Genomic DNA, 72,089 nt, shown 5'->3' with positions numbered 1-72,089 from the left:
TTTTGAGACAACCTGGCCTGAAAAAGCCACATTAAGTTTTATATGATGGTTTGAATTTAGAAAATTTTATAGAAATAAAGCATTTTTATTCCACAGTACTAACAGTGGGCCAGAAATTATGGCAAGATCTTGTTGGCTGGTAGGGCTATGAGGAATACAGATTCTAAAAGTGATCTTCAAGGAGGAGAGAGACATGTATGTGTGAGATTTTTGCAAACACAAAACTGCTTTAGAGGGAATTGTCTCTCCATTTCCTGGTACTTCTGCAATTCTTTTACCCGCCACTAGATGTATGTGAGTTCCGTTAAGGACTGCAGCAGTCAGATGGGACTCAGAGAGATCAGCATTACACATCTATTCCTGGCCAATCTGCTAGTTCTATTTGTTTTATAAAACTATAATTTAATTTTATCTTGGCTGGGCTAGGTGGCTCATGCCTATAATCCTAGCACTCTGGGAGGTAGAGGCAGGAGGATTGCTTGAGGTCAGGAGTTCAAAACTAGCCTGAGTAAGAGGGAGACTCACCCCATCTCTACTAAAAATAGGAAAAATTAGCCTGGTGTGGTGGTGCACACCTGTAGTCCCAGCTACTAAGGAGGCTGAGGCAGGAGGATCCCTTGAGTCCAGGAGTTGGAGGTTGCAGTGAGCTATGCTGATGCTACTGCACTCTAGCCTGAGTGACAGAGCAAGACTCTCTTCTCTCAAAAAAAAAAAAAATATATATATATATATAATTTTATTTTATTCATTGATTATGGTTATAAGAAAATGTCATTTGACACAAAGCAGAGGAAAAGAGAATGTGGTTAGGCCATGCATTCTCAATGAGCACGATTCACCCCATAGTGGGTGAAAATTGGTTCTTGGGAGGCAAAATCTAACTCTCTTTATGTATAGAGTACAGATTTGCAGACATTATATAAATGCATATACAGTATATCTGTGGTTTTAAAATCTAATGGGCGAGCAGTTAGGGAATAATACCTAAAGTGCTCAGGGTTAGAAGGGTGATAAATGGAAAAAGGCAGAGACACCCTGCCTAGGTTCATGTGGTGGTTTATCTGGGCTAGTTCTGTTTTTGAGGGAGTGAGGGACTGCTGCCCAGATGGTCACTCAGCCTTTCTCAGGGCTCAGAGCCTTCAGATATGCTCAACTTCCTGACCAGGCCTTCTGCACGGTGGGGCTTTGAGTGAAAATCCTCCACTCCTATACTCCTGTTCTCCTTTTATACTCCTATAAATGTGTGACTTTATTTTTTTTTTTTTTTTTTTCTTTTTTTTTTTTTTTTTTTTTTTAACAGAAGGCAAACACATGTAAAATGTGTGACTTTAATGAGCTTGCTTACAATAGCTGCCTTACCTCATTTTCTTTCTGCTCTTCAACATGGCCTTCAAAGGCCGTCCCTTTTGTATTTCTCCTGCTGTTGCTGTTTACTTCTAAGATAAGAGAGACACGAAGAGTTCCACTGATGGGTGAATCTCAGTTCTGCCCCTGACCCTGTAACTCTTAACTCTCAAACAATATATAATTAGTTGGGTGAGTGAGTTATTGTGTTAATCCGCACTGTAGGCTGTTCTTTCCATTCATACAACCCGCTCCACGCAGGACTGGGCTCTGCAGGCGAAGGAGCCAGCTGCTGCCTCTGGGGATGGTGGCCAGTGTTCCTTCCCCACCCACAGCCAGGCGGAGCCCGTCCTGCTCTACTTCTTGCCACCACAGCATCTTGCTTAGGCTTCTAATGTTTTTATTCTTCTCTCACTACAGTCATGCGCTGTATACTACGTTTAGGTCAAGGATGGATTGACCAGATCAACTGCGTGTGTGACAGCGGTTCCAGGAGATTATAATGGAGCTGGAAAATTTCTATCGCCTAGTGATGTCATAGCCATCGTAATGCTGTAGTGCAACACATGCCTCACGTGGTTGCTGTGACACTGGGGTAAACAAACCTACGCACTGCCCGTCGTATAAAAATACAGTACATATGATTATGTAAAGTACATAGTTCTTGATAATGATAACAAACGACTATGCTGCTGGTTTATGTATTTACTACATTATACTTTACCTTGTTATTTTAGAGTGCACTCTTTCTACTTACTAAAAAAAAAGTTAACTGTAAAACAGCCTCAGGCAGATCCTGCAGGGTGTATTCCAGAAGAAAGCTGTGTGTTACTGCCCTGAAGACCTTCTACTGGGACAAGATGTGGAGGTGGAAGATAGTAATATTGTTGATCTGGTCCCCGTGTAGGCCTAGGCTAATGGCTAATGTGTGTGTTTGTGTCTTAGTTTTTAACAAAAAAGCTTAAAAAGTAAAACAAATTAAAAAAAAACTAAAAATAGAAAAAATCTTATACAATAATGATATAAAGAAAATATTTTTGTGCAGTTGTATAGTGGTGTTTATGTTTTATGCTAAGTGTTATTCTAAGAGTCAAAAGTTAAAAAAAGAAAAGAGTTTATAAAGTAAAAAAGTTACAGTAAGCTTTATTATTGAAGAAAGAAAATTTTTTAAAATAAATTTAGTGTGGCTCAAGTGTATAGTGTTTATAAAGTCTACAGAAGTGTACAGTAGTGTCCTAGGCCTTCACATTCACTCATCACTCACTCACTGACTCACACAGAGAAACTTCCAGTCCTGCAAGCTCCATTCATGATAAGTGCCCTATACAGGCGTAGCATTTTTTTTTGTTTTGTTTTGTTTTTATACCATGTTTTTACTATACCTTTTCTATTTTTAGATATTGATTACAATATTTTACAATTGCCCACAGTATTCGGTATAGTAACAAGCTATCCAGTTTTGTAGCCTGGGAGTGAAAGGCTATATAGCCCACGTGTGTGGTAGGCTATACTATCTTGGTTTGTGTAAGTGTACTCTCTGATGTTCACACGATAATGAAATTGCCTAATGACACATTAGGCAATGACACATCAGAATGTCATTGCCTAATGACACATCAGAATGTATCCCCATTGTTAAGCGATGCACGACTGTATATGTAAGTGATGCCAAAATCTCACATGGCACCAAATCTCCACTTTTTAAAGTGAAAAATTTTGATTTCCATGATTACTTGGAATTCTTTTTTTTAAACTAGTAAGTTAAGACCCATTGTCTCCAAATTTCAGTGAAGTTTAGAAAACCTTCAATTATCAAATAAACAAGGGCATAACTATAATGATGAAAAAGTAGATGATGGAAGAGGTTTTTTTTTTTTAGTTTTACATTGGGGCAATATAATGATTTTATTTTCCCCTTGACGCTTTCTACTTTCTTAACAAGTTATTTTTTTCTGTACTTTGAACTTCCAAGGGAATACACACAGCCCAAGCTACAATATGCTGTTGTGCTCGAGAAGGTCAGTATACAAGTCACAGCACAATGGTCTTCCCGAGGCCATATGTTTCTAGAACTGGGCCAGGAAGGGGGCCCTTTGCAGGAGAAAAGCAGGAAGTAATCCCAACTGCTAGTTATGGGGTCATTTCATCCCACAGTGTAAATGGATGACTGGCTTGGGACTCATTTATTAATGTAGGAAGAGACAACGACATACCGTGGGAAAGAGGGACCCCCAGAATCCTAGGAATGCCTGGGGTTGGGAACCTCCATTTGCTGAACCCCTGGACTTTCACATGGATTTATGCTAGGGTATGCAGAGACAAAACATTTTTGGGAGTCCAGATTTGATATTTACTTGTGTAGAGAAGAAAAAGTATCTTTCATCACCCATTACAAGGTCATGGCTGCCACTCCTAAAACAAAGGACAAGAGAAAATCATAACAAGTTTATTTCATATATGTGTTATGTGACATGAGAGCCTTTAGAAATGAAGACCTGAAGAAATGGGGAAAACTGTGTTTTTGTGTTTAGGTTTGATGAATAGTGGACAATAGTGTAGAAATATGTTGGACACAAGAGGATATGATCTAAAGGGGTTGGGGGAATTAGCTAAGCCTGTTCAGATTCTTCTTGGTCCCTTTGTGTCACATTCCTTCCTTCCAGGTATAAGGCAGGAGACCTGTCACATGAAGGTCATCAAGAGAGAGGTGGCAGAAGGAGTCAGAGCGATCTTTTTGCTTCTGTGGTTTTTTCAGTTTATTTCCTTCTGCTTGAAATACTCAGTATGCCAAGGTGTCATATTTTGGGGTAGTGTTTCCTGAGCCCCAACATTTGCATTTAAAACTTTTGCTGCTCCCCTCAGATAGAAAAACAAATGGAGGTATAAGTGGGTTCTCTATAGTGTTAGATATTTTGCATATGCTGCATCTTCTATGTGGAAGGGCCTTATCCCCACTTGTCCTACTGACAGTTTGATGATTTGGTGATGTTTGCTGTTTTGATTTCATTCTCCTAATAGTGAAATTGGGCTTCATTTCATATGTTTTTTGACATTTGAGGTTCTTCTTCAGAGAATTCACTGTGCATTTATTTCTATTGGATTATTCTTGTATTTTTTTAATTGATTTATCCTACAAATCAGCAAATACTCTTTACGTATTCTGATGATAATCATTGGTGGTTATGTATTCTGCAAACAAATTCTCCCATATATACTGTGGCTTAGACAATTAATGTCAATTGCTTTATAATAATTATTTTAATTATACAGTTTGACATGGGACATAATACTGGCCAATAAAATATGGGTGTTCATTTAATTTTATAAGAAATTGCCGAACAGCTTTGCAAAGTGGTTTTACCATTTTTGACTTTCATCAGAACTATATGAGAATCCTAGTTGCTCCACATCCTTGCCAACATTTGGTATTGCTAGCCTTTAATTTTAGCCTTTCTGATAAGTATAAAGTGGTCTCTCTTTGTAGTTTTACCTGATGACAAATGATATTAAGCACTTTTAAATATGCTTATTGGCTATGTGGATATTTTATTCTGTGAAGTAGTTAATAGATTTTTAACTGTTAGAAAATCCTTGTATACTGGAATAATATCTACTTAGTTACAATCAATTTAAAAAATACTTTTCTTGATTAATTTTGCTAATATTTTATTCAGTATTTTTCATCTTTTTTTATCAATCAATGCGATTGACCTGTAATATTTTCTTCCTTATATTCTCTTTGCCCAGTTTTGGTATCAAGGTTATGCAAACCTCATAAAGTGATTTGGGGAACCTTTCTTCTTTTTCTTTTCTTTGGGACCTTTTGACAACAAAGGAGTTATCTTCTTCTTGAAGGTTTGATAAAACTTAACTGCAGAACTAACTGTCAGTGCCTGATGCTTTTACTGATTATAGCTCTAATATAGTATTCTATTTCATCTTTAGACAATTTTGGCAATTTATAATTTTCATTTTATCTTGATTTTCAACTGCATTGGCATAACGTTTTCCACAGCATTTCATTTTGATTTTTAAATATCTACCAAATCTATAAAACAATTCATTAGTTTTTTTTCTTATTTATTGCTATTAATTTTTTAATTTGTTATTTCTGTTTTTCTAGTTTTTGATTTTATTTGCTTTTTCTAACTTCTTGTGATGGATGCTCAATTTGCTACCTTTCAATTTTTCTTCTTTTATAAAATTTGCTTCTGTGATGGCTTGGATGTTTGTGTCCCCTCCAAAATTCATGTAGAAACTTAATACCCATTACAATGGTGTTAAGAGGTGTTGCATTTATGAGGTGATTGAGTCATGAAGGCTTTGCCCTCATGAATGGGATTGGGTAACCTTGGAAAAAGAATTGAAAGAGGGAGTTTGCCCTTTTTATGCCCCTCTGTCTCTTCCACCATGTGAGGACACAGTGTTTGTCCCCTTCGAGGATGCAGCAACAAGGTGCCATCTTGGAAGTGGATACGAAGCTCTCACCAGACACCAAATCAGCTGGTGCCTTGATATTGGACTCCCAGCCTCCAGAATGTGAAAAAATATGCTTAAAAAAATAAATTAGCCAGTCTCAGATATTTTGTTATAGAAACACAAATGGACTAAGACAGCTTTCGGGACTCTAAATTTTCCAATAAGTATCTCTCTAGGTATATTTCACAAATTTTGATATGTAGCTTTTTCATCATTCAATTGAAGATATTCCACGCTTTGTTGTGACTTCTTTGTCTCATGGGTTATTTAGATTTTTTAAAATAGATTTCCAAATTCATGGGTCTTTTGGGGTAAGATCATTTTTTCTTATGAGTTCTAATCTTATTGCATTGTAGTCAGAACAACTTGCTCTGAGTTGGTTGGTTTGAATGACACAGGCAAGCACCAGACTTTGGTGCTTCAACCCAAACATTTTGAAATCAGAACTAATGAGATCAAAGAAGATGAAGAGAGCAGACAGAATTAGTTATTTGAATGAAATCCCACAGAGGAGGAGAAGTCCTTCTGTGATGTTAATTTGGTAGTGAGCATGGATTTGGTCCCATGGGACCAAGCCTCCCTTGGAGACTTGTTTGAAATCCCTTGCTTCCTGGGCAGTGCTCTTCAGGGATGTAGGTAATTCTGACCACCACAGTCAGAGTAACTGTATATTAAAGTGGAAGTTTTAGCTGAGACTCAAAGACACTGGGTAAAGATATTACAACAAGGGGCCAGACTGTGATGCAAAGATTCAGAGAAAATGTTTAAAAAAAACCCCTAGTTTCATGTCTCTTAAACATGCATTCACATTAGAGATAAAATGTGATTTTATCTCTTTAAAAATAGAACCAATTTGGTTCTATTTTTAAAGATTAAAGACAATGTGTGAAGAGAATGTCATTGGCTAGAGCATCACCCCCACCAAGGGAGGAGTGAGTTGTGCCTGACTTCACCTCAAGCCTAGTGAGGGGCACTCTAACGGGACTGCTCAGAGAGCTTGCACGATTCCTGCAGAAGGGAGGACATAGTGTCTTGGTCTTTGACTCCTCTGACTCCCACTGGGCAGGTCTTAAATGGGTAAGAGATGGGCTGGCTAAATGCTGGTGTATGATTCAGAGGTGTGGTGTTTGAGTGGGGATTGCCCTGTGTCAGGGAAAGGGGGCATGAGTAATTCCTAAGAACTAGATGCTTGTATGTGTATGAAAGAGCTGAATCCCAACATATAGTGGCTTCTGAAGGGTCAAGGGGACCCAGTTGACAGAAACTGGAGACAGACTGCCCAGGGGCTGTGGACAAAGGGAAGTGAGCAACTGGACTAGAGATGGATTTACCTGTGTCAAGGAAACTGCAGATGAGAAATCCTTAGTAGTGGGAATTTCTGAATCAATTGTGAAAGTGCTTCACAAGAGAATCATGGTCGTGGCATAGTGCTATCAGGTACTAACTATGGAGCTTAGGCTAGCACCAGTCAAGTGAGAGCTTTCCTGTTTCCCTCACTTTTCTCTCCCTGAGCCTCAATTCTGGAGTGTCAGAAACAGCAGCTAGGGAGTGACAAGGAAGGTGAGCAAGAAAGGTGGAGGTCAACTACCTCTTCTTCCCACGTGGGAAGCCATTGCTGGGTAGGGGGAAGCAGCTGAAACTTTGAATGAAGTTAGAAGCTTTGACTATTACATGGAATGGACATTCTAACTGCCCTTTTGAAACTATGCCCATAGGATTTTTTTCCTATAATTCATCAGAAAAGTCATGAGAGCAACCTGAGTTTTATACAGGGAGAGAATACTAACTCTACTGGGTAAATTTTAAAGGAATACAGAAAGACAAATTAGGAATGCTTTGCGACTGCATTCCATGAATTGTGCTTGCTTAGTGCATTGGTTTTATCCAATATAAAGTAGAATGCTTGAGTCTCTCAGAAAAATATTGTTTTTTGGGGATTCTGTGTGAAGAGGCTGAGGATCGAGGAGGATGGTATGCAGCAGGTAGTAGCATCAGTCTTGCTTGACATAACCTCTTTTGTGCTCATCCTTCATGGGGTAAACCTTGGGGCATGTTTCTAAAAATCCTACATGGTGCTTGTTCTGGGCCACATGAGAAGCCAGGCCCACTAGACCATGGCTGGTTCTTGAAGATGTCCAACACCCCTGAATCTTTCCTCTGAGTAGAGTCAGGGCCCTGTCCCTGGGTTCTGCATCAGGACACAGGATTAGGATGACACGGTTATGGTGAAATACCCTTATCAAGCTAACCACTGCTGGGCCCTCTCTCCTCTCCGCTGTGTGTCCATGGGTATACGTCTATCAGTACACTTACCACATCACATTATAATTATCTGGTTATGCACGGTATTAGTCTGCTTAAGCTGCTGTAACAGAATACCAAAGACTGGGTGGCTTAAACAACAGAAATCTGTTTCCTCACAATTGGAGGCTAGCAGTCCAAGATCAAGGTTCCAGTGTTGGTTTCTAGTGAGGCCTCTCTCCTTGCTTGGCAGATGGCTGCCTTCTTGCCATGCCCTCACATGGCCTTTCTTCTGTGTGAGCACATGGGAGGGGGGTGGGAGAGAGAACTCTGGTGGCTAGAGTGCAATGGCATCATCATAGCTCACTGCAACCTCAAACTCACAGTTAAGTAAGTGCAGCCCTTTAAGTGTCAGCAGCCCCACCCAGGGTAAATATTGTTGAATCAATATTCTGGATATGGACTTCGCCTAAAAAAAAAAAATAGAAAGCTTAGTGGAAGCAATGGAAATGTGGGTAAAGAAGCATTGAGGCTGATAAGTTTCAGAGACAGGGCAAAATAAAGACTGGGTAGAACCACACGATAAACACGTCTGAGACAGAGCACATGGTCTATCCAGACTAGGAGAAGGAACTTGGGACTGTGAGCATCATGTGCATACTATATTCCTTGCTGGCTTGCTGCATTTGGTGCAAAATATTAAAATGTTGTCAAAAATAGTACATGAACTAACACTACTTCTGTGTTATGTTAACGTTGTTTCTTTATTTTCCAGTTTGGTATGAACTACTTTGCATTACAGAAATGTGGGTTGTAGAAGAACATACTGCATATTTCTGAGACACATGCTGACAAATATTTCATAGTTATTTTGAGTGTCATCCATAAAAACGAAGTACATTTGCCTGAGATTTGTTAAATGAAATCATGCATGTGAAAGCTTAAGTAACTGATAAACGGTCATGGTATTTGGTATTTGATAATGAGATTTTATAATTGCACAAGATTACTCTTTCTCCACTTACTTGCTTACCAGCTTCGGGAAAGTTACTTAAATATTTTGTGCCCCAGTTTCCTCATCTGTAAAATGAGAATAATATTAATGTCTACCTCATAGAGCTCTTGTGAGGATACGATGAGTTGATACATAAAGTACTTAGAACAACTCTTCATATAAATGAGTTTCTTCTTATTACCAGGTTATTATTGTGCCATTACTGAGAAACCAACATGTTTAAGGTGAAATTAAACACCTTTCACTACTTCAACAAAACAAAAACGTAAAACAACCCTCAACCAGGTACCCCTCCAAACTTTCTAAATTTTGTCAGCAGCATATGTCATCTTTTTGGGAGGATTAATACCATTTCCTCCATCCTTCATACATCCTGGAATCTGCAGCTCTCAGTCTCTCTTTTCCTTGCTCAAAAATAGTAACTGTCCTTTATTGTGCACAGTCACATTTCCTCAGTATTTATTTACTTACTCTATCAAATACTTATACACTATAAATTTCTTACCGGGTGCTGGGCACTGTTTTAACATAAATACTAATGCATTTAATTCTAGAGGTAGGTATAGTATTATCTCCATTTCATAAATAAGGAGATGACTAAAGCACAGAGAGGTTAGGACACTTGCCCAAGGCACCCAGCCTGTGGGTGGGATGCATGGGATTGCATGCAGGTCTATCAGCTGCCCAGGATGGTGGTCCTGACCTTAACCCACGCAGTGGGGTGAGTGAGAACAACACTGCTTATTACTTTGATAATTTCCTCTGTCCCTGGCATCCTTACTGAGGTTCTTGGGTAAATACACAGAGGGTCTGATTGGCTTCAGTCTTCCAGGCTCTTCCTTCAGGAGCTCTGGGAAACGGAGTTTGACCTTGCAGGAGGTAGGCACAAAGACAGCTTCTGAAATGTTTCCCCTTACTAAACAACACCTTGCTTGGGGCAATGAAATCATTTTTAGAACACATGTTATCTCTTAAGAAGTTATAGGTATAATTATTTAATTCATTCAACCTACACTCTCTGAAAGGATGATTTCCCAATCCTGGTTATCTTTTTTTCTCCTATCCTCAAAGTTGGTTTCTTTACTTCCAAAAGAAAAATTTATTATGCATTTTCCTTCATTTAAAAAATATTTAACAACTGATTTGTGTGTTGCATGAAAGTTACACATTTCCTAAGATGCATTTGCTATTTTATTTTCTTTCATTCAAAAATGTGTCAGTAATCTTTTTGTTAACATGAAGATAAAGGATTAGTAATGCAAGATGCAGTTTTCTTGTAACCTTCTTGAAAGCAGACTATAGTTTCTTATCTGGCTTCAACATTCATTTTCCTGAATTGAAAAAAAGGCGACTTAAAATGAAATAAACCACATTTGATTCCTAAGAGCCTTGCTAGCAGGGAAATGTACTGAGAAAGGCAGACTTGGTCGCATTCCTGAAAGCTCCTCTGCTCCCCAAGTGAGGTAGTTGACTAATTTTTCATTTTAAAGTATAATGGTAATGCAAAAAAATTGTGAATTGTCTCTCATTTGATCACCAATCTGAAGATATAAATAATTTTATTTCCTGAAATTTCAGGCTGTTAGAAAAAAAAACAGCGAGGTATAAGTGTTCATGATTTCAGTTTAAAATTTCATTTTATTTATTCAGTGCCTACTCTGAGCAAGGAACTAAGCAAGGTGCTAAGAGCATCAGAGAGGATGGAGAAAAACCCCGCCCTTGATGAGTCATAGCCATTCCCCTTGACCCTTGGCGGTGGAGGATGAGTATGTGGGGAGAAAAGTACAGCAGTTGGTTTTCACTCTGGATTGCAATGTTCAGGCATAAGGAGAGGGAATGGATAGGTCTTTTATGCTCATATTGATAGTCTGAGTGAGCTTGCCTCAAGCTTCCATTTCAGTAGGTGTTTATGTGGGGGTGGGGACTCCAGCTGTTTGAAATGTCACCTGTGTGTAGATGGGGACACACTGTCCCCAGAATCTTTTAAGTTAACTGTTTGGGCTGAGTGGGTTTGTGAACCTGTAGTGACCCCTCATATACACCAATTACACACATGAACATTCAGCTTTGGTGGAAACTTGTGACTGTGTCACCACATAGTATCCAGAACAACCCCAGGGCATTTTAAAGCATGCCGCCTGCAGCTCAGCTCAGCACACATTTAGCTACTCTGTGCCAGAGCCTGGCCTGGGCCCTGGAGGAACATGGATGAACACACCCGATCCTTGCCCTCCAGAAAATACTTTCAACATATAATAAATGTGAAGGTGGAGGTGAGTGCTAGTCCCATGAGGGCCAGAGGAAGGGCACATAGACCAAGGTGAGGGTTCATGGAAAACTTCTTGGAGAAAACTTTAGTTGGAGTGTTGAGGGTGAGTGAGAGCTTGCCAGGGGAGGAAAGGTGAGGGGCACTGCGGGAAAACAACATGGAACACAGCAGAAAGTTCCACCTTGTCACTGGTCAGGCCTGGCCTGGAAAGAGCCTGTGGGATTCCGCATAGAGGCTGTTGGCGTGCTTTGTGGGAACAGTTCTGTGATGTGATGGGTGCCTCCTGTCCGAGAGGATCTGCAGGTGCAGGAGCTGGACGTTCAGCTGATGCACTCCTGGTTGGCTCCATGTTCTCCACTGGGAGGTAAGGCTTTCTGCTGAGAGGAGCAGGTGGGGGAAGGTACTGCTGGAACAGGAGAAGGAGCAACCTGTAGACCAGTGGAAGGAGTGCAGACCAGGAAGAGGAAGGCATTGATTTGCAAGGCGGGGGTCAGGCTTCAGGTGATTGGTGGGACTGATTAGGGGCTGAGTTTTGTTGGGCAGGAGAAATGGAAGGGCAGGAAGTGCAGCCGAAAGGAGCTTGTCAACAGTGGTTCTGATAATCAATTGTGTGCTCTGCCCAGGGTGAGGCAGAAAGTGAGGCCGGCAGAGGGTTAACAAGCTGGAGAAGCTGGAGGGATCAACTCTGTCTCCTTCGAAAGGCAAATACTCCTGAGAGGGACAACAGAAGAAGCCCCTAATATTAAACCTGAGTCCACTAGGACATTTTTCTCCAGGCCTGGGGAGTCCGGAGCTGCTACGAAGCCCGGGTGAGGACAAGCCTCTGGCAGGGAAGGGAACAGAGAGGGTGTGACGGCGAACCCCTCCTTCCTGCTATGGTCATCGGGCTGCTGATTTTTTTTTTTTTCTGGATTTAATGAAAGCATTTTCTAAATGTTTCCTTGAAATGAACCAGAAATTGTCTGGAAGGCAGCTGTGTTAGGCTACAACAGCTCTCAGTACTGATCTGTCTGGGGTAGGAAATGGAATAACAAGACTGAAATTGGATCAGAGAGATGAGACCAGGGGAGGGCAGTGCCCAGTAGAGGGGAGGTGTTCAGTAAAAATTCATTGAATTAAATTGAATTCAGTGTGGGCACCTGGAGGAGGTTGGGTGGGTCGCTCAGAGAGGGGGAAGCTCATGGCAGGAACTGTTCAGCAGGACCCTCGGAACCTAAGGGCACAGTGCCCCTGCCTTTGCCGTTGTAGCCCCGGACTGCTCCTTTGCCTACTCCTCACCCTTACTAGACTGGGCTTGCCAGAGGCCAATGCCATCTGTTTTGTTCTCTGTCCCCTCAGCACCCAGCCTGACACCCAGGACATGAGCATAAATGGATGCCTCACCAGGAGTCCGTTCCATCTTTGAGAATCTGAATTAGAGACAAGTGGAGAAAGGAAGAGGAATCTAGGTGCTAGAAGGAGGTCTGGCTGGGAGGGGAGGGCAGGGATGTGACTTATCCGTTGTGCTGCTGGCCGGAAGTACTTCACACTTCAGTGAAGGAGCTACTGTAGGCAGGGAGTTATTTTGAGATGCAGAGAGGTGGTCTAGTGGGAGAAAGGATATTTACCAAGTGTTCTTCTCCCCTGCCCATGTGGTTCCCAAAAGCCTCTATGCCTGCTATCTCCACCCTTCTCCAAATGACCTTTCTCCTCCATCCTATACAATCTGCCACATTCATTGAAGGGACGACACAAAAGAACATAGAAAGAGCCCATTCTTGGATATTGAGTTTCTAAATAGGTTTAAAAACTCATAACAGAGGCAACATTCTTGAAAGCCAATGCTTTTGATTTGAAAAAATATATACATTTTTTTACTTCAAAAGAGTCAGCCCTAAAGGAAGCTGGAAATACAATTCATCACAAATCAGTGGTTCTCAACCCCGTCAGACCCAGCAGGCTCCCTTTTCCTTTTAATTCAACCTTTATATTACAGAAACCTTTATATTACAGAACTTTCAAAAGTTCACAGCAGTTGAGAGAAGAGTAAAATGAGCCTGATGTACCCGCCATCCAGTCTCAATAATTACCGATACGTGGCACATCTCCTTTTATCTCTAGCTGGCCCATTCTACCACCCTGATGGTTTCAAGGCAAATCATAGCATTGTATCTGCAAAGACTTCTGGATATAATCTCTGAAAATAAAGGACTCTGTTAGGAAACGTAACCTCTATTTGATTACTACATTTAGAGATAATTAATAATTCCTTAATTACTGTGTTCACATTTCCCTGACTTACACATTTTTAACAATTTGTTTGAAACCTCCTATTATTAATATAACTGGTACTTTGCAACATATCCTTTATTATCCTGAAATAAAACTGATAGATAAATTTGACCTACCTATATAATTGAAAAAATAATCAATATAATGCCCTACCTGAAATATAAAGGAAAAAATAAAATGAAAGCCATTTAACATAAAACATGTATCTCAACATTTAAGTGCTGGGACACCACTAACTAGAAGATAATGCAGTTCTATGCTTGAACTTGAACATTGAGCCACAGTGAATGTGACAGCCTTGAACACAGAATGATATAGGGGTGTCATGTGGTGATTTAAATATTATAAATGGTATTTCCATTAGTGATATGCTTTTTTTGAAATGATGAATAACTCTTGAGAAAATTTCTAACAAAATAAAGTTCAACCTTTCCTTGATTTACAATGTTGCTGCCATCCTAGAAAATTCAGCGTATATTTAAAGTGTGCATAAGTTACTGTGTGTTTATATGCAAAATGGAATCAGGCTCTGGGTGCAAATAATTATAAGTGATTTTTAAACCTATATGACTGTCTAGTGGAAATACTCAAAAGTCACGTGGAACACACTGTCTTCAGTGGTGGACCATCCCAAGCAACCTGAGATGACTGTTATTCGTGGCTCCGGCTCACTAAGTGCCAGAACCATTTCAGATCGAAGGAGATTGAAGAGACTTGAGAGCTCAATTCAATGTATGATCCTTAATTGAATCCTGGATGGAACTATAAACAAGCTATAAAAAATATTATAGAGATAATGGGTGACATTTGAATAATAAATTATATAATAGATAATAGTAGTAATGCTAAATTTCTTGATTATTTTGGTAATTATAAATCAGTTCTTGCAACGCTTCCATAGATTTGAAATTTTTTGAAATAAAATGTTTTTGGGGAAATATTATCACAAATTTTCACAATTGCCTGAGGGCAATACTATTCCCATTGAGGACTAGAGCCACAAGCAATAGATTGCAATAGATCCAGAGGGAAGGAGGTTGGTTTGAGGAAGAGGCAAGGGGGTTAGAAATGGGAGTGAGGTTCTTTCCTCATGCCCTGCCTTGGGCTGGGTGCCACAAAGGGTATGTACCTAGAAACTCCTTTAAATTTGAGAGTAGTAATGACTTGTAATCCACTTATCCTCTGAAACTTTAGAAGTGGCAGCCTTGCTAATATTCCCCAGGCCACAAAAGCATGGGAGAAGTAGATTCCCACAGGCTGCAGAATATTAATGGAGAGAATCACAAAGTCCTCATATCCCTAGGAAACATACATAAGTGGCTGATAAAAGGTGAGGAGCTCATGTCAGCAGATAGCAGCAAGGGGCTGAGGTGCTATGGCCCAGCAGCCCCCTCTGTGCCCACTCCCACATCCTGGACTCTGGCTCTATCTTTGGAAATTAGTGCTCCCCTGGGTAAAAAGTGGACACAGAGCAGGGGATGGGGTGTAGGACAAGGACACACAAAGTTTGGGTTAAACGTGAAATGTCTGAGTAATCACTAGTTTGATTGAATTTACCTGGTGGTAACTAAATTGTTTTCTGCTATCGAGTGAACGTGGGTGCTCAAGGTAGAAATTGAGAGGAATCAGAGAAAATTAAGTTCCATTTCTTTTGGCAAACCTAATTTTGTGGTTTGTGAAAGCTTGAATCTGCTAAAGTAGCTAGATCAGATGTGTCCATGGAATATATTCACTTTCTAAATTCTGCAGGACATATTTATTTTATTTCATGTTTTCAGTGCGGTTGTTTCAATTCTCAGAGATGTGGGCAGGTAAGTGGCATCACTGTATCTATAGAATATATTAGAAAGATGACAAAGAAAAGACAGAGGATTGTGTAAATACAAAAATATCATTTTGATAGGGACAGGGAGCTGCTAGTGGAGACGTCAGGTCTGACATTGTGAGTGTGGAAAAGTTCCGGAAGTTTTGGGGGATCTCTTTCCCAGTTCTCTAATCCAGAAGGGATGAGAAAGACAGTTTGTTCATTTAGTTAAAAAAGAATCAATCTGAAAAACTGTTTGTATTCCTAAATAAGGCCCGGGGAGAATGGGTCCCCTGTGAAATGAAACCTGTGTGCTCGGCCTGGCTCCCTTTGTTTAATCAGAGGATGCCATAGGAACTGGCCAGGCCAGATGGCTGAGATCCTATCGTGGCAGCCCCAGGACTTAGGAACATTAATTTTAAAGGGGGATTAAAGCACATAAGAACATTTTTGGAACATCTTGCATTTTCCTAAGCACCTAGGCATGTTTATGTGACAGGTCTTCAGAACAGAAACTGTAACAGAAGCAAGGGAGCTCTTATTCTGATTCTGTGTGGAGGGGAAAATCAGCATTTGTCTTCCTAAAGTACCGGGAGGGGTTCCTCCCTGCTCTCATTTTTGGTTGCTTGGCCCATGGGAAGGAGGGAGAGTCTATGTTCCCCCAACCTGGGAGCTCATGGTGTCTCTGGAATTGAGGCCTGTCTTTAGACACTGCAGCGTCCATGGGGGGGTCTTCAGCACAGGGGCCATGGAGTAGCCCATGCCTTCTGGACCAAACCTCTAAAATATTCCACTTTCTTGCACTTTGGACACCCAATCACTGTGGGGTTGTGTTGTTCAGATTGGTGAACGCATCCCCCTGAGGGAAACTTTCATGGGGCAGGAGGGCACACAGATAGGTCAGATCCCCAGTTTCCACATGACTTCCTTCCTAATATTTATCCACCTGGGAACAAGCCTGTGGTCTGCAGAGTCTCCTTTGCCATCTCCTTTTGTATGCACCCTTCAGAAAATAGAGGCTCACCTTACTCCTGACCATGGAGCCTTGCCTCGATGGCTAAACCTCTGAGGGTGGCATACAAAAGGTGTTGGGTGGGAAAATGACTGGTCACAATTCGTGTCACTATGCAGTGGGTTTCTGGCTCTCTGCTTTCATCAAAATTGATATGTGTCCCTTGTCCCTGCCCTGCACCCCTGCTCTTTTACCCAGGGTAGCATTACAGACATGATTATTATGTTTATCAGAGCTTTAATTGTATATGAAATCAGGATGTGTCTTGTCAATGGCATCTCGCAGTTCCTTTGGTTTGGTCTCAGTCACAATGCAGTTTTATTGCCTGGCAATTTTTATAAAGCTCCAGCAGTAAAATTTTCAGAGTATTGTCTGCAGCTTGGAAGAAAATCCCAGAGACAATAGTGGAACACTCTTAAGAAATGTCTATTCATCAATGTGCTTAATGGCATAGAAGATGATATTGGGTAGAAAAGTGTGGTCATTAATGTCTCAGTTGAAAAATAATTCAGAAGAGCTGGGCTCAGAATGTACAGGTTTTTTTTTTTTTTTTTTTTTTTTTTTTTCAGAGACAGGGTCTCACTCTGTCATTCAGGCTGGAGTGCAATGATGTGATCATAGCTCACTGTGGCCTCAAACTCCTGGGCTCAGGTGATCTTCCTGCCTCAGCCTTCCAAGCAGCTGGGACTACATGAGGCACCACCATGCCTGGCAATTTTTTTCTATTTTTTGTAGAGATAAGGTCTTGCTATGTTGCTCAGTCTGGTCTTGAACTCTTGGCCTCAAGCGATTATCCTGCCTTGGCCTCTCAAAGAGCTAGGTTTATAGGCATGAGCCAACCTGAATGTGCAGAATGTGTAGATGTTTTAGGAATACCATAGCCAATTTAGTTCACTTATTTTACCCTTTTGATGAATGCACAGAAAGACATATAATTAGAATTTATGTCAGACTTTCTTTGCCGGGCCTTCCACTGGCCACACACCCTGTTATCTGCTCCTGGTTTCTGCAGTTCAAGGTGAGAAAGGGGTGGCCGAAGGCATCAGAGATGAAAAACAAAGGCCTCGAACATATTCTAGATAGAACATACAAGAATGAAATTTCTTTAAAAAGGAAAGGAAAGGCTGTGGTTAAGTAAAAATGATGAAGAGGTGTTTTAGCAACAACTGGTGACCCTGAGGATTATTTCAAAGTCAGTTATTTTAAACGGTTTAGGTGTTAACCTTGGCCCAGACGTACTGCCTTTACCCACAGAGGCTGACAGTGTCCAAAGTGAATTATGCAGAAGGCCATTTAGGCTGAGCCTCTCGGCATTCTGAATCAGATGCCATTTTTAATTTTTATTTTCTCATGGTTGCTGTGTGTGTGTGTTTGTGTTTGCAAAAGCAGTTTAGCCCCTGGAATTGCAAGCTGTTAAGACCCAGGCCGCTTTGCTATCTCCTATCTTTGTTCCTCACCTCATTTTGGAGGATTGTTACACATTTGTGAGTACAATGGGATTATTTATTCATTGTATCTGTCCACTCTTTTCTGTGCCACAAAAGGAGAAATAGCCTGCACTGCGACTTAAGGGCTTTCTGACCGCTCCAAAGTCATGACATTTCCTTTGCTTTTTGATGGCTGGCTTTGAAAAGCAGGGGAAGCTGGGTGACAAACTCTGTTGGCTCCAGGAGGAAGATGACTTGTCGTTGTTGTGAAAAAGCATATTTAGTCACTTTTAAAAAGCAAATTGCGGACTTAATAGAGCCACACAGTCTTCTTTGGAGATTGCTACAAGGTGGATTGTTTTGATAAAACATTTGAAGCCAGAAATCCATCAAACGTCAGTGAATACAAGCACTGACCTGAACCCAAGCACACAACATTCTCACCAAACTTCAGAGTTATTTTTTTTTAATAGAGAAAGGATAACTGTCCACTACCTTTCATTTTGTCTTCTTTGCAATTCTTCTAGTTCCAACTCAAATGAAAAAATGGAAGAGTCTAATGAGGAACTATTTTGAGTCTATCTGAGACCATATGCATTGGCATCTGTAGGCTCAGCTTTTTGGGCTTCTGCAGAAGCTGTAAATGCACACTCAAAGCTGAGCATTTAGCAGGCCCTTTCATGGCCAAGGGCAAATCTCTATGTTAAACAGGACAAATGTCTTCTCAGCATCACCCACTCCCAAGCCCCTCAATCACTGTGGTGCTTAATATCACTTCATAGGTGATATTGACAAAGCGGCCTCAAGTCATGTTGATTTCCTCCTGGGCACTTACCTGTCTTTGAGGTAGCTTCTACCAGGTGAGAGTGGTCTTCAGGCCTGGCAGCAGTTTGCCAGATATAGATGAGAATGAGTGGGAGAGAGTCAATTGCTATTTCTATTTTTCTATTAAAGTAATGGCTATAACTAAGTAATAGTATGAGTAGCTGATTATATTTTAATTACCAAGCCCTTCCCAAACCTTCATTTTAGAACCTCAAGATTTTTGCTGTTAAAGAAGGTAACACATTCTTCCTGCTTGTGGACTGTTGACGAAGCACAAATTCAATGGACTATGTTGAGAAAGCAAAAAGTTGAGCTTTAAAAAGGGATTTTATTTAAAACAGAAAACATATACTTTGCAGAATGGTTGTGGTCTATTGTGAGAAGGCTAAGATCAGGAGAAGGGGCTAACTGGACTGTACCGTCGTGTCCCGGCCCTGCTTTCATGGCCTTTTATCCCAGGCGCTTGGAAAGGCTGTGATTACAACATTTGTCTTTATTTTTTCTCCCTTCCTTATTTCCTTTTTGGAAAAGAAAAATGCAGAAAAATAGAAAGATCAATGTAAGATCAATACCGTGTACTCACTTCCCAGAATTAACTAATATTAACACTTAGTCATTTTTGCTTTAGGTTTTAAAAGTCATTTAAAAGAAATAGAATGTTACTAAAATTAAAGACTCCTTCATTTTGCCCTCCCCAGTACCATTCATGTTCCTCTTGCTCCAGGAAAGAGAACTTTATGACCTTGGTTTGTTTTTCTCCTCCATGAAAAGCCTATAGTATTGCTAGTGCCATTATTATTATTATTTAAATGCAGAGGGTATCTCTAGTGTATTTGATATTCTCATTGTTTTTTCAACATTTTATCTTCCAAATCTTTCCATGTTGAGATATGTGTGTTGATTGATTTTAATTTCCATGTAGTATTTAATTGTATGAGTATATCAAAATCTCCTCTTGATATGTTCAAACACACCAGGTATTCTGTTAAAGTCATCTTCATGAAGTGTCCCCTGGCGTCCTCTAAGCCTCCCCAATCGGAGCTGCCTGCCTTCTGCACTGGCAGCACATCTGTTACCCTAAGAATTTTTCTTTTGCCTTTCCCGTATTGGGTTTCCTCTTTCCTAGATTTCCTATCTTCCCCTTGATTTACTCCTTTGTTTCAGTGAAGACCATATTACAGCAGCTTCCTGAGAAGGTGTGCAAGGGAGATAAATTTTTCGAGATTCTGAGTGTCTAAAAATGTCTTCATTTTGCCCTCACACTTAATACTTCTGCTGTATGTATAACGTTAGGTTGACGATAATTTTCCTTCAGAATTTTAAGGCAGCACCCCTAGGTCTTTCAGCTTCAGAGTGTTGTTATTTGGGGCTGCAAACTGTTCTGATGACTGGTTTTTTGTTTGATACTTTTTGCTATTGTTTTTCCTCTTAGGAAGCTTAAAGGATCTTCTACCGTTTTGAAATTTCATGATGGTATGTCCTAAGGTGGTTTAGTTTTCATCCATTCACTGGGCAGCTGCAGGCCTGCCAGTTCAGTTCTGGAAAATTTCTTGAATTATTTGTCTAATGATTTCCACCCCTCTATTTTCTCTACTCTCTTTTTCTGAAACTCCTGTTATTTAGATGTGAGATCTCCTAGACATTCCTTTTAAATTTTGTAAGTTTCTCCTCTATTTTCCATCTCTTTATTTTTTCTACATCAAGGCATAGTCACTCGACTTTTCTTACATCTCTTTAACTCTCAAAATGAGTTTTTTTTTTATTTTTTGCTATCATCTTTTTCATTTCCAAGGGTCTTTTTTAAAAATCCTCTTCTCCCTCTCCTTCTTTTTTAACTGCTCTCTTGTTGTCAGTTCATGCATACATAGTATCTTCTCTTATGTCTATAACCATTTTGATGATAATTTTAACAGTTTTGTTCTTCCTATATGGACTCTGCTTCCTTCAATTGCTTTTTTAGCTCCTGTCTTATTCAGTGGTTCCCAACCTTTTTGGCACCAGGGGCCAGTTTCATGGAAGACAATTTTTCCACAGACCGGGTGTGGGGGTTGGTTTCAGGATGACTCCAGTGCATTACATTTATCCTGTAGTCAAACCTCTCTGCTAATGATAATCTGTATTTGCAGCTGCTCCCCAGCGCTAGCATCACTGTCTCAGCTCCATCTCAGATCATCAGGCATTAGAATCTCGTAAGGAGACATAACCTAGATCTCTGGCATGTGCAGTTTACAGTAGGGTTTCCCTTTTTTCCTCTATAAAACATTTTCTGTGAGATAGGAAGCATTCTTTTCTTGAAGTTTTGGTAGAAATCATCTATAAAACAAAATAGTCTCTGGTGGCTCTGGTAGGCCCAAAATTTTACCACCAATTCCATTTCTTGTTCCCAGTTTCTGGCAAGTCTTTGAAAGGACTGCTTCATGGTCTACCAAGGCTGGTTTATTTACCATCTGAGTTGAGTAAACTAACTACAAACAGGTCTGTAACCAGGCACAGGACTATGCCCTTTGCTGGGAAGTTCTGGTGGTCATCATGAACACCTTCATTTTTAAGTATGTTTGCTGTAATGTACTAAAAAGTAAGCCTTACCATAAAGCCAAGGGAAGGAGAAAGATGCTAATAAATATCAGTGTCTTCTAATGGACCCAGAGTGATGCTAGGTGTGTTCTCTAATTTAAATGTGCATTATTTTTAAAAGTAACACTGTATATCTTCTGGACAACTGTAGTTCTACCACCTTTAAGGTAAAAAACAGGAACATTCTCCAATGTCCTTGGCAATCTTGGAGAAAATTACTCTGTAGTTGTGCAAACAGAATTGATTTTAGAGCTGCAATTATGCAAGGGCATAGTCAGCATTGAGTCAGAGGGTTGTTTTTGGAAACAATCTCAGGAGATGCCAGATTTTTCTAGAATTGTGTTTTTTTTTTTTTTTTTTTTTTTTTGCTTTGCAAAGTAAAACTTAAAATATTTCAAAGTACCTTTGTTTTTAATCATGTGGCTGACTCTGTTTAAGTAAAAATTTCACTTGAAATGAATACAAGCCTACCTTGGGAATTACTTTCCAAATCTAAAAGAATTTAGATAAGCGTCCCTCTTAAATTTAATTCTCTTTTGAAGAGGAAAAGTAATAACTTTCAAAGTACTTAATGTATTACAAAGGAGTGGCAAGGGGAAATAAATTTCCTTTAATATAACCTTTTATTTTAATAACATTGGTACAGATCTGACTGAAAGAAAGTCTTTTTTTAGTATATCAATTGTATTATCTCAAAACAAGGGTATGCACTGAAAATTGAGTCATGAAAACACAAACTTTATCTCCTGTTGTTAATTTAGTATGTCAAAAACACCTGCTGAAGGAAGGGCATCCTTTCATACACATTCAAGTCTCATTAGTTAATTGCCAAGCAAAACCAGATTTTGTGTTAGTTTGCCATTTTAACCTATTGGGAACCAATTCTTATAAGCAAATAAGTTAATTCTCATGGTCTTTTCTTCTCTTACTGCTCATAATGGAAAGTGGCATGATTGGGTTTCTTGGACCTTGTGTCAGGAGAAATGGAAAAATCCAACCTTCAGTGAGATATGCACCACAGCAGCTATGCAAGGAAAGTGACACTTTGCTATTCGCTGGGCTTTGTCCCCAAGCCCCAATATGGATTCCCAGGACATGAGGCTAACTTAGTGGGGGAACAATGTTCGTAGATACTAGGTAGGACTAAGTGGCATCAAGCCCTTTTTTCCCAGAATGATAATGACGTCCTTCTGTTCAGATAAATGAACATTTCCATCTTGACTGGCTCATTTAAAGGTAACCACACATGTCATGCAGAGTGAAAGGGGATGTGTTACTCCATTTTGCATTGCTATAAAGGAAATACTCGAGGCTGGGTAATTTATAAAGGAAAAGAGGTTTATATGGTTCATGGTTCTGCAGGCTGTACAGGAACCATGGTTCCTGCATCTGCTTCTGGTGAGGGCCTCAGGAAGCCTCCGATCAAGGCGGAAGATGAAGGGGGAGCAGGCACATCACACAGCGAGAGAGGGAGCAAGAGAGAGCCTACACTCTTTGAAACAACCAGCTTGGCATGAACAAATAGAGAGAGCTCACTCATTACCTCAGAGGGAGGGGACCGAGCCATTCATGAAGGATCTACTCCCATGACCCAAACAGCTGCCACCAGGCTCCACCTCCAACTCTGGGAATCCAATTTCAACAAGGGATTTGGAGGGGGCCAAATATCCAGATCATATCAGGAAACAAGGAGATACTGGTATGATTCACTGCAAGAGGTTCCAGTGCATAAGAACTGGACAGAGTTAGGCTTTACAGCTTATCTTAGTGTAATTTGGGTACATGCTGGTTCATGCTTGCTTGAGACATGTGACTCTGCACCCTTTCCATTTGGCATGACCACTTAGTATTCAATTATCTTGATAGTGTGCCAGTTATTTAACCTTATCTCCAGTGTCTGGTTTTTTTTTTTTTTTTTTTTTCATTTGTGGTAGGGTTTAGAGGTATGTTGTGACGAATGTGATGAAGGCTCTCACATTGGGAGCTTCAGTGGCAGTGTTGCTTATGTAAGTGAGACAGTAATTGGTGAAGACCATTCTGTGTTTTGTCCATTATGGGAGATGTGAACCAGAGCAGTTCTGAAAAATTCAGCTTGGTGCTGGGCCCTGCGGGAGAAAGGCCTAATCTTTTTCACTAATATGAGTATAGGGCTTGTACTCAGTAGGTGATGAATAAATATTTAGTTATTGGTTGATTGGCTCCATATTAAAGATGCCCCAATATCGACGTGACCCCTCCAGGTCTCTATATCTTAGTGCAGATCGTGGAGGTGGGGAAGAGGAACTGCCTCATGGTTTGTGATGTGGAATGGCTGTGCTGCACCAGGGGGTGCTTAGTATTCTGATGCTGTGAGATGTGTCTACCTACTTACTAAGCTGCTATTGCTCCTTTTTCTGATTTTCTGAGATAGTCCACTATGGTGCCAAAACAGCCATCCATAAAGGAACAAATTCTGTCAATCTTGCAGTTTTGGGGTTTACATTATTCTAACATTATTTTTGTGAGTTGTCCCTCTCCTCTCTCAGTGGATTATGTGATATTGGAAAAATAAAATCTTGTTGTAGCCTCAGCCCTAGAAGCAGGGGAAGGGGAATGAGTATACCTAGAATAGAGGTGTTGTTTTAAATTTAATTTTCTAGTGTCTAGTTGCTGTGGCTAGTCTGGATGAATGGATGAACAGTGAATAAAGAAAATGAACAGATAAATCAATATTAATGTTTTCCTTTCTGTGCCTCAGAATCAATCATAAGACCATGGCTGGGTGCCAATTTTTGGCACCAATCAAAATGACAACCTTGGTTGCTGGGACCATTGCTTGATGCATTTGCTTTTGGAGGGTAGAGATAAACCATGGAAAGATGGAATGCTGTATTTTTCCACCAAAGTCATCGTATTATACCTGTCCTTTTTTTTTGTTTGTTTAAAGAGGCCAACAGGCCTTTTGGTCCAGGGCTGTGTGCTAATGTTACCAGAGTTACCACTGTGCTGCTCAGAGTACAGGTGAACGCAGTATCTCCTTCCCCAGGAGATGCCAAGGGCTCGTCCAACATCATCATCTCAGCATTTCCCACAAAGCGTTCCACCTGGAGACTTACTTTACAAATGTAGCAGCATACTTGTGGAGATTTTAATTATGCAGGACTGGCTGAATAATTTGCAGGGCCCAGTGCAAAATGAAAGTGTGGGGCCCCTTGTTAAAATTATTAAGAATTTCAAGACATTGACAATATAGCATTAAACTAAATTCAGGGTCCCTTTTAAGTGGGGGACCCTATGCAACTTCGCAGGTTTCATGTACACGAAAGCTGGCCTTGACTATCAGGGTTTTTGTAAAAGGTTGTGTTGGAGTCACAGCTTTTCTGAGGCAGGGGCAGCAAGGGATGCCTCCATGCCTCTTTTTCCCTTTCTTATCTTGTCTGGTGTTGCTGTGTTACCCCATGGCCTCTGGAGTCCCTGCCCATAGTCCCAGTTTCATCTTCCTCTCTTTATCCGCTCCTCTCCCCCATGTGCAAGTCTAGCCTTCCCTGCTCCCATGCCGTATCATCATTAGCAAAAAGGTCCAAAGTATCTCTGCCAGTTGCTTATGTTTCCTGTCTTTCTCCCCACATCTGTTGGCTCTGGTTTCAGATTCTGACTTCAGACACTCAGAGTTCCACCACTTCTCTCCATTTCCACCTTGGTCACTCTAGGAGCTCTCACCTGTATCATCGCAATGCAATGATGGCCTCTGAACTACTTTCTGTGCTTTAGGTCCCCTCCTTTGTACCCTCCAGTCTATGCTCAAAGAGCAGAGCATGTCTCTTCTCTCCTCAAAACCCTTCAAGGTTCCCATTTCACTCATCTTGTGTTACTTTTATGTTCTAATCTTCTACTACTCTCCCTTTTACTCTGTCCCAGACACTCTGGCCTCTTTGCTTTTCCTAAAAAATACCAGGCATATTTGTACCAAGGTTTATATGCTTCCTGTTCCCTTTACATAGAATGCTTTTCCTCCAGATGACCTTGTGGCTCACTGCTTCCCAGGCTTCAGGTCTTGAAATGTCTACCCTCTTTAGTGTTGCATTCTCTTCTAATCCCTGTGCTTTCCCATTCTGCTCGGTATTTTATTTTTTTCCTTAGCACTTTTCAGCATCTGATGGGTGATATATTTTACTCATGTATTTATTTATTGCTTGGATCTCCCTACTAGAAAAACTCCACGGAGATGGGAATTTTGCCTGCTGGTTCCCCTGTGGATCCCTAGTACCCACGACAGTGTCTGGTTGCTCACTTAATGTTGGTAGTGGATATGTCTTTGCCAGAATTAGGCTTCCTTGCATTTTTCTGCTGTTTTTGAGAGCTCTCTGGCCTTGTCCTGCTTTAACTAGCTGGATATCACTTCCTGAATATCTACACTTGCTCCTCAATTCATTTATTCAGAAATGTGTTAGGAGCTATGGATACATCAGTGAAAAAGGGAGACTGGTCCCTGGCCTTATGATATTTACATTCTAGTGAAAATGAGGGAAAAAAAAGATAACATGCTTCAGATGATTGTGACAAGGGTGTGGTGGCTGGAAGAATGGTAGCCTTAGGTCTGGTGTCCTGGCAAGGCCTCTCTGAGGAGGTGACATTTCAGATGTGACCTGAATAATGAGGAGCTAGAATTTGAGAATCTGCTGGAAGAAGTTTCCAAGCTATAGAAACCAAGTGGGGCCAAGGGGCAGAAAGACGCCATTGCAGCTGGAGTGGAGAGCGAGGTAGTGATAGGGCCAGGGAGACAGGATGATGGGCTGGCCTTGCAAGGCAGGTAAGCAGCTAGGATTCTTGAGTCTGTGGTAAACAGTAAGCTCTTTTATGGCTCACTTGTGGGTACTCTGTCTCCTGGGGCACAGATCATGGGCTTTGGAATATAGTCTTGGGTCCAAATTCTATTTCTACCATTTACAAAGAACATGACTTTGGGTTTTGTTTCTTGAGCTGCATTTACTCAACAAATGTTTACTGTTACTTCCTATGCAGGCTGATGTTCCAAACATTTCTTCCCCAGGAGGCCCAGGTGGCCACCTTCCAGATAGAAGATTTGCTGGAGTTGCTGAAGCAGGGACTGGGGCCCTTAATTGTTGGATTTGGGGAGATCAGGGGAAGCTTGGGGGAGTGACTTGAGGCAGGGGCTTGTTACCAACCACACAGAAATATTTCAATATTGTCGTTTTTAAATTGTGTACTGTCAAGACTAAGCCCAGTGAAGAGGATACAAGATCATGAAAACATAGTCTCTTTCCACCTGGCACTTACAGTCTTGTGATTGGGGAGGAGAAGCAAAGCCCTTGAGACACATGGTGCTATGGTATAAATGCTTTCCCTTCCACAAACTCGTGTTGAAATTGGATCCACAGTATGGCAGTACTGATGGGTGAAGCCTTTAAGAAGTGATTGGGTCATGAGGGCTGTGCCATAAATGGATTAATGGATTAAGGGGTTATCATGGTGGATTTAGTGTAAGAGGAAGAGAGACTTGATCTAGCATGCTCAGCCCCCTCATGGTGATGTCCTGCACCACCTTGGGATTCTGCAGAGAGTCCACACCAGCAAGAAGGCCCTCATTAGATGTGGCCCCTTGACCTTGGATTTTTCAGCTTCTATAACTCTAAGAAAAAAATTTCTTTTCTATGTAAATTACCCAGTGTCAGGTATTATGTTATAAGCAACAGAAAATAGACTAAGACACCTGGTTTTATTTAATTTGCATATGATGCTGGTTAGGAAGCAGCACAACATAGTGGTTAAGAGTGTAGGCCCAGAACAGCTCTCTGTGTTCAAATCCAGTCCAGGTTACTTGGATGTGTGCTCTTGGCCAAGTTACTTGTTCTTTCTGTGTCTCACTCTCCTTTTCTGTAAAGAGGAGATAATAATTAGCTGAGATAATGCCAAATGCCTAGGGTCAGTGTGAGGATTGAATGTTTTCATACAGATATCAAAATTACAACAGTGCCTTATGTACATAACACTATGCTCATTTATAGGTGAGAAAACTGAAGTTCAACAATGAACCTTCTCAAATTCACACTGGTGGAAGTGGAGAAGGCAGGACAGGAACTGAGATCTGTAGATTTAATCCTGTGTTCCTTCTATTCCAGACCAAAAATACCTAAGGGGGCTGCAAGTGAAATTTTATGTAGAGGTGTGTTTGTACTAATAATATTCCTTACCTCAATGCTAAGTTAAGTTTAAAAAATATTTAAATATTTTATTATAAAGCTAATATAATCCCATTAAAGAAAAGTTAGAAAGAGAAAAGAAAAGCCTACTGTCTAGTTATACTTTGTCAAGTCCATTGCTCAGGCAGGTAAGATGAGGCCTGAGAAAGAGTAGGATGTCTAGAAAGCGCTGCTCTCATGGGACCTATTCTGTGGCCTGGAGTTGATTACAATCATGTGAACATGTCTCTGGGCCTCCGGTGTGGGGGAACGTCCAAGGGGGAACTACTACCTAGAGAAAGAGGGTCTGCTTGTGATGGCTGCTACCACCTGAAGGAGGGAGGGTGACCTGGGTCACTGGTATCAGGGTGTGTATCGGAAGTCCAGCCACTGGATCCTATTCTGGATGATACCAATGCCCATTATCATATTAAAGGCTCTGGGAGCTAGCAGTCAAAACACGGTTCCTAAGTGAATTATTCTCACACTTATTTAATAATGGGTTTAAAAGAATGTATAATACACAGTAGCATCCCAAGCACCTGGATTCTATAGAACATACTTTGGGAAATAAAGTAGTAAGAAGAAAATAAGTTCATTTGAAAAAAATGTTTGGAGATGCTGAGACAAAGGCCTGAGCTGAAAAAAAATATTATTTTTCAGGTGCTTACTTAGGGAGCCAGAATGGGGCTAAGGAATGCCCCTATTAACAAAGACATGGTGATCAAGCAAGGGCGGTAGTGAAATGAACAACCCCTCATTCAGATGTATGTCTAAGTGTCTGCCTGGCTACCTTCATGAATACTTTGTATCAACATCCACATTCCTCCCATCATTAAGAATGTTACTTTTGGCCAGGTGTGGTGGCTCATACCTGTAATCCTATGGAGGCCAAAGTGGGAGGATCATTTGAGGCCAGGAGTTGGAGACCAGCTTGAGCAACATGGCAAGACCCCATCTCTACAAAAAATAGAAGAATTAACCAGGTGTGGTGGCACATGTCTCTGATCCCAGGTACTTTGGAGGCTGAGGCAAAAGGATTGCTTGAGCCCAGAAATTTGAGGTTGCAGTGAGCTGCAATGATGCCACTGCACTCAAGCTTGGGCAACATAGTGAGAATTTGCCTCAAAAAAAAAAAAAAAGAATGTCACTTTTATGAGGACTAACCTACATCATCTGTGGTAGACACTGACCCCCTCCTCCTAAGTTTTGGCATCCATTTCCCTTTCTTGTTTATTGTTTGTCCTCTATTTTCTTTTGGGGAATCTCCTCTTCCATATTCTCAGTCATTATGTTTTAATTAATCAGTTTGCTGACCCCTGTGCCAATGCTGCCATTTCTTCAGTGCTATAGTCTAAGATACTATAAATCTCCCAATTTTAATACCATAGGCACACTGTATATCTGTTTATGTTTAGGTATAATATATCTGTGGTTTATACACCAAAAGAGTAAGATTATTTTTGTTTACCAAGAATGAATTTTCTCTCTTTACGGGGTACTATCACCTCATTGAGAATACATGTCTTAGATAAAAGATATATATCTATATGTATATACTTGATGTATATACAAGACATACACTTGAAATCTGAAGTATATTTTTAAGAAGTTCCTTACTGAAGTTCTCTTGGTGGTACACTGTCAATTTTTCCTTATCTGAGAGATAGTATTGCTGGGCACAGTTCCAGGTTGACTGTCATTTTCTCTCACCACTTTGAAGACATTATTCCACTATTCTCATGCTTCCATTGTTGCCCTTAAGAAATCTGTTGCTGCTCTTTTGTAGGTGATCTGCTTTTCTGCTTTTTGAAAGAAAGCCTTTAAGATCCACTCATTATATTTGAATGCCTACTTTCACCACAATGTGTATGAATTTATTTTTATTTATTCTGCTTAGTATATATTGTACTTCTATTTCTGAAGGTTCATTCTTTTTTCATCAGTTCTAGACATTTCTTAGCCATTTTTTCTTCAATATTCCTTCTCCTCCATTCTCTCTATTTTTCCTTCTGGTACATGATTAGATGCATATTACTCTTTTGCTCATGTCTCTTAATCTCTCACGTGTTCATCTCTTCATTTTAATTGAGGTTCATCTCTTCATTATAATTAAGGTAATTTCTTCAGCTCCATGTTTTATTTCATAATTTTTTCTTCAGCATTGATTAACCTGCCCTTTAACCTATTCATTAAGTTTTAATTTTAACTATTATAATTTTATTTCTAAAAGTTATTTTGGCCCTTTAAAAATCTATTAGGTCATTTTTGATACCTTCTAGTTCACTTTAAAAATTTTATCTTTTCTTTAGACACTTTAAGACAGCCATGTTGAAATTTTGCTTTTGAGACTATTTTAAGTTCTTGGGTGTGAACAATGATTTGTTTTCTGTTGATTCTCACTCATACTTTCTTATTTCCTTGTGTGCGTTTTGTAACTTTTTATAGAGAGCTCATTTTTTTTTTTTGCTTTTTATTTATTCCCCCCCCTTTTTTATAGTTTTAGTTCTTTGTCCCTTTTTCTTTCTTTTTTTTATTTCAGCATATTATGAGGATACAAATATTTAGGTTACATATATTTCCTTTGCCCCACCTGAGTCAGAGCTTCAAGTGTGTCCATACCCTAGATGGTGTGCACCACACCCATTAGGTGTAAATATATCCACCCTCCCCCTTCTCACCTGCCTGATACCTGATGAATGTTACTACTATATGTACACTTAAGTCTTGATCAGTTAATACCAATTTGATGGCGAGTACATGTGGTGCATGTTTTTCCATTCTTGTGATACTTCACTTAGTAGAATAGGCTCCCTCAAAGAGCTACAAGTAGAACTACCATTTGATCCAGCAATACCATCACTGGGCATCTTCCCAAAGGAAAAGAAGACATTTTGTAAAAAAGACATCTGCACTAGAATGTTTATAGTGAGCTCATATTTTGTTGTCCTTAATTTGTGGGAGCTATGTATCAGGGATGTGTTTTTCCATAGAAGATTTTCCTTTGTCTCTACTGGGAGCCAGGGAACATTATTGACCTGGAAACACTTTAACCTTTGAGGACACTAGAATAATGCTGGGATCTCAGGTTCAGCACTTTAATGAGAGCCAAGATTCGCTTTCCCAGTAGCAGATCTGATGTTAGCAATGTTAATATTTTCAATCAGGGCAACACTTTTATATTTACTTATTGCTCAAATTCCCAACATTGGGTTCAATTTGTTATTTTTAAAAAAATCTTTTTGAAAGAAGACAGAATAATGGCCAGCAAATATATAAAAAATGCTCAAAATCTCTAATAATTAGAGAAATGCAAATCAAAACCACAATGAGATATCACCTGACCCCAGTGAGATTGGCCTCCATCAAAAAACCCAAAACAACAAATGCTGGCGAGGGTGTGGGGGGACAGGAACACTATTACACTGCTGGTGGGACTGCAAATTAGTGCCACCTCTGTGGAAAAGAATTTGGAGACACCTCAAAGAGCTAAAGATATAAATAACATTTGATCCAGCAATAGTACTGTTAGACATCTATCTACCCAAAAGAGCAAAAAACATTCTATAATAAAGACATCTGTACCCCAATGTTTATGGCAGGACAATTCACTATTGCAAAGATGTGGAAACAACCCAAGTGCCCGTAAATTCATGAGTGGATTATTAAAATTTGGTATATGTGTACAATGGAATATTACTCAATTATAAGAAATGGCAGTAATCTAGCACCTCTTATATTTTCCTGGATAGAGCTTGAGCCCATTATCCGAAGTGAGGTAACACAAGATCAGAATAGGCTCTACATGTACTCGCCATCAAATTGGTACTGACTGCTCAACACTATGGGGCTGACACAGTAGTAATAGTCTCCAGGGATTAGGAGTTTGGGGGGTGGGTAAACTCACAACTGATGGGTGCAGTGAGCATTGTAGAGGGGAAGGGCATGCCTCTAATTTTCGTTTGGGTGAGGCAAAGACATAAAATGTAACCAAAATGTTTGTACCCTCATAATATCCTGAAATAAATAAAAAAAATCTCTTTGAGATTTCCCTAATTTTCTGAAGAGTCCAGTAACTAATTAAAATTTTTTGTTCATTACTGTCTATCCAGAATCTAGCTGTATTTAGAATGAGAGAGAACCCTTCAGAGTATCTACTCTGCCGTATTTTCAGAAGTTGAAGTCTGAAACACCTTATATGTCTCTTGTGTATTGCAGTTTATAATGCACTTTCACATACAATATCTATTTTGATCCTCACAATTTTTAAAATAAAAACACTCAATTTCACTCATGCTAAAGCTGTGTGTGAAAAAGCTCTGCCTGTAAAAACAGTTCTTTCATGCTCAGAATTATTTTAGCAAAATATTCAAAAGGAACTATGCATAATCCTTTAAGGTAGAGATTTTATGGAGCATAGTTAGTTAAAGATGATTTTAATCTGTCTGTATGAATCATTTTGTTCTCATATGGGAATCTTCAAAAGAGGTGAAACAGTCAAATGAGTTAGAGGAGATAGTAGTGTAAAAATGTGATTGCCAAGCATTACATTTTACTTGACTGGAAGAGAGACAAACATGGGTTTTAAGAAGTCAGGGAGAATGGCAGAGTTTATCTTCCATTGTGCTTTTATCTTCTAATCTCCAAAGGCAAAGGAAGGAAAAAATAGTTGCCCTTAGCCAACAGGGTCTTGAGCAAGACTGGAAGACATGGGGCCTGGATTTACAACTCACAAAGGGAGTTAGAATGAGGGGTTATTAGTTCTGAGAGTGACAGTTGAAATTTACCGAAAGTACCTGTAGAAAAAACTGCATGCTTTTGAAGTTTTAAAAGTCATTTTCCTTTTTGATTTTCTTAATCGTGTCCTTTGATGAATAAATTAAAATTTTTTAATGAGGTAAAATTTATCAATTTTTTCTTTTATGATTATGCTTTTTGTGTCTTGTCCAAGGTCATGAAGATTTTTATCATTTTTTTTTTATAAAACCTTTATAGGTTTTACTTTTAGAACTGTAATCCATCTCTAATGTTTATGTATGTTATGGTCTAATTTTTATGTGTTGGGTTTCATTTTCTCCCAGGTATTCAATAGTTCTAGCATCATTTGTTGAAAATATTTTCTTTCCCTGTTGAATTATCTTGTCACTTTTGTCAAAAATCAATTGACCATGTGTATGTGTAAATATACACACACATATATGCCTATTTCTAGACCTTTACTTCTGTTCCATTAATCTATTTGTCAGTAGTCATAGAACTGTAAACATATGTGCATTTTATTGCATGAAAGTATACCTCAATAAAAATGATGAAATGATAAAAATGTTACTCTATATCTGTTATGTTTGCCAAACAAAGGTAATAATTGGTGAATTAGTGATATTCTATCATATATTCCATTTTTATGTAAAAGTCCTTCCACCATTCATTCATTTAATATTAGGCTATGGAGAACTATTAATATTATCTCTTAGGCATCATGGTGAGTTCTGGGCTTACGGCGCATATAATCCATTGTACCTAGTCTTGAGGAGCTCTTAGTTGATTGAGAGGAGATGGACACAAAAATGACAATGACAACCCAATGTGATAAGTGTTGTAAGACAGATAAATGTAGGGCACTCTGGGAACCAGCCACCTTAGGCATCCAACCCAACCTAGAGTGCTTAGGTCAAGAAAGATTTGTCAAAGAGCTTGTGAACTGGCTGAGTGTTCTAAGTAAGTGGGAGCTGACCTGGCATAGGCGAAGTGCATGCCTGTGGTCATAGTGATGCAGGGTGAGAGGGGCAGGAGAGGGCAGTTTTGAAATGCAAGGCTATGTGACCAGTGATTTTTAAATGTCTCAATTAGGAGGGTATACATGGTTACCTAACTTTAGTTGAAGGGGTGGCACCTGAATAAAAATAAAAATTTATAATCCTTATGGGAAGCTGGGAGCAGCTGGCTTGTTGGAGAGAATGGCACGTAAATATACACTTCCATGGAGAACAGTGTGAGGGACAGTTCTCAGCATTGGGAATGGCAAAAATGGGTGGCCCAGGGCTAGGATCTGGGTGGAGAAATGGGCAGTGAAGGATAGGATGACAGCACAAATGGGGGATATGGTGATAACTAAATGCTTGGTTTATTTCACAATTTAATTTATCTTATTGATGGCATTGAGTCTTAGTATGGGTAGAAAAATATAATGAACTAAACAAAATAGCTACTGTTACCTGAATGTCACTCTGTGCTGGGTGTTGTGCCTTATGTTTTATGTGCATTAAACATGACACTATCCATTTATCTGTTATATTATCATTGTACAGGTGAGGGCACTGAGTTCAGAGCTTAAGTCATTAGCTTGAGTCCACAAGCTTACATAACTGGTAAGTGTGGCATCAGGATTTGAACCCAAGTCATTCCAAAAACTGGATTCCTGTCATTATTTCATGCAGCTTATCTCTATAATTATTTACCTGATTTTTGGATAGAATTTACTTTTTTTTTTTTTTTTTTTTTGAGACAGAGTCTCGCTTTGTTGTCCAGGCCAGAGTGAGTGCCGTGGCGTCAGCCTAGCTCACAGCAACCTCAAACTCCTGGGCTCGAGTGATCCTTCTGCCTCAGCCTCCCGAGTAGCTGGGACTACAGGCATGCGCCACCATGCCCGGCTAATTTTTTATATATATATCAGTTGGCCAATTAATTTCTTTCTATTTATAGTAGAGACGGGGTCTCGCTCTTGCTCAGGCTGGTTTTGAACTCCTGACCTTGAGCAATCCGCCCGCCTCGGCCTCCCAAGAGCTAGGATTACAGGCGTGAGCCACAGCGCCCGGCCAGAATTTACTTTTTTTAAGAAGATTATGCTGCTTGTTTTTCATTTGCAAAAAAAGCTTCATTTTGCCATGAAACCTTACCCTACTTCTGCAAATAGTTCATGCATGATGGCATCTGGCTGGACAAGGGCAGGGACCACCCATGCAGACATTGCTTCAGGTGTTTGTCAGAGCAGGATGCCTCTGTGGACAGCATTAAGCATTCTTTAAGACCCTTAACCCCATTCATAAAACTGGGAAATGTCAATAAAAATAGCATTTTCAACAAAGTATTTAAAAACATAAGGTGTATTTTGATCATTTTTGAACAGCATGGTCAATGGTTATTATCAAATAAAATATTTATAAAAGGACCATTCAAATATATATAAAATCTCAGTAACATTGCATTCATATAGCTGCTTTCAAGGCAGATTTTTTCTTTTCTTTTTCAAAACTTTAATGTTCTTTTTTTGGCCTATATTCATGGGGTACAAATACAACTGTGCTACATTGATATATTGCATTTTGGTGAAGTCAGGGCCTTCATTTCATCCATCACTGCAGCAATGCATGTTGTACCCCCAAAGCAACCTCCCATCACCCCCCCCACTTCTCTGAGCCTCCATTCCTCATTATTTGACACTATGCTTCCATATGTACACATTATTTAGCTCCCACTTAAAATGAGAACATGTAGTGTTTGCCTTTCTGTGTCCAAGTTTTTGCACTCAAAGTAATGGCCTCCAGTTCCATTCATTTTGCTGCAAAATACATGATTTCATTCTTTTTTATGGCTAAATAGCATTCTAATATGTATATAGTACTCATTTTCTTTATCCAATCCTCCATTGATGAACAATTAGGTTGATTCTACATCTTTGCTATTGTGAATAGTATTGTGATAAACATATGAGTGCAGGTATCTTTTTGACATAATGATTTCTTTTCCCTTGGGTAGATACCTAGTAGTGGTATTGCTAGATTGTATGGTAGTTTTATTTCTCCTTTTTTGAGAAATCTCCATACTGATTTTTGTAGAGGTTGTACTAATGTACATTCCCATCAATAGTGTATGAGAGTTCCTTTTTCTCTGCATCCAGGCCAACATCTGTTATTTTTTCTCTTTTTCATAATAGCCATTCTGATTGGTGTAAGATGATATCTCATTGTGGTTTTAATTGCATTTCTCTGATGATTAGTAATGATAAACACTTTTCATATATTTGTTGGCCATTTGTTTGAAATATGTTTTCAAATTCTTTTGAAAAATGTCTATTCATGTTTTCAGCCTACTTTATAGAGGGATTATTTGGGATTTTTGTTGTTGTTGCTGTGTGGCTTGGATTCTTTGTACATTCTGGATATTAGTCCTCTATCAGATGAATAGTTTGCAAATATTTACTCCCATTCAACAAGTTATCTGTTCACATTGTTGATTATTTCTTTTGTTGTACAGAAGTGTTTTAATTTAATTAAATTTCATTTGTCTATTTTTGCTTTTATTGCTGGTGCTTTTGAGGTCTTAATCATGAATTCTTTGCCTAGACCAATGTCCAGAAGAGTTTTCCGTGGGTTTTCTTCTAGTTATTTTTTATTGTTTCTGACATGCAAGCTTTCAATCCATCTTGAGTTGATTTTTGTATATGAAAAGAGACAGGGGTCCAGTTTCATTCTTCTGCATATGGCAATCCAATTTTCTCAGCAGCATTTACTGAAAAGGGTGTCCTTTCCCCATTGTATGTTCTTGTTGACTTTGTCAAAGATTAGCTGATTGTAAATACATGGCTTTATTTATGGGTTTTCTATTCTGTTCCATTGGTCTTATGTGTCTATTTTTATACCAGTCCCATGCTGTTTTGATTACAATAGCCTTGTAGTATAATTTGAAGTCAGGCAATGTGATGCCTGCAGCTTTTTGCTTAGGATTGCTTGGGCTATTTGGTGTCATTTTTGGTTCCATACTTAAGAGCTTTAGAATTTTTTTCAATTCTGTGAAAAATGACCTTGACATTTTGAAAGGGATTACATTGAACTTGTAGATTGCCTTGGGCAATATGGTCATTTTAACACTATTGAAATCTTCGAACACCAAGAACATGGGATGTTTTTCCATTTGTTTGTGTCATCTATAATTTCCTTCATCAGTGTTTTGTAGTTTTCCTTGGAGAGAGATTTCACCTCTTTAGCTAAATACACTCCTACGTATTTTATTTTATTTATTTTTTGCAGCTATGGTAAATGAGATTGGCTTCTTCATTTGGTTCTCAGCTAGATTGTTATTGGTGTAAAGATGCATTACTGATTTCTGTATATTGATTTTTATGTCTGAAACTTTACTAAATTCATATTTAAAATATAAGAGGTTTTTTTTGTGGAGTCATTATGGTTTTCTAGATATAAGATGTTATTATCAGTGAACAGGGATAATTTGACTTCCTCTTTTCCAATTTGGATGCCTATTTTTTTATTGTTTTGTTTTGTTTTTTGCTTGATTGCTCTGGCAAGGACTTCCAGTTCTATTTTGAATCAGAGTGGTGAAAGTGGACATCCTTTTCTTTTCCAGTTCTAAGAGGGAATGCTTTCAACTTTTCCCTGTTAAGTGTGATGTTGGCTGTGGGTTTGTTTTGTATGCTCTTTATTATTTTGAGGTATGTTCCTTCTATGTCTAGTTTGCTGAGAGTTTTTATCATAAAGGGATGCTGAATTTTATCAAATGCTTTTTCTGCATCTGTCGAGAGGTGATCATATTGTTTTTGTCTTTAATTCTGTTTATGTGGTGAATCATATTTCTTGACTTGTGAATGTTGAACTACCCTTGTATCCCTTGTATAAAATCCACTTGATCATGGTGTATTATCTTTTTGATGTGCCGTAGAACTTTGTTTGCTCGTATTTTGTACTTATGTTCATCAAGGATATTGGTCTGTAGTTTTCTTTTTTTGTTGTTGTGTTCTTGTCTGGTTTTGATATCAGGGTGATACTTGCCTTGTAGAATGAGTTAGGGAGAATTCCCATCTCCTTGATTCTTGAGAACAGTTTCAGCAGTATTGATATTCATTCTTTGTTTGTTTCGTAGAATTCAGCTGTGAAATCATTTGATCCTGGGCTTCCCCCCTGCCCCCTTGGGAGATTTTTTTTATTATTGATTCAACTTCCCTACTCATTGTTGATATGTTCAGGAGTTCTATTTCTTCCTGGTTCAATCTCAAGAGATTGTATATTGCCAGTAATTTATCCATTTCCTCTATGTTTCCTAGTTTGTGAATGTATAGTTGTTCATAACTGTTTCTGATAATCTTTTGTATTTCTGTGGTGTCAGTTGTAATGACTTCTTTTTAATTTCTAATTTTGTTTATTTGTATCTTCTCTATTTTTTTTTTTTGGTTAGTCTAGCTAGTGGTTTATCAATTTTATTTGTCCTTTTGAAGAAGAAATTTTTATTCTGCTAATATCCTTTTTATTGTGTTTTGTTCTCTATTTCATTTAGTTATGCTCTTATCTTTGTTATTTCTTTTCTTTTGCTAACTTTGGTTTTTTGTTTGTTTGTTTGTTTGTTTTTCCAGTTCCTTATGGTTGATATTGAGTTGTTAATTTGTGATTTTTCTACTTTTATGATGTAGGCATTTAATGCAATACACTTCTCTCTTACCCCTGCTTTTACTGTATCCTACAGGTTTTAGTATACTGTGCTTTCATTTTTATTCATCTCAAAAAAACCTTTTTAATTTCTGTATTAATTTCTTCATTAACCCATTGGTCTTTCAGGAGCATGCTGTTTAATTGCTGTGTATTTGTATACTTTCCAAAGTTCTTCTTTTGAAATCTATTGATTTCTACTTTTATTCCACTATGGTCTGGGAAGGTTATTGATATGATTTGTATATTTCAAAGTTTGTTAAGACTTGTTTTGTGCCCTAACATGTGGTTATCTTGGAGAATGTTTCATGTGCTGATGAAAAGAATGTACATTCTGTATTTGTTGGCTACAATGTTCTATACATGTCTGTTATATCTATTTGATCTAAAGTCGAATTTAAGTCCAATGTCTCATTTTTCTGCCTCAATGATCTGTCTAGTGCTAAGAGTGGGGATGTTGAAATCCTCCACTATTATTGTATTACTATCTATTTCTTTCTTTAGGTCCAGTAATATTTGTTTTGTAAATTTGAGTACTCTGATGTTGCGTGCATTTATAATTAGGATCATTATATCCTTTTGCTGAATTGGTCCCTTTGTATAATGATTTAGTTTTTTTTTTTTCTGTTTTTGGTTTAAAGTCTGTTTTATCTGATATAAGTATAGTTACTCCTGCTTGGCTTTGGTTTCCATTTCTGTGAAATGTTTTTTCCACTCCTTTACTTTCAGTCTATATGTGTCTTAATGAGTAAGGCAAATTTCTTGTAAGCAGAATGTACGTAGATCATTTTTTTTTAAAATCCATTCTCCAATCCATATTTTTAAAGTGGGCTATATAATCCATTTGTGTTCAAGGTTAGTATTGCTATGTGAAGCTTTCTTCTTGTTATATTGTTAATTGTTTTCTAGTTGTTTTATAAATTCTTCTTCTTTCTTTCCTCTGTCTTTTTTTCTTTGTGGTTTGATAAACTTCTGTCATTCAAACTGTTTCCATGTGATTCCTTTCTCTTCCTCCTTTGTGTATATTTTTATAAGACCTGTGAACTTTATGTTTTTGTGATGGTGAATATTGACCTTTCATTTTTATGTTTAAGATCCCTTTGAACATTTTCTTTAGGGCCAGTCTTGTGGTGGTAAATTCCTTCAATGTTTGCTTGTTTAGGAAAGATTTTCTTTCTCCTTCATTTATGAAGTTCATTCTGGCAGAATATAAAGTTATTGGCCAACAGTTGTTTTCATTTAGCACTTTGAAAATGCCATTCTATTCTCTTCTGTCTTGTAAGGTTTCTGCTGTTAGTCTATTGAGGTTTCCTTTATAGGTGACTAGATGCTTTTCTCTTGTTAATTTTAAAATTCATTCTTTTACTTCCACTTTAGACATTCTGAATATAATATGTCATGGTAACATAATACTTTTCCACAATGTATTTGTCTGGGTATTGCTGGGCTTCCTGTATCAGGATATCTAACTCTCTTGCTAAACTTGGGAAGTTTTCATTGATTATTTCCTTAAAGAAGTTTTCTAATATTTTTGATCTCTCTTCCCCCTTGGGAATACTGGTAATTCATAAATCTTGTCACTTTATGTAGTCCCAGATGTCTCAGAGACTTTATTCATTCTTTTTATTGTTTTTTCCTTATTTTTGTCTGACTGAATTATTTCAAAGTACCTGTCTTCAAGTTCTGGGATTCTCTGTTCTGCTTAGTTTAGTCTATTATTAAAGCTTTTGAATGTATTTTGTATTAAGGAAGACTATTTGTTTTGTAATGTGAGGCTGTCTTGCCAAATATATATTTAGTGGCATTAGTTGCTAAAAAGATTTTCTCATTTATCTTTTGATTTTATACTTACTATTCTCACTTTAAATATATTTATGAGACTTTGAATCAAGAAAATTACCACCTTTTGTAACTCCATATGTTCTAAAAACATTAGATTCTAGGTCCTCACACTGATTTGGAATTCCCAGCAGTTGGATTATGTACTTTCATTTGTTCTCTTCATTTTCTTTCATCTTGGAATGTGACTGTCCTACAGCCAGAGAATCAACTGATTGGGAAGGCTGGAACTTAGAATGAGACCTGCCTACTGAGGGAAAGCAGGTGCTGAACATAAAGCCTCCTTCTAAAGGTTAGTTCAGCAGAGAACACTAATGCAGTGGGATATTGGCCTGATTAGAAGACCAGTATCAAGAACTGGAGAAATGAGGGATGTATCTACCTAATGAAATTTGAGTTCTGAGAGGCATGCAAAAAATAATGTACTAGCAAACTTGCTTTCAGCTATAATAGTAGAAAAATGCAACACATCAGATATAAACAAAAAGGAAATTCGTTTAATCATGTAACTGAAACTCCATAGGAAGGGCTGGCTTCAGGGTTGGTTTTATCTAATGATTTTGAATCCATTCCAGTGTGATTTTCTTCATTTTTTCTTCTCATGTGTGCCAGAATCATCCTGAGATTGGTGATGAGGTGACTAACTGTAGGGCAGAGAAATTTGTAGGACAGAGGAAGGGCAGAGGAATTTACTTGGGTGGGGCAAGTAACCCCACCTAAGTAAGGTTTGCGCTAACCACAAACCTTTGCTTCTGGTCATTGCTTGCTCGCTACACCGCTGTAACGGGAATTATGGGATGAGGTCATTGAAGCACGGGCGACTGGCCCATCAGGCAATAGAGGGCAACCAACCCGCCAATTATTTCAAAAGGCAATAGTGGGCAACCAATCATTTTAAAGGTCAATGATCCATGCGTAGTCAGCTTGTGCGCAGCTTGTGCACCATGGGGATAAAAGGCATGCCGTTGTTCCGGTCAGGGTCCTTGCCTGCGAGAGTGGCCACTGTGTTGGTGCTCTGGGGCTTGGACCCTGGCTAGCCAGAAAATAAACCTCCTCTTGTGTGATTGCATCCTCGATGTCTCTGCTTCTCTGTCTGGTGGGGCTGTGGAAGGTCGGTCCCTAACATAACCACTTAGGGGCATTATGTATGGATATGATAATATGCAGAGGAAGAGTGAGAATGTCCCTTCTGGATGATATTCCAGAAAAAAAGAAAGCACTTTTCTAGAAGCCCATAGCAAGCCAATCCTCATTGCCCTATTCTTCAACACTAGCAATGAGGATGAGATTTCCTTTGGATATTTTGGCCAATCCCTGGAGCTGGGTTAGCTGTTTTCTTCCCTTGAGGCATGTGGGCTATGAGGGAGAGGGTGTTTTGTTGGGGGGGTGAGGAATGGATGCTTGGTAGGCCATCTGATATCTGCAACAATGGAGGATCCTGAAAAAAGTGGCCCTTAGAAATTTGGTATGTTATGAACACTAGGGAAGTTTGAGAGCAGCTATCACAGTCCTAGGCACCAGGTGAGGGCTGGCATTATTGAGGGAACAGGAATAAGGTAAGGTACTAAAATCATGGTTCATGAACAGGATGATCAGCTGGAAATTCAGAAAGGAAAATCACGACTCAAGTCTGGATGCAGATCAACACAGTGTGAGCTCACCGCTGATGGGAGAATTGGCCCTAGATATATGCTATGGTTTCGATAAGCTTTGTCTCTACCAAAACTCATGTTTTGGCTTAGTCCTGAGGCTTGGTCCAAGTGTCGCAGTGTTGGAAAGTGGGGCATGGCAGGAGGCATTTGGGTGATGGGGTAAATCCTTCATGAATTAATCTATTAATCCTTCATTAATAGATTAATCTGGGAGTGAGTTCTCATGGGACAGGATTAGTTAGCATGAGAGCAGGTTGTTATAAAACAAGGTTCCTCTTTGTGTTTGTTATCTTTTGCTCATGCTTTTGTGCCCTTCCACTTTTCTACCATGTTATCATGCAGCACAAAGCCCTCACCAGAAGCTGACCAGATGCATCTGCCTAGTCTTAGACTTCCAAGCCTCCAGAATTTCTTTATAAATTACCCATTCTCAGGTATTCTGTTATAGCAACACAAAATGGACTAAGACAACATGTATCTCATAAGTGCTAGTTGCCTTGGGAAGGGGTAAGGCAACAGAGTTTGGGAACATCTGTGCATAGATTAGATGAGAGTAAACAAAAGAAGGAAATTAGGCAGAATAGGCAGGGGAGCTTTTGCCCAAATGGCAGATCAAGGAGCAGGACCATCCCCTTCAATGGGGCAGAGATATTCAGTAGGACCAGGTCAGATGGGCCAGGTGGGTTGCAATGAAAGAAAGGATACTTAAGGGCTAACAGGGAGGGAGCCAAGACAGGGCTGTTGGAGACGGGTGAGGAAAACTGTCTTTATTACTTACTGTGGCCTCTTTCGTGGCTGTGCTGGCTTTATTTGTGTCTAAAGTAGTAGTACTTATCTATTGCTGCCTACTACTGGTGGCCAAGTGGCCTCAGTTGAGGGGTGAGGAAGAATGTAGAAGCTGGGCAGAAACTGAGGAACTAGTTCTTTGTGTGAAAACTGAGAAATTTGATCGCCTTGTTGCATTCCTGGGTATACTTGCCACTCAGGTTTCTTAATGAAGTGAACAAAATCTTCAAGCTGAAAATCTATTCTAAGGTCAATGAGAAAGGTGACAGATAATATGTTACTAGCTTTTTTGTCGATTATCCATTATGTTATGAGGATTGTATGTTGAAACACTGCAGATAAAGTGTCTCAATTAAGACTTTAATTTAGATTTAATAACAGGTATTCTATGCTAATAAAAGATCAGTTAGCAGTTAAATAGCCATTGATCCAGGTACAATAAGTATGTCAGAAAGACATCAAGTTGTCATTGAAAAACTGGAGATTACATGAGCAACATGTGAGCAATTAGACTCTCAATATATTCAGGCTATAATGAATGTCAATGCATTTAATTGCCATTTAACAAGAAAGCCTAATGTAAAGTTTCATGCCTATTAACTCATATACCTGTTCACAGTGCTTCAGCAGATTCATTTATTTATTGGTTCCTTCAACAAATATTTAATTAAGCACACACCACTTAAAGTGAGAGAAACATGAGTATTAGGCACAATCCCTGCCTTCACAGAACTTAAAATCTAGTATTGAAATAAGACCTACCAGGAAAAATAAAGGGACAAGGTAGACAGTGCCTTTCCCATGTATTTTCTGATTAAGTCCTAAGTGTTACCATCATCAACTAAAATTTATCACACGTTGAAAGAAACGTTTGTTGTTAGGAGCTGCTGAGTTGAGGGGCTGTTTGTTACTTCACTGTCATGTAGCAAAGCTGATTAATGTAGTGAATACAAGAGGGTTGACAGAGTCAGGCCAGAGATATGTGATCTGATGTTGTCATAGGAGAAGCTAAAGCTTTCTCATCCTAGATATTGGAGAGGGGCACTTGAGAAAGACATTAGCTCTCACTAGGGCAAGTGGACACTGAGAAGTAAAAGTTACTTTTGGTGTTTTCATGCCCAGCCTCCAAAAATCTCAGTTTCTCTGGGCCCACAGAGGAACCTGGGAGGGAGGCAGACATCAATGTCTGATAAAAATGGTTAAAATGGTGAATTTGGTGGTTCACACCTATAATCTTAGTGCTCTGGGAGGCTGAGGCAAAAGGATCACCTGAGCCTCGGAGTTGGAGGTTACAGTGAGCTATGAAGATGCTTCTGCACTCTAGCTTGGGTGACAGAGAGCAACCTTGTCTCAAAAAAAAGGTGAATTTTATGTTACATAAGTATTATCTCAATAAAAAAGGAATATATATGTATATATATATTTGTATCTGAAATGGGCATATTTTGGAGTGTCTCATAGCTCAACCTCTCTTTTTAATCTCAAGAGTTGGACTCCTCCCTCTAAAGGGGACCTGAGGCAATGTTCCCACCCTCTAACTTGGCTTTCTGGGTCATGCTAAGGCCTTTGGCTGCAGGGCCTCTCTATGAGGCTGGTACTCCCTGCCGAGGCCCTGCTCTCAAAAGTGACGCACTGGTTCTTTTTTGTTGTTTCTGAGCTCCTTTCTCTAGGCTCCTTTTTCCAGGCCCAGGAAGATTTTTATTTTTATTTTTTAAAAATCTCATTGTCAGGCAGGAAAATGGTTCAATGTCATTCCTGCATTCTCCCTCACTCCCAAATTTATTTCACAAATAGTGTTCAAGTACTCTAGGCTCTGGATCTTGAAAATCACATTTGTTTTCTCTTCTAGACAGCTAAGCTTTTCCTAGAAACTCCAAGATCAAATTTATTCACTCAAAAGATAATGTCTTTCTTTCAGCACCGCCCCCAACCTGAGTCAGACAGAAGGAAGGAGCTGCCTCTCCTGGCTCTTGGTGGGAAAGGTATTGGGCCCTGTTATATATGCTGTGACTTAATAGATCCTCAAACCCAAACTTAGTAAGTCTCCTATATATGCCAGTCTTGGTTAGTGTTTAACTTAGGGGAATTAAAGAGGAAGGGCCTGTGTTCACCCTTAAGTCACCTAGAACCACACATAAGAGATGCAGCCCCGAAGATGTATGTGTGTGTGAGAGAGAGGGACTGAGAGTTTGGCAGAGGGAGGAAATGAGCTAGATGTGGCCAGGAGAATGTAAGTGCTCAGGTATTAACAGGAATCTAGGAGATACTGGGGGACAATCTCCTGATGTGGGAATGAAAACTTTGGAAGAATGGAAATCTGGAGACACTTACAGAGATAACACTTGAATTACAATTGTAAAATAAGAAAAATAACCAAAGGAAAAATCTGCTGGAAAAGTGAAAAATTTAGCCAAATCATATATTTTGAAGATGGGCTAAAATTCTTTCTATATTTAATATTCTTTTTCCAATTTAGATTTAGTTAGGTGAATTTATGTTGACAGAGCTAAACTTTAGCTTTGAAAACTACCTTTCAAGTATGCAGATTGTATCTTAATGGCTTTCTAGGGTCTGATTCTACTTCTGCAGTGAGAAGAGCTCTCTGTCAGACACACAGTAAGTGAGGGCACAATGAACACATGGGAGGCAAAGGCAGAAAAGACAAATGTTAGACCTCAAGGGCAGCTTGGCGGAGCGTGGTGTGTGGAAGGAGGCTGCAGAGACACCTGAACAAAGGGTTGTATACACAGGACAGGCTCAGTGCTGAGCCAGGCCAATGTGGAGGGCATTGTTGGCCTTGTTTATGTCCAAATCTTATTTTATCAGATGATCCAACTGACGACGGGACTGCACAGAGCAATTACTTTACAGTTAACCTGCCTCCCCACTTTTGGCAAGGAGAGGAAAGAAAAAATAAAGGAAGTGAAATGATGAAAACTTCGTGTACTTCTTGTTCTCAGACCTTCCCTTCCCCTAGAGGAGTCTGGGCTGGAAAAAAAATGACATCACAGAGTAAATTAATCCTGACCATAGGAGGCAAGGGAAGCTTCCGCCATGCCATCGCCCCACCACATACAAACGCTAGGCTTAAAGGGAGTAAAAAGGCGATTTGAATAGCAAGCACTTAAAAAGACTCCCCTGTTCTCCACCTCCAGGTCTAATAGCCCTCCCAGAGCAGAAAGAGCATTCTAAGAGAAATGAAAATATCCCTCCTAAACACACGCAAGCACATAACAAAAGCTAAGTTAAGAAGGTTAGCGACTTAGTTGTCTCAGCAACATGTCATCAAGTTGAGATGAGCAGGAAACACAGATAACACGAGGAAGAAGGAAAACATCATAAGCCACAAAGAGGGAAAAGCCGGGATGCTGAGAAAATAAAAGCAAAGCCCCTTTTCTTGCTGTTTCATTAAGGGGAACTTAACTTTTAAATAGCCTCTCAAAAAAAAGCTAAAATATAATAGAATCTGCTTTTGTGTATCCTGTGTACATGGTGTGTGTTAAGAAATTGTGTTATCAGCTTTCCTGTGGGGCACCGTGTTCAAAAGCAAAATTGTTAGGGATGTCCATAGAAGTCCACAGAGAAACAAAATGGGATTTGATTGTTAAAAAATGTTTTGTTGAAATTATAGGTATGGGATAAACATAAATGCCTAAAGGTAGATTACTGTGCTTACCTGAGCTAAAACTCATCATAACATTACAGCACGAAATGAGACAAATGGACATTTTCTTTGCCCTTATAAGGCTGTGTTCCGAAAATTGCTGACATTTGGTTCCTAGGAGAGAGGAATTTGTGATTGTGGAAATGAGAAATCTATACTCTCAGCCAGGGCTGTAAACTTGTTACTGGAACAGAAGAGTAGGGGTAGGAGGAAAATGAAAGGGAAGCCAGAAAAGAGGCAGGAGAGGTGGAGAGGGCCAGCCCATGCCACTGCTGCATGCCTCTAGTTATCAGAAAATGTGTTTTCATATTGAGTCAAAAATCTACCTCCAGGTAACCTTCCAAATACTTTACCCAGAAGCCACGCAGGACAAATCAGCATTCTCTGGGCCACAGCAGTTCTTTAGATATTTGAATGATAGCACATCTTCATTTGATCTCCTCTCTGGGCTGAGGATTCTTAAAGTGTGGTCTCTAAGCAGCAATATCAGCATCAACAGGAAACTGGTTAGAAATGCAAATTGTCAGCCCCTCGTTCCCCACTAAGGGTGAGTGAGTTCCAGCAATCTGTGGTTCAACAAGTCCTCCAAGTGATTCTGACGATGCTCAAATTTGAGAACCATTGCTCTAGGCTAAGAATCCTTTGTTCATTCAACTCTCCCATCTTAATTCATTTATTCACTCATATATTCATATATTTATCCATTCATTCATCATACATTTATTCATTCATGCATCAAATATTTATATATTTATATGTATCCATTCATTATTATATATTATATTTATCCATTCATATATTTATCCATTCATTCATCATACATTTATTCATTCATACATCAAATATTTCTGCCTTATTGCATAAATATGAGTTTGATATTTGATTCTATGTGCTCAGATATTGCTTTGAAAGGGTTTTTCTGGAATAAATGTAATTCTGGGTTGGTAGAAGTGAGTGACCCTCATTTCTCCTGTCAGGAAGACCCCCAGTATTTTGGTTATTTAGTGTCTTCCCCAAGCCTTATGCTTGGGGAAAGGATTCCCTCTCAGAGATAGGGGGGACTTATGACATATGAGCCAGTCATTGTGGTCCCATTTCCTTTGCCAGGAATTGGTTTAGACATGAGCATGCAGCTCAGTCTTGGACATTGGAATTTGTTCTTATACTTTATTTCTTTTGTATTTATTTAATGTCAGTTCAGTGAACTTGGGGAGGAAAGTAGACAGATGTATGTTTTCCATCTTCCATCTTGAACTGAAAGCCTGATTGCGTTTTAACACAGTGGGGCTATGTTAATGTATCAGTTACCTTTTGCTGCATAACAAAACATCCCCAAATTTAGCAGCTTAAAACAGCAACCATTTTACTTGATCACAATTTAGTGTGATAGCAATTTGAGCTGGGCTTGGCTGGGCAATTTTTCTTCTAACCTTATCTGGGGTCGCTTGGTGGCTGCAGTCATCTGGTAGCTCTTCTGGGGCCTGACGGTCTTAAATGTTGGTGCTGGTTGTCAGCTATGAGGCTTGGACGGCTCATCTCTGTCCACACGGCCTCTCCTCCTTTAGTAAGTTAGCCTAGGCTTCTTCACATGGCATTCTCAGGGGAGAATTCCAAGAAGGTAAGAAAAGAAGCCGCAAGGCTTTTTAAAACCTAGGTTCAGAAGTCATGTATTATTTCTGCCATATTCCATTGGATAGAGCAAGTCATAAGGCCAATTCAGATTTAAAGGAGGGTGAAACAGATTCTACCCTTTGAGGGTAGAGCTGCAAAGTCACATTGCAAAGGGCCATACATACAGAGATGGGAGGATTTGGTGACTGATTTTTGCAATCTGATATTTGTGTACTTAAACCTATAAGGCTTTATTGTTTTTATGTAAGTTACATATACCGAATATAAAATATGTAAGAAAAAGAAGGAAAAATAATATTGTCTCAAATTCTGCTGTCAAGAAGTAGCCTAATAACTTGGAGTGAAAATCATTCCAGGTAGCTCTTTAAGTGTAAATGAAATGAAAAATGCAGAATAATTTATAAAAATTGGATCCTACTATACATATTTAGAAAAATAAAAAAGCATTAAATTGAATTTTTCTTGAATTTAACAAGAACAAGAAACCAAGAGAAACCAAAGAAATTATGGAACTTCAGATAATATTTTTTTTTCACCACAAAGATATTAGATCCTAAAAGTTCTCCCTAAGGTTATAAAAAAGATTATAAAAAATTAAGAAAGCCAGAGTTTTTTTAAAGATCCATGTTTAATTTTAGACATATTGATTGACTCTCTGCTATGAAAGATAAGGAAATTAAAACTTTTAATCTTCCTCTTACCTCAATTCCCACTCCCCTCATTTTATGAGTTTTTTAGTAACATTTTTTTAAGATTCAGAGTATAAAGCATTTATATTCTACGTTTATAATTCTATGATTCTATAATTACCATGGTTTAGTTTTATATCTATAATTAAATACATTTGCTGCCCCCACCTGCCCTTGTACCACAGATTCTGCTTTTCTGAATTTTTTATTTTTAAAAAGTATGATTCATTTTTGATTTGCTGGATTTCCTTATCAAGTTTTTTTCAAGATGAACTGATGGTACTTGCTCTCTGGGTTCCTGCAGACTTCCAACTTTCTGTTGGTTGGCTTCACACTGAACTGGCTGGGTATAAATGTTTAGTGTCCCAACTTGTTTTCCATAAGACCCTGTGGGGAATGTTCCAGTGTCTTTGAGTATTGAATTTTGCGCTGCTTTCTCTATCACATCTCCTCTATTTTCTTTTGATTGGCTGAATTTATTGCTGGCTTGGTTTTTAAAGAAGGATTCCTAGATGCTTTATTCTCTATGGTCTTTCATGTTGAGAATGCTTGTCTGTTACCTTTATGTCTGGTATTCACTTCATTATAGGTCATTGTACATTTTTTTGGAGAGTTCTGGATGCATAATCTTTGGATCTCAATAATGCAAGAAGGTGATGCTTTGTTGATAATTCCTTATGGGAATTTTCTAGCACATGGTATTAACTCTTAATTTAGAGCAGGAAATTTTCTTATATCTCTAACAATATTTCTATTCTGCTTTGGGGCCCTATTTCAGGGACAATTAGATAGCCTTTGTCCGCATACCTATTATCTTCTAAGTGCATTTAAAACTCATCTTTCTTCTCCAAGATTTATGTTTTATTATCTCAATGTCATTCCTCAATCAGTGATTTACTCTTTAGTTAGGCCTAGATTGTTCATTGATGTTTTTAAGTGGTTCATTTGTTCTTTGACGAAGTAACTTTGGTCTTCAGGTTATTTCATAGCTATATAATCTCTCTTTTGGTCTCATTCTGTTGTTTTTAAATTTAGTTTTCATACTCTGTTTTTTTCCTTTCAGAGAAAGGATCTCACTATGTTGTCCAGGCTGGATTCGAACTCCTGGGCTCAAGTGGTCCTCCCAGTTCAACCTCAGTAGCTGTGACTACATGCCCATCGCACCATACCTGGCTGTTTCTGTACTCTGGGTTATTGATTTCATGTTTTTATTGAGTTTCTCTATAGCCCAAATAAACTGCAGGAAACTTTCTTCTAAAATGGGTACTTTGTCATTAGCATTCTATATTCCCTTTGCTGTGGTAATTTGTATAATTGCCACACTTTTTCTTTTTATCTTGTCCATGTTGATGTAAGAAACTCGTTCATCCCTCTTGTTTTTTCTGATTGAGTGTGGCTGAATTCTCCTTGGCTCCCTTTTTTCTGTAACTGAGATCTATTTTTCTTCTCAGCTAGAGTTTGAAGGCCAATTAGGGGTGGGGAACCAGCAGGCTTAAGGCAAAATGTGGCCTTCCAGGTCTTTAAGTGCAGCCTTTTGACTGAATCCAAATTTTCCCGAACAAATGCTTTTATTAAAAGGGGTGAGCAGAAAAAGTTGAAGCTTTTCTTGCCTCCCTTGGTGCTTAGAAAAGAACAATCTTGATGTCAGAAGGCTGCAGGTTCCCCACCCCATTCTGTGTTTACACCTTAGAGTCAGGGCGTGTCTGTTCCCTAGGGAGGATGCTCCCAGCTTTAGGTCATCCTTGAAATTCGGCATGGCACCTTGAAAGGCCATTTTTCTCTTTCTAGAGATTCCCAAATTCCCCTGTGGGGAATTTATCTTGAGAGTTTTACTGTGTTTACCGGGCTTAGCCCCTAGTCTTCTCTCCAGACTGGAGGCTGTTGGATAAAGCCTCAGGATTTTGTTGATTTACTTTTTCCCCAGTCTGGTTTCTAGGAGCTAAGGGCAAAGTTAGGAACTTACAGAGCCACACCATAAACTTGATTCACTTCTCGACCGTCATTTTTTGAAGTCTGAAGATGTTTGGATTGTTGTCGATGAATTATTTTGCTGCTATCATTATTATTTACTAATTTTGGATTATTTAATCAAATATGAGACTATGTCTAGCTTCTTTCTGCTACATTTACCCTGAAGCTCTGACATAACTTTATTTTTATATAGTCATATATGTTGATTGCTTCCTTTGAGATTTTAAAGTGGTTATATAAGGCATTTTTTTCAAATGTACTTTTCTAGAAAGTATAGTAAGGTCTCTTTTTACTTCTTTACTTCCGACAATCCCCCTAATACAGTAAAGAATGGTGATAGCTAAGAATAGAAAAAAAAAAAAAAAACCACCACCACAAATTAATGACAGTTACAAAACAACATTAAACAAAGCAAAAAACACCTTACAACTTTTACTGAATCCCACGATTGAGCCCAGAGTCAAGATTTTCACACAGATAACATTATCTTGTTTGGAATGGGGAATAGCCTCAGTTTTTAGATGAGTAAAATGAGATTCAAGGACTTGGAATTATTTTAAAGCTCAAAGTCACACAGCTAATAAACACCACAGTCGTACTTTAAATGCAGATCTGCGCTGGGCTAGGCCCAAAGTTTCCTTCCAATCCTCCTCTGGGAAACAGCCTAAAAGAATCCTGTGCTCTTTGGTTTGCCCGAGGTAGCTGAGACTGAGGGAGGATGGAGGGTAACAGCCCAATCTGTTAGTAAAGATACCCGATTCGTGATAGTTCCTTAAGGCATAGGCTCTCCTCAAAAATTTTAAAGCATGGTCGTATTTATGTTTGGGCTTTAGAGGAAGGCCTAATTGAATTTAAGGGAGGAGAGACTTAGGGGTGTTTCTATCTGTTGTAGGAGATTGTATGAATTACCTATTGTGTGTAACAAAATACCTCAAACTCAGTGCCTTCAAACAACAATCATTTATTCTCAGCCATGTACTGTCAGTCACCAGAGGTGGGCCGATCTAGGTCTGACAGGCCTGACTCCAGGTTGCAAGTTGGATCCAGGTTTACTCCAGGTGTCTTTCACCTTCCTTGCTTCCGTGGACTGCCTAGGGTATGTTCCTGTCATGGTAGTGGCAGAAGTGCAAGAAAGCAGACCTATACAAGCAAGCACATTGTGATTTGGTCCAGTCATGTTTGCTAACATTTCACTGGCCAAAGTGAATCGCATGGCAGAGCCCTCCTGTACGAGGAATTGCAAAGTCATTTGGCAAAGGATGTGAATGCAAGGAGAGGAAAATAACTGTGATCAATAATTTAAACAACCACAGTGACTAGGAAGATTTTTTGGCCCAATATTTAGTTTTCATATTGTATTTTTTTTTTTTTTTTGAGACAGGGTCTTGCTCTATTGCAGGGGCTAGAGCCATCATAGCTCAAACTCCTGGGCTCAAGCAATCTTCCTGCCTCAGCCTCCCAAGTAGCTGGGACTTATAAGTATGCACCACCATACTCAGCTAATTTTTCTGTTTTTTGTAGAGATGGGGTCAGTTTTACTCTTCTTTCTCAGTCAGCTGGTCTTGAACTCTTGGAATCAAGCAATACTCCTGCCTTGGCCTCCTAAAGTTCTAGGATTACACATATAAGCCCCTGTGCCTGGTCTAGGAATATTTTTTAAAAGCAGACAAGAAAAACAGCACAAAAGCCCTGAGAACTAAAGGCATTAAATTGAGAAGGTTCTGTCTTGTTTGGGGAGGTAACCTCTAAAAACATAAAGTACTGGCTCTGTGGGTAACTCAAGAAGCATTCTAAATGAGACCTGACATTGAATGAGGAGGACAGAAATACAGCCTTAATAAAAGTCAGAAATGACCCATTGTCTTGGGGCCCTATTTATCTCATACACTATTTTGCTAGGCTGCAATTCTCAGGAAAATAAGGATTATTTCTGTGTTTTTTCTTTGCTATTTTCCTGGCACTTAATTCAGTCCTTGGCACATAATAGGTGTCCCATAGTTCTTTACTGAATTAATGAATGAATACATGACTGAATGAATGAAATAGGGAAGCTATGTTTGGGGAAAATTTTAAGCTGCTGCTTTTTTTCTGAGGCTTGCACAAAAAATCTGGATAACTGGGCAGTAGCAAGTTGGGGCTGAACCAGAATCCAGTGAAAACATGGGCTCAGAGTGGACGTCCAGTTTCAGATCAGAGACCTCACAATTGTGAGTATTAATCAAGAATTAATCCTATGCTTCATATTCTGGGAAACTGTTAAAAATAAAAAAGAATTAACCCTGAAGAAAATGTGCGGGGAATGTGTGGCCTCAAATTGAACCAGAGAAGAGTTAAAAAGAGTAAGTGGACGCAAGCACTTTTCCAGATTGAAGAAAGAACCATCCAGGGACTTCCTTTTGCAAACCAGATGGCAGCCTCCAGCTGGCTGCCCTAGAGGTACTGAAATTGGAAGGACTCAGTAGCCAAGCAGACCCGCCCACTTGCAGGGCTGTGGGAGGCCCTGGATGCTGGGGTTTGTAATTATCTCCCAACTGAGTTTTTGTGTGGCAACGTAGCTGGCAGAGCTAAAGCTACCGCAGCATTTTCTGTATTAATTTGAACTTGCCTCCAGTCATATTATTTTGTGGATGTAAAGACATAATGCTGGTTAGATCAACATTTAGGTCCTGATAATTATATATATATATAGGATGGTGGTGGTAGTGGATTGGAGGTGGGGAAGTTACAAAAATATGTTTCTTACTTTCTAATGTCATTGGTGATGATGTAACCTCACCTATCTTTTTGGAGAGCAAATCGATGATGATTATCAAAGTTTTAAATGTGTACAACGTTTGGCACTAGCAGGGGCTTTTCCACGAGGGCTTTGTGGGCTATGTTAAGGCATTTTGTCCATATCTAAGGAGCAAAGGGAAACCAGTCTAGAGTTTGTAAAGCAAGAAGGGCTGGATGCTGAGGTTAGTGATCTGATAAGATTCCTAATTTGAGAAGGTGCCGACTGAGAGACAACTGCAGATGTGTAGGTGAGAGAGAAGATGGTAGCTTGGGCTGAAGTGGTGGTGATGGAAATGGAAAGGAGGGGTGCATTTGAGTGAATCACAGAAACAGATTTACTAGAGGTTGGTAAAAGATTGGCTCTGGGGAGACGTCAAGAGGGAAAGGCATGTCAAGGAAGATAGCTCAGTTTTTATCTGGATAGATGATGACAGTTCTCTTCACTAAGATGGGCTTGCTTTTGGATTGCAAAATACTATGCAGACATTAATAAGGATAAGGTAGATCAGTCTTTCAAATTATTTAGACATGGGCAAATGTCCAAAATATATTATAGAGTTTACAAAATAGTAGAAATAATATTTTATAATGTGTTAACGTCTATTTATCAATTTTTATAATCCTTTGAAGTTTGTGAATATAGGCACCACGTTAATACCAGTGTTCATCTCTAGAGTGTGGGTGGAATTACAGGGGATTTTCACTTTCTCCTTAACATACTTATTATTTCTTAACATACTTATTATTTCTCCTTAACATACGTTATTTGGTGTTTCTATAACACACCTGCTATAATCTGATAATATTCCAGTAGCTGACCAGAGGGGAGTTTAAAGACTGAGGACTGAGTATTTAAGGGTCAGTACTTCTAGAAACTGAATGGAGCCTGAATATAGAGGAGCCAGTGAAAGGAAGAGCAGCTTTGGAAGAAATCCCAATGCTTTTACCTGTGCCAGACAAACCTGTGGGTATGCATAGACAACACCCCTGGACTGTATATAGTCCAGTGCAGTGTGGTAAGAGCTGTGGGGTTGTGGGGCTGCAGCCAGTCTGCAGGGTGGCAGAGGAAGGTAGGAGGATGGCCGTGTATCTCTGATGCATGAAATGTTCAAAAAAGGGAATAAAACCTGAGCAGGCAGAAATGAAAACTTGAAAGGTTTCTGCAGTTTATGTTTTTCTGTTCTTTTTTTCTGAAGTTCTATCCATCTCTACATGGAGCCACAAACACAGAGACTTCATACCCATCAGTAAGACTGCTTGTCAAGGATGCCTGCAGTCAGCCCAAATGTGAGATGGTTTAATCCTCTAATTATAGATGACTCCAGTAGCAACAGGCGCTCTGAGCCCCCAGCCAGGATCACAAGAGACAAAATCCCGGCTCCTTCAGGTAAATCCTGCGATTACCCAGCATAGGAAAAAGGTGGGATCTGAAGGGTTCTTTATTGGAAGTCCACATGAGCGCTGGCTTTCTGAAGCCTGGCTTCACAGACCCCATGTGGTGCCCATCAGCTCAGTCTTTCTTCACCACACAATCCAGATCATGCTGTTCAACCCGCCAACCAATTTGAGGTGTGAGCTGCAATTAAGAATACTCTCATTTTCAACCCTGGGTATTTAATGCAGTGTGGCATGTAAAAGTCAATTTGGAGAATTCTTAATTACAGAGTTACCTCTTAAAACACTGGGACCCAGCTACACACCTTTGTTTCTAGGGTAAGTTTGTAACAGTTGCAAGTATTGGAGCTTGCCTACTTTGGGTGCAGAAAATATCTCCAACTCCTGTGTTACTGTGTGTTCCTGGGTTTAAATAGTAGATTAGAAATGAACAATGATAGCACAGTGATTGGAAAAACAAAGAAATAGGACTTGAGTTACATAAATTCTAACCTCGTGTGACCACTTGGAGTTTTCAAACATTTGTAGAGATGTTTGAAAATGGCTAGAATGGACTCAAAAGAAACAAAGGCATGGACAGTATTGCAATTTCTGGAATTTATTGTGTAGTGAGATTTTTATGAATAGTGGCTAAGCTTAACATTGTGTTTAAGACTTTTCTTAACTACTTGTGTACATGTTCCTTTGTATGTAAGATATTTTTCAAAATTTAAATTAAAAAAATGAGTTTTGCTCAACTCTGAGCAAAGATAGATTGACAAATCTGGCTAGACTGTTTATGGCATGAATATGTGAAGAAGATAAGTCTTGATGAAATCATTTACAACTTTGCAGTTGTTTAGGCAAAAAAATAGAAATTATAAGATTTATATTCATTACTGTGATGGATCAATATGTAAACATGAGTATTTTCTCTTTAAAAATACATTAAGGCAATTAAAAAGTAATTAATCCATTACTTTTCATCCTTCTTCTTTAATATTTATTTTATTAGGTTGGGCATAGTGGCTCACACCTGTAGTCCCAGATACTTAGGAGGCTGAGGCAGGAGGATCACCTGAGCCCAGGAGTTCGAGGGTCTAGTATTAGGCATCATTATTACTGATTTATACAGTCAATATGCATTCAAAATTCTCATATATTTCCACTCCATTTTCCCTTCATACCTCTTTATATTTCACACCTTCAATCCAGGATCACTGCTCATGGCATGCCCTTTGGAATTTTTTTTCAGTGAAATTATGCTGCTGATGAACTTTTTCAATATTTTTCTGAAATGTCTTTACCCTTTCTCTTCACAGATATTTTTGCTGGATATAGAATTCTAGGTGATCTCTCCACTTTCAAGGCTGCATTTAAGATTTTTCTTTTTATCTTTGGTTCTCTTAAAAGTTTCTATTATTTTCTAAGGGGTGAATTTCCTTTTATCTTGCTTGGGATTCTCTGGAATTTTTAAATCTGTGGATCATTGCCTTCAATCAGTTTTAAAAATTCTCAGCCATTTTCTCGTTGCAAATCACTTCTGCCCCTTACTCTTCTATTCTTCTGAGTTTTAAAATTTTGGTTATCATAGAAATTTGGAATTTCTAGAAGTCCTATTTACTTCTTTTCTAAATTTGCTATGATACTTTTTATAGCCTTTTGTTCCCAGCAGATATTTTTAAATTTGTCATTTATATTTTTAAACATGACCAATAGCCATGGTAAACATCATAGCTTTAAAAATTGTGTCTGATAGTTGCAATATTTCAATTCTGTGTGGATCTGCTTCTGTGGTCTGTGGTTTCTCTGAGTTATTTATATATTCATATTATCTTGTATTCTTGTATGCTTGGTAATTTCTGACTGATTGCTGGTCATTGCTTTTCAGAAGTAATTTGTGGGGGTTTTCAGGTGCTAGAATGGATGTGCTCACCTCTAGAGACTTTGTGCTTGCTTCTGCCAGGGACCTAAGTACCTTTGTAACCACCAAAATATAGGCTGAGGATAAATGTACACAAGGGCTTACAGCAGACACTGTTGGTGCCCCACCTAAATTCCCTCCAGTGCCTCTTACTGGTTCTGTATGTTTATACCCCAACATTTTTTATGCTTTGCTGCTAATGGCTAGGACCTGAACATTCTTCAGAGGGTTGTCCTTGGGCTATTGAATTTACTTTGCCCATTGAGATAGCTGAAAGTTTCTGGGAGTACATCCCTTCAGAGATACTTATAACCAATGACTGACTGGTATAGTAATACCTGGGAGTTTACATCCCCTCAGGGAAGCCTGTAGGCAATGACTGATTGGTACAGAACTATAAAAGCCCAGCTCCCTTACCTGAAGATGGGAAAACCTTGATGTGCAATTTATGCTTTAGAACTTCCTCAGGATCAGGTTGAAGCTGAGACACACATGTGTTTTCTTCCTACCTTGGCTTCTTCCTTTTACCCATCATGCTTCCCTTAGTCACCAGCTTCTCCCAAGAATACTTTCTTAACCAATCACTTACACTGAATCCTTACTCAGGGTTTTATCTGTTTCTTGAAGAACCTCATAGAAGATAAGACCTATCCATGACTAAAACCTACCAGAGATAGCTTTTTTGAATTTTTCTTCTTTTGATCTGCTTAGCAAGGCAGCTCTTTCTACCATTCTCAGTGGGCAGGTATGGCTAGATGTGATTTTCTTTTTTCCTAAGGGTGTATCCTTCTGGGATCACAAGATAATATGAGGAAAATCTCAAACAAGATCTACCTGGATGAATTCTGGACTTTGGTGTGTGCCTGTCTCTCTTTCTCTCTCTCTGTCTCTCTCTTTCTCCACATGCTCAAACCGTTGACCCACAGAACAAGCATTTGTGCTGCAATTGCCTCTTTGATGCTCCGGCATGCTGCTAATGTTGTTGTTTATAACTAGAGTACATTTCTCAGTGTCTCTTGCAGGTAAGTTGGACCCCAAACTGGGTCCTGGCTAATGGAATGTAGGTAGAAGTGATGGATTCCTATTCTAAACCTGGTCCCTAAAAAACCTCTATGTGATCCACCATGTATTTGCTTTTCTCTTGTTGAACCAGCTAGATACAGATGACTTAATGAAAGACTCCGAGGCTGTAGGAGCATTAGAGCCAACAGATGAAAGAAGCTTGATTTCCTGAATGTGGAGAATTGTCTCCACCAATTCCAACATCAGGTTACAATGGGAGTAAGAAATAAATCTTCATTGCTTAGCAAAGTTTCTCTTGAGAGAGCATTAATAACTTTCCAACTCAGATTTGGTGTTTGTGACCTCAGACATTAACCTGTAGTATATGGCCTTTTACTTCTCTGTCTTAAACTGCCTTCCAGCTCTTAGGATCTCAACATATGTTTTGGCAATTTATAGACAATATCAGAGTCCCTCTTCCCCCCCTGTATCATGTTGATTGTGGTTTTTCTTATTAAGCTTTCAAGCTTGATTCTATGTTCTTTAAAGAAAAAATAATTTATATTCTTTTAAAGTTTTGTTTATTCGTGTTTTGTCTTTTGGGTTAAGTTTTCTGGGGCTGTGGGTTCTAGGAGAAGACAGAGTGCATGGGCAGCAGGGAAAGGCCAATTCTGCCCTGAGTGGAAGTTGTACCAGAATGACCTCTTTACAGGACACAGGAAAAAAAAAATGTGAAGTTGAAATCTCAGACAGTTAGGAGAACTTCAAATTTCCAGGATGTTTGGGAAAAAGTAGGTTTCTTCAAAGTCCAAAAATCTTGGCAAGATCTCTGATGGATGCTGAGTCCATCTCCACCCTTCCCACAATGGGCAGCCCAGTGTGAACTCATCTGGGAAAGTGAAATCCAGTATCCTTAAAGAACATTCTCAATATGATGCAAATGCAGCTGTAATCACAGTCCCTGCTTGCTGAGCTGAGAGGTGTGTCTCACGAGTTGGGGTAGGGTTTTGCTGCTGAATTCTTCTCCCAGATATGGTTGATCCAGCCAACTCTAGGAAAGTGGATATATTTTATTTGGAATTCTATAACCTTCCAAAAAGAAGATAGATTTTTGAAGAATCACTCTAAATTTTCTTTTTCTTCAGGAGCTCCTCCTTATTACTGACTATAAAATGGGGGTGGGGGGACAGTGGAGAGGGGAGAAGAAGAAGGGTGGGGGAGAGAGAGATAGAGAGAATGAATGAATGAACATAAAACAGCACACTCACTTATCAAGAGGTTTGGACCATGGCTGATTTGAAATATTACTAACCTTGCATTTTCAAATTTGATGCACAACAACCAAGATGCTAATACTTTCCTTAGTTTAGAAAAAAAATCCTTTCACCCATCTCTTCTAGCCGAAGATTAGGAGAGAGGCTTTAAGAAGATTTAAAAAAAAAAAAAAAAAACCAACTTCTGAGCAGCGGAAAAAATGGTTTGTGATTCAGGGGCTCCGGGCAATTCATCATGGAAATTGGGTTTCTTAGCAGACATCGTGTGAATCCCTTCGTCCCTGTCAACTTTTTAATACATTACATTGAGAATGTAAATCGCGTTGGTGAGGGGGAGCGGAGGAAAAAAAAAGGGAGCGAGAGAAAAGAGAAAGCTTCCTCATTTTGGATTTAGAAGGGAAGAAGCATGAGGCCTGTAATTCATATTAACTAAATAATAAAAAAATCTATATAAATATATAGATACGCAGGTATATCTGGGGAGGACGTGGGGAGCAGTGAGTGAGACAGAGTAAAATTGAAATCGTTTTATCCTTTTGAAGGGTCTTTAATGTGTGCTCCTTATAATTCATTTGAATTTCCTTTAGTTTTTATTCCTTCAGGTTTGTTTCTTAGTTATATGAACCAACCCCTCCCATGTCCCCAAAACAAAACAAAACAAAACAAAACAATCCAGAGGACAAAGACTGTGGTCAGGGGTTCCCTGACTGAACAAAAGAGAAAAAGGAAACACAATCTAATGCCTCGTTAATAGGGAATATTGGTGGGAGGGCTGGAACTTCTGCCCCATCTCTGTCACCATGAGGACTGAGCAGAGCCCTTGACTGGCCTCCTCACTACCCAAGTGTTCCCCAACTTCATTCATTCCTTATTCTGAAGGTGTTTCATTCCCTCTAACTCGGTGATTCTCGTGCACTTAGGGTTAGTGGGGATAAGATTAGCAGGTGCTTTGCTTACTGGCTCTGTAGAATGTTCTGCTGTCTATCTTTCCCTTGGCATAATTAACTGTCATTTTGGCTCCCATGTGGGTTTTTCACCAAATTTATTCCAGAATTTCCTTATACTCCTGTTTTCAGTTTTCCTGGGTGACATCATGTCTCTCTGGTTCCCTGGAGCCCGAGGAGTTTCAGTTTGGCAAATTTCATCAGTGAATGTAATGGTTTCACTGGATTGGGCATCACCAGAGCCAGGACTGGGTTGGGTCTTCTAGGGCCATTTTCCTGTTGGTGTTCCTGACAAAGGGGAAAGATTAAGAGGGAGAAGGTGAAATCTGATTCTGTAGCTTCTTTCTTCTTATGACCCCAGCTCCCAGTTTAGTGTCATACCGACAGGCAATTAGGCATTGTTTATCCCACAGTCTAGTCTGCTCTTAAAATGGAGTTGCGGACTGGCTTCTTCTTATTTTTTGTTGTTGTTTTGTTTTATTTTAATTTAATTTAATTTTTTAATTTTTTCCAGCATATTGTGGGGGTACAAATGTTAAGGTTACATATATTGCCCTTGCCCCCACCTTTGAGTCAGAGCTTCAAGCGTGCCCATCCCCCAGTTGGTGTGCATCACATTCATTATGTATGGCTTCTCATTTTTAAACTTTTTTAAAAATTTATTTTTATTTTTAATTTTTTTCTGGAGCCTTATACCTGAGGATTCTTAAAGGTTTTTTGTTTGTTTTTTAATTTCAAAATATTACGAGGGTATAAATGTTTTTGATTACATGTATCGATTTTGTTATGCTTGAGCCAGGGTTATAAGTGTGCCCATCACCTAGATACTGTTCATTATACCCATTAGGTAGGTTTTTGCCAATCCTCTCCTCCCTGCTCCCCCTGCTTGATTTCCACCAAGTTTTACTTCCCTCTGTGCACATTTGTGCTCATGGCTTAGTTCTAATTTAATAGAGAGTATATGTGGTGTTTCTTTTTCCATTCTTTAGATACTTCACTTAGGATAATGGTCTCCAGTTCCACCCAAATTGTTGCAAAAGGCCTTAATTCATCCTTCGTTATGGCTGAGTAGTACTCCATGGTATACATATACCACATTTTGTTAATCTACTTATGAATTGATGGGCATTTAGGGTTGATTCCACATCTTTGCTATTGTGAATTGTGCTGTGATAAACATTCACATGCAGGCGTCTTTTGATAAAATGACTTCTTTTCCTTTGAGTAAATACTAGGTAGTGGGATTGTTAGATGAAATGGTAGGCTGACTTTTAGTTCTTTGAGGAATCGCCATACTGTTTTTCATAGAGGTTGTACTAATTTGCAGTCCCCCCAACAGTGTAAGTGTTCCTTTCTCTCTGCATCCACACCAGCATCTATTGCTTTTGGAATTTTTAATAAAAGCCATTCTAACTGGGGTAAGGTGATATCTCATTGTGGTTTTAATTTGCATTTCCCTGATAATTGGAATTCTTATTTTTTTTTTCTGTACAATCAGATAGGCAGGTGGGGCAGGGGCCTGGAATCTGATTTTTGCTTTAGACCTCACATATTTTCAACCAATATTCTTTTTCCTGAAGAAAAGGCCAAATAAATAAATAAATAAAATAAGAAAGGCTCTTCTTAGAAAGTGATGAAGAATTATATGGCACAATGAATGCATCAGAAAATTGTGGAAAAGAGGGACAGGTGCCACCTTCTTTGTGGTGTTTGGAGATCACAATGGAATAAAACAGAGACTTATGCATGTGGAAAATGGATTGGTATTTGAATTTACCTGAAACTTTAATTTAAAATTTATTTTTGTCAATGTAATATAATTACATATTGCTATTGAAAAACACATCCTCTGCCCCCTACCACCACTGAAGATGTTTCTTCTGACACTTTCCTCCACACGTATGAATGCTACAGTTATTCTCTTCCTCATTCACAGATCCATCTTACACGGTATCCACTCACTTCTACTATAGCAGTTGAAGACTCGGCTGTCTCCACTTGCTCCCCACGTCACTACCCCTCACCCTTTCAAGAAGTTATATCGTAATAGTGTTGATATTATGAGGGGTATGCAGATATCACTGTCAGTGGAGCACAGGAGGGTACCATGGCTACATTTGCTTTTTCATTTTGTTTTTCTTGATAACTGTACCTCATGTTTTTCAAACCTAGTTGGTATCTGTCAGTTCCTCAGTCCTCTATTGTGCTCCAGGAGGATTGATTGCTCCCCAGACTGCTGAAGGAGATTGTTGTGGGATTTCCTTTTCCTTTACTTCTGGGCTGAGTACCCTCTTTCCTGAATCCCTATGTCTTCCATTTTTTTTTTTTTTTTTTTTATGTTTTGGTTGACTCTTGCATGTAGCCAAAACATGTCCTCTGGTAGCTTCCTAAGGTGTGGGGGTGTAAATGAAAAAAAAAAAAATTTGAGCTCTGTGTCTGATATCTTTATTTTATCCTTATGACTCATTGATGGTTTAGTTATTTATAGAATTCTAGGTTGAAAGCCTTTTCCCTTAGACTTTTGAAAGCATTGTCCATTGTTCCCTGGCATTGAGTCTTGTTGTTGGAAAGCAGGATGTCTTTTAGATTTTATTTCTTTAAATGTGTTATATGTGTTTTTTTTTTTTTTTTTTTGCTTTCTGAGATATTTTAGGATCTTCTATTTAACCTAATATTCTTAAATATTATGATGAGGTATGCTTTTATTCTTTCATTGTGCTGATCTGTGGACCTTTTTAATCTGGAAACTCAAGTCCTTAGTTCTAACATACTTTCTCTGAGAATTTCTTCTATTTTCATTTTGTTCCATCTGGGTATCCTGGGTTAATTGTGTAATTTTCTCATTTGTTATCTCTTAAGTTCTTTATCTTTTGCTCTATTTTCTGGGAGAGTTTCTTGATTTTATACTTACTCATTTTGCAGATTTTTACAATTTTTATCATATGTTTCCTGAGGTTCTTTTGTCCAAAAACACTTTCTAGTTCGTTGTCCCTTTTTCTTCTTCTTTTTTTATTTCAGCATATTATGGGGGTACAAATGTTTAGGTTACATATATTGCCTTTGCCCGAGTCTGTGCTTCAAGCATGTCCATCTCCCAGACAGTGCACACTGCACCTATTAGATGTGTATATACCCATCCTCCCCCCCCATCTGCCTGATACCCGATGAATGCTACTACTATATGTGCACATAAATGTTGATCGGTTAAGACCAATTTGATGGAAAGTACATGTGGTGCTTGTTTTTCCATTCTTGTGATACTTCACTTAGGAGAATGGGCTCCAGCTCCACCCAGGGAGTTGGAGAGATGTTAGATACAAGAGATGTTAGATCACCATTGTTTTTTGTGGCTGAGTAGTACTCCATGGTATACATGTACCACATTTTATTAATCCATTCATGTATTGATAGGCTCTTGAGTTGTTTCCACATCTTTGCAATTGTGAATTCTTTGTCCCTATTTCACTGGATACCTTTATTATAGATATAATAACTTCTGTATCTCTGAGATTATTTTCAAGTTTTCTTTTATGCCAGTGCTGTTGTTTTGGGTTTTCTTAAGTTCTTTTTTTATTCTTTTCTTTTGCTTGTTTTGATGTTTGTGTTTTGGATTGGAACAAAGAACTTAGGCCAATTAGAAGCCCTGTGGGAGCAGGGGCAAGGCTTCTCCACTGGTTGTCCTCACTGTGGTTTAATTAGAGGGTTAGCCAGCCACCATATGGGAGAGCCCCAAACATCAATTAGTGGAGCTCTTCTTCTGACATTGTTAATTTCCTCTGGAGAATGATCTTCCTATTTTTTTCCAGGATGCTTGTATTCTTGGCTGCCTGCTACTCAGAGGGAGGCAGGGAGAAGATGTGGGGGTCCCATAGTTCAGTATATAGGCCTCTACTTAATCCCCTGTTTTCAGCTTCACACCTAATCCCTGCTCTCTGAGCTGAAGCCCCTCTGCTGTTATCTTCTCCAGAGAATGAATCTTCTGTCTCCTGCAGAGGTAAAGGGATTGGGATGGTTGTCTGGCTGCATGGGATGGGCATGGTGCCTGGAAGATCTGACTGCTCTTTATATATTATCCTGGACAACTTTCACCGTTTTCAGCCCCACATCTCACCCTTGCTTCCAAAGTTTTGAGTGCTTCCAGGGCCTAAGTCTCTTTATTTGACCCTGCCGGACATGGTGGTTTGCTTCTCACATGTGTAGCTCCTCTGCAGGCCAAAGCTTTTACTTCCTCTCTTCTAGGTTGACCACCACTCATCCATCTGCTTTCCATCCTCCAAAACCTGTTGAAACTGTTCCTCTACCCTCTTCTACCTTCTCATTCTTCTGATCTTTGTTGGTGGATACTCTTTATTCTTCTACTTTCATTTAGATGGGATTTAGGGAGGAGAGAAGATAAGTGTATGTTGCTAATCCACCAAGTTTGACCAGAGTCAAACAAGTATCAGTTGCTGGGCTCATTTTCTCTCAGACTGCTGCAGTTGGGGGTGAGGACCCTGGTGGCTGGAATCAAGGTGGGCCTCAGTGTCAAGGACACTCCCAGTGCTCTGATCTGGGAGAGCATCCAGGAGGGAGGATTTTGAGCAAGCCAGGCTCCCCTGGTGACCCAGCCTCTTCTGCTGCTTATGAAGCCTCAGTGTCAAGGTATAAGGCCAAGGCTGCTTGGAAGAATATTTGGGGGTCAGCTGATGAGCTGGAAGGGTGAGCCTGAACAGTTCAGTTGGTAGAGCATCAGACTTTTAATTGGAGGGTCTATGGTTCTAGTCCTTGTTTCCCATTCCGCTCTGAGTTTTTCAACAGAGGGAATCCATCAATAAGGGAAACAAATAAAAAGAAAAAAAAGTAAAAAAGAAAGAAAGAAAAAAAAAAGAGCTGGAAGAGATGAGCTATTTCAGGACTCATCTTTCTTCTTATTGATGAGATTGCTCCACAAACCAGGCCCAGCCCAGGGCTGTAATTAAAAACAATGAAGAACAAAACAAACCCTGACATTAGAGACCTTTGTATTTGCTACACATTGTTCAAGTCTTCACATGAAAAACTTAAAAACTATCCCGCAAAGTTTTCAGGCAAAAACCATTCTAAACACTGCTTCCTCCCTTTCCTGTCACCTTAACTGGGGAAGTGAATAGGGGAGGGAGAGAGTTCATGAAGGAGAAAAAATAAGGGAAGAAGGGATTGTGGCAGCTCCCAGCAGCAGCCATCCAGAGTAGCATCTTGATTTCATAAGCCCCATTTTAGCATAAATTATCTCATTTTTAGCTTGTCAATTTGGATAATCTTGGCCCCAGAATGGATTCAGGGGGTCTTAAATGATCTGGTTTGGCTCTTCATGGAGTTTGAATTTGCAGATAATTGCCAGAGCTCTTTTGGCTGCATAAACTTGTTATCAATTGCCTTTTTAAAAGTCAGCACTAAAATAATCATTCCCGTGAGCAAAACCCATTACAAACCTTAAATTTGGGAGCATAAACACATTTCAGTGCTGGGGGACAAATGTGTAAGATTTCATCATTGCTACATCTGCGAGGGCTTATGAGAAGTCAGGGACGCATTAGTAGAGTCCCTGTGTGGCTAAGCCTCCGGCCTGAGCTGGGAGTTGACATCGTGGCCTCAGCTGGGGATCAGATACCTTCAAGAGGCCCTAGACTGGCGGCCACTGGGTATCTCTCGTGTGCCTCACCTTGTGCAGCCCGCTGGGCAGAGATGCAGGGACCTCACACATCACGATTCCGCCGGGCCAGCCCTATCTCATCTCTTGCCTCAGTATTGCCCCAAGTCCAGTCCTTCTTTATGCCAGTCTGCTTCATCCCATCTTGTCTGGCAGGAGCCCCTTATTTACAAGGGAAAAACCTCAAGATCAGGATAAAAGAGTAATCAATGGAGTAGTGGAATGGGGTGGCAAAACATTTGGGAGCCTGGGTTCTGGCGTCCTGTTATTGACTGTGGGCAACTCAACTGCTCTAGACCTGAGTTTCCCAATCCCCCAAAAGAGGGGTATTAATATACTGTTCTGCTGTCTTTTGCAGCTGTTGTAAAAATTAGAATTTAAACTAATAAATTATTTTAGAAATATAAAAATACACATAATACTCATTTGGTATTATAGTCATATAAATACTAGTTATTTAAAGGTAGGAATGAGCCTAATCCCAGGCCAAAATTTTATTTCTGGAGTCTTAAGGCTGCCTGGTATATGTGCATCACAAGCTTTTGAAGTCAGCTTGTCTCACACAAAAGTTTATGTCCATATTTTTGGGCTTTGCTCTCAGTACTTTTGGGCAATGGGCAATTTCTAATACTTTAGGATAGTATGATTTATAGAATGCAATTTAGACAGGCTGAGAATTTCCCAAATAATCAAGTCCTGGTTCCTTCCTCTAAACAGTTCTTCCCTCAATTTTCTCTTTTCTCTTGTACATTACCATAAGAAACAAAGCCCCACATTCAATACATTTTTGGAAATCCCTTCAGCTAAGTATTCAAGTTCATTATCTACAAGTTTGCTTATCACATAACCATAGGACACAGTTTAGCTAAGCTTTGTGTCACTACGTAACGGAAAGCTCTTTCCTTCCAGTTTCCAATAAGATATTCATCATTTCCTTTTGATCCCTCAATGGCAGCACCTTTAATATTCGTCTTTCTACAAACATTCTGTTTGTGATTTAGGTATTCTCTAAGATGATATATGTTTTCTCAACCATGCTCCTCCCTCTGAACCCTTGTCGGCAGAGTCCTTAGTACCCAAATATCTTCTAACAACTTCTTTAAGGAGATCTAGGTTGTTCCTATCATGCTCCTCAAAATTCCTTCGTCTTATGCCCATTGCTCAACTCCAAAGCCTCTTCCATTTCTATGTATTTGTTACAGCAGCACCTCACTTCCACATACCAAAACATGTATTAGTTTCCTAATGATGCTGCAATAAATTACCACCAACTTGGTGGCTTAAAACAACACAAATGTATTCTCTGAGAGTTATGGAGTTCAGAACTCTAAAATCAAGTTATTGACAGTGCTATGCTACCTCTGGAAGCTTTGGGGAAAAATCTGTTTCTAGTTTATACAGCCCTCCTACAGAGGGCAACCCTGAATTTGATGAATTTTCTCCTCAAAAAGTTTATTTTTACATTGGAAGTCACTGGTATCCTGAATTGGCAGGTATAATTTTCTACTGGTGAGTGAAATTAGAGGCTTGGCAGCCATGTTAAAATATAGATAAATGAAGAAGGTTACACTATTATATTCATGATTTCCCATATTATTGTGACTTTTAAAAAAATCTGCTACATTTATACTGACAAATTGTTTTCCAGAAAGATTGTACTAGTTGGTGCTTTCTGCAATTGTGAGTACCCCTTTCTTTAGAACACTTGCCAACAATAACCACTATTATTATTTTTTCTTAATTTTGGCAATTTGATAGGGAAAATGATATCTCATTGTTGCTATAATTAGCATTTATTGAATTATAGGTAAAATTAAATCTCTTTGATAGGTATTTGAAAAAAATGTGAGTATGGTAGGTATTTCCTTGTTACTGTCTCTTCTCTGTTTCTATAAAACTTTGTACTTTGTACATGTCTGTTATTGTTAGAGATGGCTAATTTTTCTCTCCAAATTCTGTTATTTCCCAATTTCTTGGCAATAGGATGGTGGCAGAGTATATGGGTGCCCAGGTGTTCTTCTTTTCCCAGATTCCTTGTGGGAAGGTAAGGCCATGTGGTTACATTCTTTCCAATGGTTGTGAGTGGAAAGGTATGTGCCACCACCAGACCTGGCCCATGAAGTCTCCCACAGAAGAGCAACCACAATGACATGGCAGCCGTATTTTGAAGAAGGCAGTCTGTTTTTAGTATAGTGGAGGGCTGCCTGTCTTGGACGATTGCATGAGCAAGATTTAGCATCTGCTTTGCTTTAGCCAACTGCAATTTACTATACCATAATTTACAGTTATAACACATTTACATCTTTATTCATTTTTAATCAAGTTCTTCTCCTTTATTAAACTATGAACAGAGTCCTCGCTTTAGTCATCTCTGTAGCTCCATGGCACAGAGTAAGTTTCCAATAAGCATAACTGAATGCATGAAAGAATGAATGAGTTGCATGTTTACTTGAAAAGACTCTTACTGCTTCTCCTAGTTCAGTTCTCAGAGACATTGTTCCCATTACCAGGGAAAAAAAGGGAAACTATATATGTGAATTGCATGTTAACACTCAAGCTGATTCCAAGACATGTTTCCACTTACAAACTGTGATCAATATTCTTACCTGACAAGTCAGAGATCAGAAGGTGCTGATTTTACAGTCTCCCGATTTCTCAGGAGATGAGGAAGAAAATCTCTCTGGATGATTGTTTATTGTGGCATGACCATTAACACTTCAAACTGAGTTCATGTGAAACTTCAGGCCTCCTACCTGGAGGAGAGTAATTTTCTATCCCGTACTAGAAGTTAAATGGGCCCAGTGAGATCCGAAGAGCTTAACAAATCCTCTGCTTTGTCACAGTGAAGACCTTTGCCTAATGCAGGGTCTTATCCTGCAGATTGCTTGGGGCCAGAAGATAGCCTGGTTAATCTTAGCTGTTCCTACTTCCCTACAGTGTTTGCTGAACTGGGTTTTTTGTCTGTGAATAAAATGGACCAGATCTGGGTTGGTTGCCATGGTGACTGTATCAGGAGCCTTTGGGCCCTCTATCATCCTCTACTGACAGCTTCTGTGTGATGAACCCCCTGTGGGGTGTGGGTGCCTCAATCCACAACCTTACGGAATCACCTTCCTAGGAAGATAAAGTTCATTATGAAAAAATAGGCCGGTTTGCAATGGAAATGGGTTCCTGGTTACCCCTTTTGGGACATGGCTTTCTGGTCACGTGCAGCTTGCCTAGATTATGAATTTAGGAACCCTCATAAATTAGCTCTTCAACCCAAATTCCTCTAGACCAGGGATAGCAGCCTTTGACTACCTCATCTTCTTCAGCCGGGAGTGGTCCAGGCTTTCTTTCTGAGTCTGGGATTTGTTATTTCTTAGTAGATTTGGAATTGTAAGTCCAGCCACATGGAGGCAAATTCCTTCTTCTTGGGCTCAAGGGCATTGTAGATTGGAGCTGTCCCCTGGGTGAGAAATGTGGTTTGGTTCCTTTGATCCTTCCCAGGGTTCAACCTGCTTCTCACCAAGAGCAGCCTAGAGAGGCCTCTGGGGCTCTTGGCTCAGCCTTCTTGTGCTGATGAATGGCCTTGCTCAAAACTGTGCTTTGAGGAAGGTAGAATTGGCACTGCTGATCTAGGTTAAACTATCAAAAGAGATCTATTTACTCTTTTCTTCCCAAATAGCAGCCTTGTTTCTGCATACCTGGATATCTATATACCATTAATTAAATACTAACCATTTATGTGCCATATGCTCTCTCAAATTCAAATCTCTTTTCTACCTGGCACCTCAAATTCTGTATGTTCAAAACAAAACTTGTTTGCAGTCCCACCAGCAGTGTAGGAGTGTTCCTCTCTCTCCGCAATCACGCCAGCATTTATTGTTTGGAGATTTTTTGATAAAGGCCATTCTCACTGGGGTTAAGTGATATCTCATTGTGGTTTTGATTTGTATTTCCCTGATGATTAGAGATGTTGAGCATTTTTTCATATGTTTGTTGGCCATTCTTCTGTCTTCTTTAGAAAAGTTTCTGTTCAAGTCCTTTGCCCACTTTTTAATGGGGTTATTTGATTTTTCTTCCTGATTTTCGTGAGTTCTAAGTATATTCTAGTTATCAGTCCCTTATCGGATGCATAGGATGCAAAAATTTTCTCCCATTCTGTAGGTTGTCTGTTTACTTTCATGACTATTTCTTTGGCTGTGCAGAAGCTTTGTAGTTTGATCATGTCCCATTTATTTATTTTTGTTGCTGCTGTGATTGCCTTTGGGGACTTCTTCACAAACTAGTTCAACCTCTGTGGAAAGCAATTATGGAGATATCTTAAAGCGATACAAGTGATTCTACCATTTGATCCAGCAATCCCATTGCTGGACATCTACCCAAAAGATCCAATGACACTCTACAAAAAAGACACCTGCACTCGAATGTTTATAGCAGCACAATTCATAATTGCAAGGCTGTGGAAACAGCCCAAGTGTCCATCAATCGAAGAATGGATTAATAAAATGTGGTATATGTATACCATGGAGTACTATTCAGCTCTAAGAAACAATGGTGACATAGCACATCTTATATTTTCCTGGTTAGAGCTGGAACCCATACTATTAAGTGAAGTTTCCCAAGAATGGAAAAATGAGCACCACATATACTCACCAGCAAATTGGTATTAACTGAACAGCACCTAAGTGGTCACATAGGTACTACAGTAATAGGGTATTGGGCAGGTGGGAGGTGGGAGGGGGGCGGGTATATACATACATAATGAGTGAGATGTGTACCATCTGGGGGATGGTCATGATGGAGACTCAGACTTGTGGGGGAGGGGGGGAAATGGGCATTTATTGAAACCTTAAAATCTGTACCCCCATTATATGCTGAAAAAAAAAAAGATTAAAAAAAAAAACCCAAAACTTGGTCATATGTGGTCTGGACTACATTAGTGACAACTTAAACATTCCATCCATATCCACTCTTGCCTCTCCAGTTCATTCTTCACACAGAAGCCAGAGGAGCTTCTGAAATGCACATGTGATCATGTCACAGGCTGAACAGTTCCCAGGGGCCTTCCATTGCTCTAGGGATAAGAATGTGGCTAGCAGGGCCTTGCCTGCCTCTGCAGTTTGTGCTGCACACTCTTCCTCTTGTTCTCTGCACTCCAGCCACACTGGCCTGGGGTTTAACTCTCTGCACTGGGCTCACTTCTGCCACAGGGCCTTTGTCCAAGCTTCCCTCCCAGCTGATTTCTCTCGCTTCTCTCTTTATCTGGTTTGCTCTTAGACATCTCTCAGATTCTCTAAGTGATACTTTTTCAGGAATGCCTTCCCTGACTATTAGACTGGGCCAGGATTCCCTGTTATAAACTCTCATGGCATTTATGGATACATGTTTCCTTCACAGGATTCATCTCTGCAGGTTATTACACATTGACTGTGTGATTATTTCCTTGACGTCCACCTCTTGTGAGGTCCACAAGAAGATGTCTGGGTCTGTTGAGTGAGTACATGAATCTTCACAATTACTGGCAAATACAGATCATTATACTAACTTTATAGATGAACAGATCTAGGGCAAAATCTCTCCATCTCTGCTGACCATTGATTAAAAGAAACAAAAAGTTCTCTAATGTTAAAGCTCAAAGATCAATATTTGATAATTGCTATTTCTGTTCTGTTCATGAGATTCCAATGGGTTTAGGGGGATTCAGGGACTTCAGGGATTAGGGCATTTGAGAGTGGGCGGAGGGAGGTCATCAGAGGTTATGGAGGTCTAACCTTCCACTCTAGGAAAGCAGAAGGTTTCAGCCTATCCCCACAGCCTGATGTGACACCTCCTTATGTAAAACACAACTATCTCATTCCTCTGTACCCTCTGCTCCTACCTCTCAATAATTTTCAGAGAAGGTTGGTGCCTCATCTTTGAGCTCCTGTGATGCCCTATGGTTACCACTATCTGAGCACTTCATGCTGGACTAAGTATAATTACTTTTTAATGTTATATTTATTACAGTTGCTTTGTGACTCCTTTACTATTCTGCAAACTTCCCTTTTCACACTCGCTTCTCTGTGGCCCAGGGCCTGGTACAAGGTGGTTGGCATGGGTTTTGGTGGTTCTTTACACCAACTGCACATCAGAATCAGGTGTGTTGCTGTCAGTGCATCCCAGTGCTTAGGTTCTGAGTCACTTTGGGGTGGGGCCCAGACTTCAGCAATTTTTCAAACATCATAGATGATTTGAAGTGTGCAGTCAAGTCTGTGAATTTCTGGGCTAGATACTCAATAAGCATTTATCAAAGTGAACTAACTAGAATCATCTTTTTCTGTATGGGTATGAGTATGCCTGTGTGTGTGTGAGTGTGTGCATATGAGCAGTGTTGGGGTCTAGGGAAGGCTTGGCCTTGGCACTGGGAAACCCCTGTGCTGTGTTCCTCTCTCTCCCAGTGAACCTTGTGGATTCTGAGGATTGGTTTAGACTTGGGGGCTGGTGAGCTGCCAGAGACAAAGCTGAGAAATGTCGTGGTTGTTCACAGAGATCTATTTCCCAGCTTCAACTCTGGACTGAACATCAGAGTAGCAAGTAAGCAATATATCTATTTTCTGTTGCCAAATGTAGTAGCAGGAGCTTTTTCTCCTGATTCTGCATGCTTTTTGGAGGTCCAAATCAATTAATTTTTCTTGAATTTACAGATGATACATTGATTTTTTTTCACTTATTAATTTATTTACTCCTTCAGTAAGTACTGATTGATTGGGGGTATAGCATAATGCCAACTATGAGGGTCACACGAAGGAAGTGTTATACGGGCACCCTGAAGAGCTTAAAATCTAGCTGGGTAGACAATATATGCACATCGGACATCAGTGGCAGTACATTTTGCTATTAAGAGGGCAGGCATTTGAGCCAGACAACCTGGTGGATTGCCTGGCCCACTATTTATTAGTTGGTGGACCCTGGGAAAGTTGCTTTACTTCTCTAAACCTCAGTTTCCTCATATGAACATTTCTCTTCTGTGAATGATAATAAAAGCTGCATCATAGGGT

The sequence above is a fragment of the Microcebus murinus genome, chromosome 1, assembly GCF_040939455.1.
Source record: "Microcebus murinus isolate Inina chromosome 1, M.murinus_Inina_mat1.0, whole genome shotgun sequence".
NCBI lineage: Eukaryota > Metazoa > Chordata > Mammalia > Primates > Cheirogaleidae > Microcebus > Microcebus murinus.
Note: the sequence above shows the minus strand (reverse complement) of the source record.